A 70,013-nucleotide genomic window follows, 5' to 3' on the forward strand; every position below is an offset into this window, starting at 1 on the left:
AGTTGTGAAAATATTGCCAAGGTTAAATAAAACCTTCCATACAGTATTTAGTAGACCTATTGCTTAAAGTATCTGAGAGTATTGACCAAAAAACTTAACCTTGTTCTCTGATCCACGAAATAAGGTGGAGGTCAAGGTCACATAAAGACTGTGCAAGGTATGCATATAAGAAGTACAGTTATCCTATCACTTTTAAGAGAGAAATTTAAAAAATCTCAACTTTTTTTCAAGTAGTCACTTTACCATTAAAATGAGATCAAGGACAAAGAACATATGAGTCAGAAACTTCATGGCAAAATGCATCTATGATCTATATATAAAGTATAAAACATCCAGGTTTTCTATCTTCTTAAATATCTAGCTTTGAAGAAGTAAGTAAGCGCAGTCAAAGCCCCCATTCCATCACTATGATCCCTATGTTAGCTTTCTGTGGCAAAAGTGGCATGCTTGACAAGAAAAGTATTAATATCTAAATAAATAAGAGAACCACCATTGATCTTTTATAACATTAATATTTATGTCCTAAATAATAGATTTCACTGGGTTAATACACATTGAAACTAGTAATAAGACAGATCAAGATTAACTGAAATCTTATGATATTTACTGGTTTCCTTTTGGGTCTCCATTCGATTCAGACTGTTTTTTTTTTTTTGTGTGATCAAGTTTTGGATTTTTAATTATGTTAGTTGATGTTTCACTGTAATTATCAAGTTTTGCATCTGTGAAGTAAAATTATGAATCTAGTGTAATAAAATTATGCACTTGGTGCATTAAAATTATGCATCTTGTGCAGTAAAATTATGCATTTGGTGCAGTAAAATCATGCATCTAGTGCAGTAAATTTATGCTTTTGGTGCAGTAAAATTGGTACTGTGAAGGTTACCCTATTGCATGGTTTCAAAAGAAATGTAGGTGTAAAAGTGTTGTAAATAAAATTTCCAATAGACAGTGGATCCATTTATTTAAGTATGTATCAATTTTTCTTGGATTGAGAAAAACTTGAGGATTGAGGTGGTTTAGAAAAATATCAGTATACAAAGCCTATATAAAATTTGTAATGTGTTGAACATTTGAATTTGTGGTTCATCTGTACCCATGAAACCTATGAGAGCTGGTATCCAACGAATAATAATTAATCCACAGTAGATAACATTTCAAAGGGACATAACTTCGGTTAAAATAATTGATCGGAACAAAATTATAAATTATCCAAGACATTGCTAATATCAACCTTTGGTATAAGTTTCAAAATTCCGACATGAAGTTTAGGCTTGAGATGATAACAATGTAATTTCTTATAGATCTTACATACCTGTAAACAACTGTTGATAAAAGCTGAATTTGAACATCTTGAAGATAAAATTGAGAATGGAAATGGGGAATGTGTCAAAGAGACAACAACCCGACCAAATAAAAAACAACAGTAGAGGGTCACCAACAGGTCTTCAATGTAGCGAGAAATTCCTGCAAGACATTGCAAATATTAACCTTTGATACAATTTCATAACAATCATACAAAAATATAGGCTCCTGAGCTCTTACAATGAAAATAACAGCAAAGTTATATTCCAAAAAGGAGTAACTCCTTAAAATATTCGAAACAGTTCCATGATTTGAGAGACGGACAGACTGCAGACACAGTAACTAATCGTCACTGGGCTTCTAAAATGTTGTATATATGACTTTTTTGGCTAAAAATACTTTTTGACACCAATGGACTGGGTGGGAGGAAATCTTTGGTATTACAAAATAGCATACAGTTAGACCAATCAAAATGTGTGAAATAAGACATATTACAAAGTTGCCAATGTCAGTTGTTTGTAAAGTTTGCTTCCAAAATGGTTTATGAAAACTTGATAATCGTTGTAGAATGGCTTTGGGGAAAAAATAATTGTACATTTCTTTATTTCTGTGAAAATAATTTAAGTTCTTGGATAATCCAGAAATGTCAAAGTTTTTATTTCACTGCTATTTACAAAATTGTTCAAGTTCACATACGACATTTTGGAAGCATGCATTTTGCCAAAATTTTCAAAGCCTGTTTGTGAGGTTTTTTTTTTTGAAAAATTTGTAATTTACAACATTTTAGAAGCCCAGGGACGAAATGGATGTTCTGAATTTCCATGTAACCTACACCTCTTTGAACCAGTGGACATAAATATTGATAAAAATTTCCTACTGACCATTCGCTGAGTATTTTAATTTGCAATCTTTTTTGATGCACATGCATATCCTGTAAATTCAGAAACTATTGTGAAATATTTACTAATGCCAATAAATGTGACTAGGTGAGTATCACAATAATAAGAACTTGCATTCTGTTATCTGATAAATAAAATTGAGAATGGAAATGGGGATTGTGTCAAAGAGACAAATACAGACAGCAGCAGAAGGTCACCAATAGGTTTTCAATGTAGCAAGAATCTGATACATATATCTGAAAGTACAGTTCCTTGAAATTGCAATAACAAATCTCGCATTTTTGTTTCATTCTTCAAAAAATTGCACCAATAAATGCACTCAATAATTTCTGAATTGACAGTATTCACGATTATATAAAATATAAATAATACAAATACATTAGATGACATATTTAATATCAGATTTTCTTCAAGCATTTTAACAAAGCGTCTCTAATCTTAATCCTGACAGTCTCTTCCCCGTTACATATTATATGTGTATTATCAGGCTCCACTTGAATCAATGTATCATCATTTGGCTGAAATATAAAAGTAAAAAGAGCTGGTATAATTGCCAATGAGACAACTCTCCACCAGAAACCAAATAACATAGATTTTTTTAAAACAACTGTAGGTCACCGTCATAGACAATCTTCAACAATGAGCATCTATTTTCTTACATTTTACTTTGATTTCTTTTTTATTTCTTTTTGGTGATTATTTTCATTAATTAAACCGTCTAGGTGGAAATGTTTTTATTTGTATTATTTTGTGACATAGTGAGACAAATTTCTGATGGGATTTGTGTCGCTCAATCTCTTGTTTTTGGAGTAATATGGTGTTTCGTAATTTGTTATTCGTTGTTCACATGTATCCACAAAACCCACGAATTAATTATCAAAAAATATTAATTAATCTACAGTAATTGAAAAATTTTCATCAGATCAATATTTTGCCACATAGGATCTTACCAAATCAACAATAGTACATCCTTCGCCAGTGTCCTCCACCTTTATATCAACAAAACCATTCTGTAAACAAAAACAAGCAAATATCAATAAACAAAAATGTTTCAAAAACTGTACTATGATGTACTGTGTGGTCTTTTACAAAAATGCTAGCTTTGACCAAAGATGAAAACTTTTTTTCATAAATCAAATTTAACAAATATACTCTGCAAGAGACTCCCACAAAGTTTTAAAAAGCTAAAAGCTGAAGTAAGAGCGCTGTGTTATAACAAGGACAAATCAAATTTTCTACATGTATATAATGTAAAGAGTCCTAGATCATACCTTCGTAAGAGCTTCTATAAAAGCAGGAATATTAATATTTCCCCACATGTATGTCTTTTGTCTATTCACAGTTCATTACCTTTGTAAGAGCTTCTACAAAAGCAGGAATATTAACATTCCCCCACATGTATGTCTTTTGTCTATTCACAGTTCCCTCAGCTTTTCTTTTAGTTCCAGAGGGAACTTCATCTGGTAGTTTCTACAATATAATTATAAACAAGTAAAACTGCTAGCTACTGCTCACTGATGATATAACCAACGAAATATTTCGGTAAACAGGACGTTTTTAAGTGATGAATCTAAAAACACATCACACTATATAGCTAACTTATATAAACCCTGAAACAAAATCTCAGAAATCCTTATATTGTAGTTCCTGAGAAAAATGTGATGAAAACTATAAAATTGGCTTTCATGTGTAAAATGACACAAGTGTTCGGTAAACAGGAAGTTGATGAGTGATGAATCTGAAAACAAATGACACAGTATAACTGACTTCAAAAAAATCCTTGTCAAGTAGATCCTGAGAAAAATGCAACATAAATATTCATGGCACAGAAGGACTGACGGACTGACTGATGGATCTGGATGGATGGACAGATAGAGGTAAAACAGTATACCCCCACTTTTTTAAAGCAGGGGTTTATCAAAAAATGTTTTCTTCTCATTCTATTTATGAAATACAGAAAAATGCTTCACATTCTGTTACAAGAAAAGATTTAATACAAATAGGATTAGTTACTTCTGTCTTTTGATTGAGTTAAGCCATTCCAACTGACATTTTACTGTGTGTCTTTCTATGTTATGATACTACACTTTTGTTTCAGATAAAGGCAGATGTTGGTAAGTATAAAAACATTTAAACCAGCTGCATTTGTTTGCACACCTGTCCTAAGTCAGAAACCTGATGTTCAGTGGTTGTTGTTTGCTGATGTCATTCATAGGCGTTTCTCTTTTTTTTATATATATATAGATTAGACTATGGATTTTCCTGTTTGAATGGTTTTACACTTATGAAAAAATAAAATAAGTTTGTTAAAAGTAACTGCTTAACATGATGTTTACTGCAAATCAAACTTTTTTTTATATGCATACATGTTTTAGTTTATCTCATATAAATATCTCACCTTCAAAATATACTTGTTGTCATGACAACTTAATGTTCCTGTAACCATGGTTATGTTATACCCAGATCTAACTTCCTGTGGATCAAGTGATGCTGCAAGCTAAAATGAAATAAATTTAAAGTGTTTTTATGTCATATCATTGGAATATATCTGGTATAATATGTTTTGCTATTTACTGAAATTAATTAATATGAAAATAAAAAGAAATGATATGATTGCCAATGAAACAATTTTCCTCACAAGACCAAATGACAAAGGAATTAACAACTTATAGATCACCTTCAACAAAGAGCAAAACCCATACTGCTTAAAATATGCTTAAAAAGGCCCAAAAATGAATGTGTACTAAGTTTCAAGTTGGTTGGACTTCAACTTCAACAAAAATAAACATGACTGAAAATTTTGATTAAAAACATTAAGGCAGCATCCATTTGATTTTCTGGGGGGGGGGGGGGGGCTATGTTTTTTTTTTCTGGACAATTTTTTTCGCGACAAGTCGAAAGCAATTTTTTTATTTCAATTTTAGCATTACATATAGTGGCAGCTGAGGGTGAAACAAACAATTTTTTTTTCTCAGAATCAAAAATAATAATTTTTTTTTCCAAAAACTGGAAACAAACTTTTTTTTCCAAAAAAAAACCAAAGCCCCCCCCCCCCCCAGAAAATCAAATGGTTGCTGCCTAACCTGAAGTGGGACAGATGAACGGATAGACGAACGAATCCATGCACAAATCGAAAACATAATGCTCCTAGATGTGGTATAAATAAGAAGATATGGTATATGATTGCCAATGAGACAACTTTCCACATGAGACCATATAACTAAGTATTTAACAACGTAAAGGTTACTGTATTCATCCTTCAACAATGCATACTGCAAAGTCAGCTTTTAAAGGCCCTTAAATGAAAAAATGTTCTCCCAAGGGCCTGAAAGCACTGTCATACCCTGGTGCTATATCTTTTACCATAATGCTATCTTTGAAATCCAAACCTTAAAAAAAAGTTAACAGTATTACCTCATTTTATTTGTGTATTTTTTAGTGGTGACATTAATTACCCTTGCATCTATGAATATTTCTACATTTAATTACCTCCGGAGTGATTTCTATAGTTTCAAACTGTCTTTTTATTGGTAATGATATGACTTCCCCTCTTCTGTATGTCAATGGTGAGGGCTCCTGGAAAACAATAAAATTTAAAATAATTTTATGATAGTTGTTATACTTGGTCTTGTTTGTATTTCAACATTGTCAAAGTAAGATCCTCTCTTATATCAATAGGTGATAAGAATTTGAAAGTTAACCTTTGAAAAATCAGCTAGAATGAGCTGAATGTTACAAAATACATAAAATGAATAATTGGTATCTGCAAAGCCTATATATTTTACTTCTACTTAAAACCACCATCCTGTGTTTACCTGTAATAAACAAGTGTAACTGTGAGCTACTGCTCACTGATGATACCCCCGCCGCAAGTGGATAATGTTAATAGTGTAAAAGTATGTAAGTGTTTGGTAAACAGGAAGTTGCCGAGTGATGAATCTGAAAACGCATCACACAGTATAGCTGACTTATATAAACCCTGAAACCAAATTTCAGAAATCCTGGCATTGTAGTTCCTGAGAAAAATGCGATGAAAATTTTCAACTTGGCCATCATGTGTAAAATGATAGTAGTGTTCAGTAAACAGGAAGTTGTCGAGTGATTAATCTGAAAACGCATCACACGGTATAGCTGACTTATATAAATCTTGAAACCAAATTTCAGAAATCCTGGAATTATAGTTTCTGAGAAAAATGTGACGAAATAAAATGGTAAGTGTTCGGTAAACTGGAAGTTGTCGAGTGATGAATCTGAAAACGCATCACACGGTATAGCTGACTTATATCAAGTCTGAACCAAATATCAGAATTCCTGGTAGTGCAGTTCCTGAGAAAAAGATGACAAAAAATTTTCAACTTGGCTATCAGGTGTAAAAATGATACAAGTGTTCGGTAAACAGGAAGTTGTCGAGTGATGAATCTGAAAACACATCACACAGTATAGCTGACTTATATCAAGCCTGAAACCAAATTTCAGAAATCCTGGTAGTGAAGTTCCTGAGAAAAATGTGACGAAAAATATTCCTGGGACGGACGGACTGACTGACAGACTGACGGACTGACCAACTGACGGAGGACAGACAGAGGTAAAACAGTATACCCCCCTTTTTTCAAAGCGGGGGTATAATAATTATAGAGTTCATAATGAGCACGAATTGGATACAGCTTGAATACTTGTGCAAATTTATCAGACTGATTAATTAACAGCTGGACTCTTAGGGGAAACATTGTTTGATAACTTTTATATAATATTGTATACATGCATAATGTGTTTTTATATTACATGTAGCTGGAAATATTTTTCAAGTTGTAGTTCATACATTTGTATTAATTCTGACTATATGTTATATTATTAATGTTTATAATATCTCTATACCATGGGTTTTGGTTTATGAGAATAAAGATATGTACAATGTATATGATATCAACTCCAGTTATTTAATTTCAATACAGTAAAAAACGATCTTTGGCTTGATTGTTATTACTATTCAAGTTCAATAACAAGACTGAATATATAGATTCTACCACACTGCATATATTGTGATATGACATTTATCCACCCTCAACAGTTGAATTTTCAAATTTAAAATGCAAGGCTTGCCGAGTGTTTTAGATATTTAAAATTTAACCGTTGAGAGTGGAGAAATACTGCATTACATATAAGATTTGGTGTTTGTATCTGTTTCCCTTATGAATTTAAAACAATATTCAGGCAAAATTATTCCTTGTTTTCAAATCAAATGATCTGCAACAAAGATGTGATTTTCATGTAACTTCATCCGAAATCAGTTAGCCTTTTTCCATGACACCACAATAGTAAATTTAGAGAAAAGCAAAAAAACTTGACACCATAATTAAATTTTGACAAATGAATAACTGAGATCAAAGGAACCACACGTTGATTAAATAAAACTAATCAATAGGATAAATCGGGTAAGAATTAGAAAAAGGCAATACATGTATCCAATTCTCATACATGAGTTTTTAAACCTGATGTTCAGCACTCTCATTGTGTTTAATTGCTAATTTATTTTTTATCATAAAATTACCAGTATGACTTATTTATTTTTCTGGCATTAAGCTTTAAAATCAGATATTCGACTCATGCAATGATTTTATTAATTATCTAACAAGAATGTGTCCATAGTACATGAATGCCCCACTCACACTATCATTTTCTATGTTCAATGGACCATGAAAATACATATCTGGTGATATAAAGAAGTTAACTTACCCAATTAATGACAAATTCTGTTTTATGTGGCATTGATACTGGCGGCTGTATATAACTGTCTGCTACAACTAGATGTGTGGGTTTCAGATCTTTTATCAACTTGTTGGCTTGTGAAAATCTTAAGCAGGTGTCTATTGGACAATAACACACCTGTAAACAAGATCAAAGTACTGTCATACACTTCATAAGTAATAAGAGCTGTGTTATAAGTGCATGATATGCCTGTTGCAAAAACTGGAAAATCCCCCCTATTTTAAGCATAAAAATTCATAACACGGAAACGTAAAATCTGAAATTTATATAAATCAAAAGGGAGCTTACCTCAATAGATATAAACAATTCAACAAAGTTTTATAAAAATTGGTGGAAGCATTATTTAATAATTGTCCGAAGTGTGGATGACAATCAGACAGACGGACAGACGGAGGGACAACGGTATATCATAATACGTCCCGACTTAGACGGGCTTATAAAAAAGGATCAAGTAAGAGTCAAACAGTCTCTAAATTTATTGAAAGTATAAACATAATTCAAGTTCTCTCAATATATCAAATCTATAAAATATGATAGAAGTTTTCTCAATTTATCAGAACTATAAAACATGACTGAAATTATTTAAATAAATCAAATGTAAAGTTAACATGATGCATTTTCACAATTATTTTTTTTTAAATTTCTGACTGAAAATGTCCATATTCACAGCAAAGAAACTGCATAGATTGAAGACCATAGACGTCAGCTGTAAAAGAATCAATAATATTTCTTTATAGCTGCTAACTACTTCTCTGTCATTTGATCTCTTTTGTAATCTTACCAAATCTTTTTATTTTTATATCACAACGTACAATAATGAAAAAAGTCAAAACACAAAAATACTGAACTCTGAGGAAAATTCAATCGTCAAGTCCATAATCAAATGGCAAAATCAAATGACAAAACACATCAAACGAATGGACAACAACTGTCATATTCCTGACATTTTACAGGATTTTCAAATGTAGAAAATGGTGGATTGAACCTGCTTTCATAGCGCTAAACCTCTCACTTATATGACAGTCGCATCAAATTCCATTATATTTACAAAGATGGGTGAACAAAACAGACATAATAAACAGAAGCCAAATTATGGGTACAGCAGTCATCACTGTGTTACAATCTCAAAACAAGCAATCATTTACAAAAAGGAACAACAGCATCTATCAAATCCCAAAACACATTCATTGCTTCATGCGTCTGACGTCAGAAAGTGTAAATGTCACATAGGAAATTAATTTGATGTTCAATGTTTATTCAAAACAATTAAAATTTCACATTGGGAATGGTGGTATACAGGGTTTAAAAATCAGAAGTTATGTTAGAAATAATTTCAGAAATAGACCTAGATTTGAAATTATCTGGAGGTTTTTTAGAATTTTTAAGAATCCATATATGGTTTATACCATTACCTGAGTTAAATAATTTTGTCGTTCAAAGAATTTTCAAATTCATAATAGAACAATAACATAATGACAAGATCTTTTAAAGTACAGAGTCACGTTATAAGAAACAAAGAACTGCAAAAATTCGTGTATGCAACACACCAGCAAAAATGAAAAATAATACAAACACATTGACATCGCTATCAGTATGAATATCACTAGAATGCTGAAATCAGTATGGCAAAAATGTAATGATTTCTTTTGACACAAATTAGTATTTCATATCTATTGGATTTTTGTTTGTTTTAAATATAATTCATGTCCAAGGTGATACTCATTTTAATTATTTTGTGTGAATAAGATATTTCTTTTAGCGATATATGAATATTACTGTTTATCAATAGTGTGAACAGATGCTTTCATCATGATCTGACCTTGAACTATATACAGCACAGCAATTGCAAATTAATCCAGAATTTAACCTTAAATGTCAACAAATATAATTAAAAGTAATTTCACATTCACACCAAATAATAGTAAAATATTGATAAAATTAATCATTTTCTGACAAAATATCTGAGCTTACGCAAGTAAATGAAAAATCAGTGTGTAAGAAAAAGAGAATGGATCACATTCATAAAAGAAAGAGCTTTTCTGAACGACACACCAAAAAACAAACTCGACAAAACATAAGGATCCGGAGAAAAAATGTGAATAAAACATTTCCAAATGACAGAAAATAACAACAAGAGAACAAGATGCCTGCAACATAGCCCCAATTTATGAAATTGAGTATATAATGTCTTTTTCTTTGTAGACATGAGCCCTGAAAAATGATACTTACTTAAGGCCTCTACAAATGTACAGACAGACAGACAGACAGACATGATGTTAACTTACTCTAATCTGTAATGGTTGATATGGTGATAAGGCCTCTACAAATGGAAAATCTGGTTCTGAAAAAAAGAAAAGAAAAATTGTATAACCAGACATGTTCTGTAAAGGAAGATATGTTGAAAAACCTATGCATACAGAAAGTCTTGTTTCTGAAATCTTACAATAAAAAAAATATGACCTGACATGGTACAAGAAGATATAGAGATTAATACATGGCCTTTTCCATATCAGCCTGGGTATCATCCCAAGACGGAGTCCAGGTGCTGATAAAGGTCGAGGGATGATACCCAGGCTGATATGGAAAAAGCCATGTATTTAAAATCGCTTTATCATATACTTCCGACAATAGCTTTATGTAGGGTAAATAAACAAATGCAATATCTTAAACAGTCAAAAACTTTATAAAGAAGTTAAATTATGAATCAAATTTACTTTAATTGCTTGATATCAAATTGAGTTATCAAATCTCAGTATACGAATACTGGTTAACAAATTAATTATTATTATTTAAATTAAATATAGAGGGTTGATATAAAGCGATATAGTATCATGTGCTGGATTAGCCAATCAAATTAACTAAGTTTTAAAAAAAAATCACCAAAGTGTGATAAGATAAATATCTCATCATGCAAGAAAAAGACAACAGGTCACAACTACAAGAGAATACCTACATTCTTGAAATCTATATCAAGAGAAATTTATTGCTATTTTTATAATTGATCTCTTTTTAATAATTCCTCAAATGATATTTTGTACTAATTTTAGGCTAAATTAAGTCTATGAAACAGCAATGGCCTTTTGTATGAACCACCATATTATTTTGTTAGGAAGTGTATCTTATCAAAAATATCTTTGTAAAAAATCCAATGCTTCTAATGCTTTCAATTACAAACCTGTGAAAATGATTGTATTTGATGATGAATTTCCCCACATTTCCAGAAAGTGTACGGCATCTCCCATTCTTAATGATGGATGACCACTGAATACAACACATGGGGGTTTAAAATCTTCACTCAGACCATCTGAAATAAAAACAAAACAAACACATAAAATGATGTACAGGAACCTGTTGTTCAGTGGTTGTGGTTTGTTGATGTGGTTCATCAGCATTTTTTTTAACTTAGATTAGACCATTGATTTTCCTGTTTGAATGGTTTTACACTAGTAATTTTGAGGGCCTATTATAGCTTGCTGTTCAGTGTGAGTGAGCCTAGGCACTTGTTTTGAAGTCTGTACTTTGACCTTATATGGCTTACTTTTTACTAATTATGACAGGGATGGAGAGTTGTCCCATTGGCACTCATACCACATCTTCTATTTTTATATATATATACAGAAGTGTTATATGACAACATTAATTTCAAACAATGTGAAAATTCAGAATAGAAATTCATATGACATTATATAAAGAATTACAATGGAAGACAGTAATCAAAGATATTTAATGGGATGGACCAGGCACATACATAATGAGAGATCCATGTTTTAACAATATTTCATAGGCAAAATAGCTAATATACTAAAATACATACAATATATATTTATCAGTGACTACGCAATAGTCGACTAAAACTATACAAAGCTGCAAAATGAAATGACAATTAAGACGCCAAAATTCAGCAAATTATTTGTTAAGCTCTTGTATGCATCAATTGTTGCAAAAATATTTTACAACAGTTTGCGATGTTAGAGTTAATTTCACCTATCAATATTGTTTGTTTTTTTCCAGCAAAACTCAAATTTTACAAAATGGCTTCCATGAATGAATGATATATAAAAACTTACCATGAATACTTTTACAATTTTTTAACCTTCCAATGGCAACCAGCTAAAAAAAATTGAGAAAATGGTGATGAGGCATGTCAATATTATATTTCAATTAAATGTTTATGCTATTTAGAGGTAATGTTTTCAATAGAGCACACCAGTATGTTGCTATTGGTTAAGTATGATTATTGACTTGTATTAAGCAACATTTTGGTTTAGGAAATATTCAACAAAATTTAAATTTTATCATTTTGTGTGTCCAAAGTGCTTTTCTGAATTAATTTTGATGATGACTCAAATCTTAACAGTTAAACCTCTAGAATACGTGAGGATATAAGTTTATGACCAAAAACAACAAATCATTCTTAGTGAGAGATGCAACATAGTTTAAATTGGTTTATCTCCCTTTTACAAGAATAAAACTAAAATGTAAATATCCAAACTACATAAAGATTGATCGATTGATTTTGATGTTTTTAACACTACTACCTATGTTCAGTAGTAAGTTGATGAGGTTCATAAGTGTTTCATTTCTCTTTCAAAATAGATTAGACCATTGGTTGTTAAAAATCAATTGGGTGGAGAATATGTCTTTAGTTCCTTTTCTTCAAATCAAAGAGGAGTAGCCATTTTATTTAATAATTATTTTGGTTTAACACTAGTCATCTTGGGGACCTTCATAGCTTGATGTCTTGTGTGAGATGAGGATCTGTGTTGAAGGTCCTACTTTGATCTATGATGGTTTACTTTTTAAACATTGTGACTAGGATGGGGAGTTGTCTCATTGGCACTAATACCATAGATTTCTAATTTTCAAATGCATTAAGTTCATTTTATGACCGGATTCCCAAGACAATTGGAAGCAGTTGGTTTTTTTTTGGTTTACTTGACTATTATAACATTGTTTGTAAATGAAAAAAAAGAAAAATAGAAGTAACAATTTTTTCTTCTGAATTCTCCCTTTAAAGAAACTTTGCTAAAAACAACTATTTTGTATGATGTCAGAAAATTATAAATTAAGTCACATGTGAAATATTTGTTTTCATTTGACAGGATAACCAGTATTTCATCTCAACCATAGTGCATGTATCAATGCTGAACTGATTCTGATATGGAGATTGGTCTCTTTACCTGACCCTGTATAATAAGTACTAACCTCTGCATGAGGGAATGGGGCCTCAGGAAGGTATACACGTGACTGTTTTGATGCTGATAACCTGCAAAATAAACATTCGTCTGAAAAACGTAAAATTATAAACTTTTGTTCTTTTATTTTTAGACATGTGACAAACTTAGATTTCGATTTTGTTATACATTTATCTTTTGGTGTTTTTTTTTTACATTATTGTATCTTATTTCATTTGAATATAAAGTATTAATGTGACAGTTTATCTGATGATGAAGAGATGACCTTGAAAGGGGTATTTCTACGAAACAGTTTAGAATTTGAATTATCTCCCCTTATAAAGTAAAATCTAAAATTGGAATCTAAAAAGTCTCTCTGTTTTTGTATTAAAAAAAAAAATAGTTCAGTACTGGCATAAAAATATGGATTTCTCCCTTTTGAAAAACTCTGATTCATTTCCTGGCTTTGAGTATAAATTTTGTTATCTTTTGTAATTCTTTGTTTACCAATGGTGCAAGGGCTGTACAGCCAGTTAGAGTTGTTAAAAACTTCCATCATCATCATCCATTGTTTATAAACTCTTCATTGCTAAAATTATTTTTTGGATTAACAAACATTTAGGCCATTAAGCATCAGTAACATTAATTGCCAAAATGCACATCTGATGCAGAAAATGTGTATTGTCAATTATAATAATGTTCTTTAATTGCAGTAAATATAACTTTGCACAAATGTGTGTGTTATAATTTTTATAATTAGTTATTTTTCAAAGGGAGATAACTGTACTTACCATTCTGCAAATATATTTGAATATGCTAATGCACTGTCTGACACAGGTGATACAAAATATAATGGAACCTGACTTAAACCACAGCTGTCTAAATGTCCACTGAGGCATTCAAATAAATCATAGGTTATACCAGAGGGGTAACAGGGTACCAGAACATTTCCTCCATTCTTAAGGGTAACAGCTGAAAATAGGTTAAATGATAAAATACTAATGGAATCATCTATAAAATATAACAATGTAAGGACAAAATTAATCATCATCATTTTTCCAAAAATATTTTTACTATTATTATTTGCCAACTTTTTTTTATGCAAGATCAATAAGACAGCAAGCCAAATAAAATGTGTATAAATTCAACATAGACAATTTTGAAATCATTACAACTTTACTATAAAATATTTTATGTTGTGACATCAATCATGTAGATGAAGTGCTGTTATTATGTTTTGTCACTTCTATGAATTGAATATTTTGAGTGCCTTTGTGTTTCTGTACATTTGTGAGTTTTTTTGTCTCTTAAGGTGGTACACTACAGATAGATAACTCTGTAAAGTCAGCTTAACGTTTTAATTACGTTGTGTTGTAAAGGGAATATTAAGCTTCTCAGCGATCAAAATTGGTGTTTGTCAAACTGCTATATAACCAGTGTAATTTTTCTGATAAAAGGGTTGGTTCAAAGTTTTTGAAATTTTTATATTTTTGTTAAAGGGACAAAGTAAATACTTGGTTAAAATTTATGAAAATTAAACGAGCCAAATTAATTTTAGTGAAAGTGTTGGGTACCACCTTAACAGGCTGTTAGTGTTTGTCGTTGGTTCATGGTGATCATATTTGTTTTTTGTAAATTGTTTTGTTATAAATTAGTCCTTTAGTTCTCTTAATTGTATTGTTTCATATATTTTATACAACATCTTCTTTTTTTCATATTATTCACATGGTCATGCCTTTCTCAAACTGTCTATGAGGATCTTAAAAATTAAAGGCAACAATCTTATTCAATATTGTCTTTGGTGTTCTATGTAATTTTTTGGTTATTATTGTTTGTCCTTTTACCCTTTTAATGTTTTTATTTTTGACAAGGTATTGTCTGTTTTTATTGGACTTATTATTTTTAATGACCTTTGGTTTCCTCTCTTTTCTATTCTCATATAATAGGCAAATAACCTAAGCATGGCCAATGAACTGACCTGCATTAACACAGAAATCTCCTATCATAGCATCAGGGTTGTTTGATGGTGTCTGTGTTAAACAGCTAAGTATCAACACATCACTATTTCTCAAGGAAGCTTGGTCTACTGGCTGGAAAATTAGAAATCAGGAAATAGTGATCATAACTTTATATCAAATCGAAAATGTTTAATTTTTTTTTAGAACAGTGGTATAGAATAGAGAATAAAAACTGTGAATGTATGTGTCACAGAGACAACATCTTGACTAAAGTGCAGTAAACAGCCTGCGGCTACCAATGGACTGTCAAGGATCTGTTTTATAACAGTTGTCAATACAAACATTTCAAGTTATATAAACTAAATGTAATATGTGTATACCTCTGTGTCATATTTTTTCTAATACACACATTCATTTTATATAATTATTAAGTGAAAATGTGTTTTGTGTACTCTTGTTCTGTTTGTTTGTTTTTTATTGATTTGTAGCCATGGCGTTGTCTTTCAACTTATGAGTTTAAATATCCCTCTGGTATTTTTCACCTCTCTTTAACATATATAATATATGGATCCAAAACAATGAAATTTTCTATTGTTTACAACTGTTATTCTATTTTCTAATGTAAGTATATATTTATGTGTGTAGCTGTATGTGTTACAGTGTATGATTTTGTTGAAGGTCTTACCTATGGTTGTTAATTTCTGTGTCATTTGATATCTTGTGAAGAGTTGTCTTATTGGCAATCATACCACATCTTCATTTTTATATATACAAATAAATTTTCCTGAAGTAGTTAATACCAACCTTTGGATGAGTGGTCAAGGTGGAAGTTCCTGATACATAACACACCTACAAATACAATAAGATCTAACTATAAAGTATCTACGGTATATATATTGTGATAAACTAATGCCACTATATTGAAATTTTAAGATAACAGGTAGCAGATGTACATAGTTCATAAAGTAGTGGCGTTGTTGGTTGATGTCTGTCATAATTATTTTTTTCTGTTTATTGTTTATTCATAAATAAGGCCTCTTTTTGAATTATCAGGGCCTTTTATAGCTAACTTCAGCATAACACTTTTGCTCACTGTTGAAGGCCATATAGTGAGCTACAGTTTTAAATTAAATGTTCATCATTTGCACTCTCATTGATAATCAAACCACATCTTCTTATTGTTTGCAGGTTGTTTGGGATGTTATCTGATATTTGAAGGTGTTTCAAGGTGTGAAGAAAATATGAATTTTGATTACCCCTCTTGTATGAGGGGATAGGACCTTTATCAGGACTCAGGGATCGGGTGTTTTTAAGCTCGGGATTTCGGGATTGACACTTTCGGGATCCGGGAACTCTTTTATTCAGATTTCCGGACGTCGGGTTTTACTTTATTTAAATTCGGGATTTAGGGATTTCATGTTTTTAAGCCCAGGATTTCCAGATCAGGACCCCTCTTATCCCCCCTCTCGTATCTCCAGTCTCTTTTTTAACTAATGTGAAATTTCTGAATGATACAAATTTCAAAGCTTACCAAGGTTGATAGTTTTTTAATTTTACACTTTATACACTTATTGATGAGTTTGACTAAATATACACATATTTAGCACTATTGGACTTAATGATTTAACCTAACAACAACTTTTTTTGTTGAAGAGTACTTGAGAACTATAAATTTGAATTATCACAATATATGCCCAGACACATAATTTGCTAAAATAAAAACATTGCAATCATTTCCGTATTAACAGTACTTGAAAATATATATGTGTTTTGTCGGTTGCTGTCAAATTGATGTATAATTTGTTTGTACAAAATGATAACGTATACCACATCTTCTTTAATAATCTTATTGTCTTTGACATTATTACCTTTTCATATTCTGAGGTAATGACCCAATTACAACTTCCAATAGCATAACCTGAACTACAGGAACTTATGGTCAATGCTCCATACAAATTCTACAATAAATGTATATGAATTAATCAGGCAAAGTACATTAAATCTGAAAGTCAGTAAAGAAAAGATCTGATATGAGGAAATATTTACTCAGAAAATTCATGCACGCCTCGATTATTTTTTGTTACTTTTTTCAAAGTTTGAAAACAATCTGTTATTCAAGGGACAGCATTCAAATACTTTTTTTGTAGAGACAATTTAAGGCGGGGGGGGGGTCTCTTCCTATATGAAGGTATACACACTTGAAGGTCAATTATATCAAGAGCTATATGATCAATAATTTGTTATATGTGATGACTGAGAAATATATGAATGGGTTATAATTTTGCCATGAAATATTTTTTTGGTTTTTATTTTCACAAGATATTCATAAAATGAATGTTTTTTTAATCATAGCTGTACAGAAACTACTGTGCCCCAAATCCCATGTTGAGACCCCCACTTCAATGAAAATACTATGTTTATAACAATTTAATTGGGAAAAAACCTCCAACAAAAAGTTCTTCTAAAACGAGTGCAAGGGGCCATCTTGATCTTGCAGTGATAGATTTGTGCTTTTGAACCATGATTGGAGGCCTCTCTGATTGACATACCCTTTTTTCATTGAATCCTACTGTCTGTACCCTGGCTACACAGGACTGAATGTCATGCTTGGTATAACATTTTTTCCAGGCAAATGGATGGACTGCTTCTTTTAGGAAAGGTGGCAGCAAACTGAAAGTAGAATGTTGTTGTTTATAGAAAACAATTTAAAGAAAACATAATACTTGTTGTCCCTTTTTTTTTATGATCTTCAACTTTTTATTCGATTTTGGATTCCCAAATATTTCAGCCTTAAAGTCATAGTAAACGAGTGACCTGTGAAAAATAATATTATTCCAATTCTTGAACCAATTCATACAAACATCATAAACTTAGTCTCCTGTGCACAATTTTATCATTTTTTTCGCATAAATTTCGTATAATCATCAATTTTTTTTCAATCGGTCAGTGTTGTTGTGAAAATATGGAAGGTAATTAAAGTTCGTGTTTTGAAGCCGAAGTTTAACGATTGTCACCTGTTTGTCAACAAACAACAAAAAAGCATGGATATTGAGCACATGTTTTACATGTACAATCAGATAATAGTTTATTTTAAGGACATCCATGCGTATTGCGATCACCAGATTTTTACGAGATGGGTCACACTAAGGTCACTTTGCATACGGAAAATATGTGGGGGAATTGCTTCTTGTAAGGAAGGAAGCAATTAAAATAAAGTAAACGTCTTCTAAACATGAACTAATTAAAGAATTTTCTTCAGAAAAAAGCAGTGGCGGATCCATGGGGTGATCCCACGGCGTACCGGACCACCCCCATGACGAACCACAAATTTTTTTAAAGTGTCTATTTTTTCAACAACTAGCTAATTAACAAATTAACACTTAAGATTAATCCTCACATCGCACTAATTGGTTATGGGATTACCTGGATACCTGGAGGTGTCACAATGATAGAATAAGGATCAATGCGTTTCACCTGTATACATGTAATTAAATTGTCAAAACAGCTCGTCAATATGAAGAAGTTGACTTCTCATTTTGAAAGATTAAATACAAATTATTTTTGTATTTCTAAGTGAAATTTCCATATATAATTGCATTGCCCAACTAACGGAGTCTCGGTTCTAAATTTCATTTATGTACATTTTGAAAAAACAATCATTATGAATGAATTAAATTAAATTTGTTTATCTATCTCTTTCAGCCATCCCCCCCTTTCCCCCTTTTCTCCTCCCTTTTCCTTCTTTCAAAGAAGCTACACAAAACTATCGACGAACGGCTTAGTGAATGGTTTGCAGAGACCGAAGAACTTGTAAAGACCGTCGTTGTAGAGCCCTCAATACTTAAACCATGCGGTCAACAAATTCAATGGGAAAACTGTCCTGCAGGCACACCAGAAATTTACTACAGACGTGTCATCAGTATTCCATATCTTGACGATGTATTGAGCGCCTTACATCAACAGCAATTCAAGCACTGAAGTTAGTACCAGCATTTGTACAAAGCTCAACATTTGATGAAATTAAACATTTTGTAGACTTTTACCATACTGATTTGCCGAGTCCATCTATAATGACATCCGAACTGGGTTTGTGGCAAAAGACTTGCGAGTCAATGCTTTCAAAACCAGAAACTGTAGCCGGTGCTCTGAAATTATGTTGCAAAACAGACTTTCCAAATATTTCTGTAATCTTAAAAATCATAGCTACCATGGGGGTGACAAGTTGTAAATGTGAGTGATCCAACAGTGAGTTATCACTTTTAAAAACCTTCCTGCGAACAACTATGGGACAATCGCGTTTAAACGGACTTGCGTTGATGCATGTGCACAACAGTTTGGAACTAAACATAAAACAAATTATAGAGAACTTTGCAATGAAACACCCGTGACACATGATGTTGAATGTCCTGATAAACGACTCTTTGTTAAATTAGTAAATATTAAACAATTTTACGTGGAACTACATTTTAGCTAAACTTTTTTTACAGCTTGCCTAATTCAGATGACAGTTGTTACGTTGTTGTGCTATTTTAAATTGCAAGATATTGTATAGAGTCTTAAATAACAAAAATGTGTCCATAGTACACGAATGCCCCACTCGCACTATCATTTTCTATATTCAGTGGACCGTGAAATTGGGGTCAAAAGTTTAATTTGGAATTAAAATTAGAAAGATCATATCATAGGGAACATTTGTACTAAGTTTCAAGTTGATGTAACTTTAACTTCATCAAAAACTACCTTGACCAAAAACTTTAACCTGAACTTCGCACTATCATTTTCTATGTTCAGTGGACCATGAAATTGGGGTCAAAACTATAATTTGGCAATAAAATTAGAAAGATCATATCATGGGGAACAAGTGTACTAAGTTTCAAGTTGATTGGACTTCAACTTCTTCAAAAACTACCTTGACCAAAAACTTTAACCTGAAGCGGACGGACGAATGGAGGCACAGACGGACGGACGGACGAACGGAGACACAGACCAGACATAATGCCCCTCTACTATCGTAGGTGGGGCATAAAAATCAGTTTTACATGTCTTTAAATTTCTTTACCTAAGAGTATGTGCATTGCATGGTGTTGACCAAATTCATGATCTTCCATAATGTCAAAGGTTTTTTTAACCTTTTTCATACCATTCAATATTCATTTGGGACCACCCCCAAATTTTTTTCTGGATCCGCCAATGAAAAGTATATGTACATAAGTTTTATAATGAAAACTATCCATTGAGTTATAAAAAAACATATGTTTTATTTTTTTTTAATTTGAGGTTTCTTATGACTTTAAGCATCACTGAAAGAACATTGATTGTAGAAATTTCAATAAGGTGAAATAAAATTGGTACTGTTAATGTTAATGGTTTTCTAACAAGACTTAAATGTTTCGTTTATTTTTTTCCTGTATATAGACATGATAGAAACTTCTGTAAAAAAAAAAGTATAATTAGGCTTATTTATTACCTCTTCATTTCTTATGAGTAGCCAGACATTTTGGGGGGATTCTAGCATCACTAGTGACTCCTTTGTAGTATAAATGTCAGGCATACAATCTTGAATGACTTTATCTATAAGTCTAACTGAAAACATCCTTTCAAAAATTATTCAAATGAAAAATTGCTTTTGAACAATACACACTGGCTAGAGGTATAGGGGAGAGGGTTGATATCTAAAAAAAACATGTTCAACCACGATGCATGTTTGCACCTGTCCCAAGTCAGGAGGCTCTGGCCTTTGTTAGTCTTGAATGATTTTTAATTTTAATTTCTTGTGTTTAATTAGGAGTTTAGTATGACCTCCATTAGCACTGAACAAGCATACATATTTGGTTAGGGGACAGCTGAAGGACTCCTCTTCACAGGTGCAGGAGTTTCTCACTGCATTGAATGGCTGGGTTGTTGTCTCTTTATCACATTCCCCATTTCCATTCTCAGTTTTATTTACAATCGAAAATTGTTTAGAGATTTGTCGTTAATTTCTGAATTTACATTAGTTTAAAAGTTAAATAACATGAATAAGTTTATCAGATATCAAAGTTCTTGTCCCATTTACTGCAATCAGGTTGAGTCATAAACACTTTATCTGGTATTTATCTATAAATGTATAGATATATGACCTAATCTTGATTTTAACTGTGAAAATCAACCTACATTTATAATAAAATAAACACTATCATTTATTGTTTTAAACGCATCTAATTTTAAATGGACATAATTAAAGTCATATATTGACAATTACTGAAATGGCTTCTTCACAGTCTACAGGAATGGCACAGACACCGACTCTGTGTCAATTCTGTGAAGAGTCACCAGATATTAAGTGGAAGTGTGTTAACTGTGAACTGTTTCTATGTCAACAATGCAGCGCAAAGATTCACAGTAAAAGTAAGGCTTCTATGGAACATGACATTTTAAACATTAAGGACTTTGGAATGGAGGATTCTGCCATTTCTGTGCGTAAAGTAGACCTTGAAAACATGGTATGCACAAAGCATAGTAAACAAAAATGTTTTGCATACTGTAATGAATGCAGGGTGCCTGCTTGTTCAAAATGTTTAATGGAGCCTCATATAAAAGGGCGTGACTATATTCCCCTTGATGAAATGTATAATAATATTGTCTGTGAAATGAAGGAACTTATAACAAAATTTGAAAAAAATCTTCAGGTCTTTAGAAAAGAAAAGGACAAACTGCGAAAAATACTTTGTGATGGTAATACAAACTTTCAAGAAACAAGGGATATAATTCTACAAACTGAGAAGGAAATGAAAGAGGCTATTTCTAAACATGCTAATGAACTTTTACAAGAACTAGATGCAAAATGGAAACCATCTGAAAATAGGATCAACACAGAACTTTCTGAAATTAAAAAGAATGAGGATGAGTTGGAAACCAGGACAAACAATCTAAATCAAGCCTTACAGTCTCATCAAGCTGCAGACATTTTCTCTACAAATAAAAACTTAGACAAGTCATTGGTTAAGTACTTTATTAAAAACATCAATCCAAGTGGGACAAAATTCATTCCTAGAAATATCGAAGTGAAAAAAGGAAGGCAGTCAATGCTTGGTTATCTTTATACAGTCCCAGACATGGAACTCAGAGAAACTTATCAAAGTGATTTGGTGGATGTGACAAAAATACTTGTCTATGATGACAAAACTACATTTTTAGGAAGCTATCATAGTGAAAAACTACAGAAAGTAAAATTTAAAAATCATAAAATTAAAGTAAAGCGAGAAATTCAAATAAAAGTGTTTGATATGGCATTTATAAAAGATGAAGAAATGATTGTGTCATCAAGAAAATGTGATTTAATACTATATACCAAAGATAGACAATTAAAGACATTTAAGTCCTTTTCACCCTTAAAAACTTCCTGTGTTTATGTAACAAAAGATAGTAAGATAATAGTAGGTGTGACAAAATCTTCTCCTAGAACACTCCCCCCACCGATAGACAGTATCAGAAAACTTGTTGTTATGAATAAGGATGGTGACATGCTACATACTATTGAGTATGATAGGAACAATCAGAAACTGTTAACATATCCATACAGAGTCCAAACTTTAAATGATAAGACAATAGTTGTAGATATTATGAACAAAGAAGAGGAGGGGAGGGTCGTAATGATAGACTTTGCGGGTCAACTCCATTGGACCTACAATGGCTTTAATAGTATCAATTCTGACCAGGCTAAATTTTATCCAAGAGATGTGGCAATCACCTCTACAGACTTGATTTTAGCTTCTGATGTAAAAAAACCATGCTATTCATATATTAAATCCTGCTGGGAAGGTTATAGTATGGAAGGATGTAAAATGCTTAGGAATAGAATTTCCTTGGAGTCTAAGTATTGACAAAAATGATGTGTTATGGATTGGGTGTAATACATGGGTAGCAGATAAAACCAAGAAGGCTAAGATACACTGTGTCAAACTCATATAATCTCTTCAGCTTATTAACATTTTTGCATTTAAACTTACAAATAGAGTTTGGTCTGCAACTTCAGCAGGATAGGGGAAGAAATCCATCTACAGTTATTAAGATTATAGTAAATTTTAAAATATTCAAAACTTTTAACGGTAAATTTCATCTCTTGGAAATAGAAAACACTTAGTTATAATTATAACTTACAAATAACTATTCTGACGTGTGGATGTTGTTTTTTATAGTGAAATTTTCTAACCAGTCAAAAATATAAATAAAAGATGGTTAATATTGAAGAAACTGAAGAAAACAAAATATATGAAACTTTTAAACAACTATCATCATGATCAAATTAAAATAAATTGCTTCATTTACCTTAAAATTACAGGTTAATCAATCCAATCAACACGAATGTTTATTCTTATTCAAACTTAAGCATGTTAAGCACATTTTATAGCTATAATTATTGTAATCATTAATGGGTGCAATATCAAAATAAAGAATATATGTTGTTGTTTTGTTAATCAGTTATTTATTGTTTTTGTGAGATTGCAACCATAGTTAAACCATATATTAAATAAAAGATATGGGGTATGTGTCAGTTTTGACAGCAACTCAACAACACAAAAGACATGAAACATCTGAAGATAGAAAAGCCTTTCAATTATAAATGATACTGTACATGTGGATTATCATTTGTTGGCTAAAAGTTTTTGTGGGTTTCCTGGTTACAAGTCAACCATGATTTATAGTGTTAAAAAAAAATCTCAATCCAAAAAAATCCAAAAAAAAGAATTCACAGTCTGGTAATATTAATAACATAACTTGTAAAAACACTTCAGGGACTGCTGCTGAAAATTTATTGATCTCCATTGTCAGGATAAAAACAATAAAGAAAATTACACCTGATTTCTTAAAATTTTAAGGACACTTGGCAAAATCTTTCTGAGTTTTCGGAAACTCCATGCTCATCAATCTTATATACTCTTTCTGGCTGTTTTAACTTTTTTCATTTGAGCATCATTGGTGAGTCTTCTTCACAAGGCACACATATTGCTTACAAAATAATAAACTGAGATGAGATTTTTTCAACAATCTATATTACCGTATATAATGACCATGGAAATGAGGTCAAAGTCAGATGAACCAGTCCCTGCCAGACAGACATGTTCACCTATTTATCATTCAATACACCACATATACCTGATCTTTTGCTTATACATGTAATATGCAGATAACAGATCAAACAACAAATAACTTAACAATGACCAATGAACCATGGAAATGAGGTCAAGGTCATATGAACATGACAGTCTCACATGTACACCTTGTAATCTTCCCACACAAATAATATAGTTGGTGTATTGCTTTCGGTATCTGAGATAAGGACAAGACAACAAAACTTAAATATAATTAGAATCCTTGAAATGAGGTTGAGGTCAAATGAAACCTGTATAACAGACATGTAAACTTTTCAAGCATGCAATGGTAAAGATGAATACTAAAGGTAATTCTACAATCGTAGGTGGGGCATAAAAATATACAAATACATTGTAGCAAATATTTTAGATATTTGTAGATAGATGTATGAAGATATGGTATGAGGGGCAATGATACAACTCTCCATCCAAGTCGTAGTAGACTTATATGTAGGATTTATCAGAACCATGAATGAAAGTATTCTTGAAATAGAAATTTGTACTCAAGCCATGAAAATTGGTGTCCATGGCCAAATTTTAAAGGGACTCTAAGAGTAAATATGATTGACATGGTCATACATAACACATGTTATGAATAGATATGGCAGTACCGCCAAGAGAACTCTAGGAGTCCTGGATGTTGACAGGGTTCTTCAAGATTGACTAGATATCCAGGATGTTTTATGACATCAAATTTGAAAGTCATATATCCAGAGTATATGCCGGTAGTCTAGAGACCTTATTCTTCATTAATCATTTTCCATTCATGTAGAACTCTAGTCAGAACTCAAGATTCCATACAAATATGGCCGATGAAAAACATATGAATATACTAAGGTCAATACTTACTCTAAAATAACTGGTTCCTTCCATCTGTCCCTTATTTCTGGTTTGGGATATCTTTCCACATAGGTAACCAGTTCTTCCATGTATTGTCTTAAAAGATAAGAAATTATTATGTATATCATGTAACTTAATAATATGTTTAAGTCATGAATTTGTAGTTTAACAAAATAAAATTGAGAAAGGAATTGGATATAGAGATTGTGTCAAAGAGACAACAACCCAACCAAAGGACAGAAAATGGCCACCAATGGGTCTTCAATGCAGCAAGAAAATTCCACACCTGAAGCATTGAAGACGGGCTTCAGCTGTCCCCTAAACAAAATGTGTACTAGTTCAGAAAAAATGAACATCACAAGAAACTCAAAAATATATAAATGAACTTAATTTAAACTAGATGTTTCAAAGCGACACGAATAGCCCCGTCTCAAAAAGTTGAAAAATCTGCAATTTTAATAACACATGTGGACACAAACATGATGGTAGTCTCACATATCAAAAATCAGCTAAAAAATAAGCGGAGCAGAACAAACATAAATTTCGTATAATCATCAATTTTTTTTCAATTGGTCAGTGTTGTTGTGAAAATATGGTAGGTAATGAAGCCCAAGTTTAAAAATTGTCACCTGTTTGTCAACAATCAACAAAAAAGCATGGATATTGAGCATGTGTTTAACATGTACAATCAGATAATAGTTTATTTTAAGGACATCTATGCGTATTGCGATCACACTGAGGTCACTTTGCATATGGAAAATATGTCGGAAATTGCTTCCTGAAGGAAGCAATAAAAATAAAGTAAACTTCTTCTAAATATGAACAAATTAAAGAATTTTCTTCAGAAAAATGTATATGTACATAAGTTTTATAATGAAAACTATCCATTATTTTTCTTAATTTGAGGTTTCTTATGACTTTAAAGTAGGGATGGCAACGAGTACTCGAGTACTCAGGTACTCGCTCGGAAGGCCGAGTACTCGAGTACAGTTTTAGTACTCGGATACTCGATTGCCTGTTAAACATCTTGATATATTTCTCTCCACATTTCCGCTCACTTTAGCTCCGTTGAAATACCCCCTTTGTAATACTAAATGAAATCAATTATTGCGAACCCTATCATAGTTTTCCATAGATTCACCTGCAAGTTACCTGTCCATTTAAACTTTTGTAAGTTCTATTGTCCAATTGAACAAATACAACAGGTATTGTTCTCTGTATAGTTTATTTGATGGGACATTTAAATTTCTTCCAAGAGAAATCTATCACTCATTGATTAATTTGCCTGACAAAAAAAATATCTTCTTTGTTCACTGAAATACATGTATGAACTCACATAAACTGCATGTGATACAGTATTTATTCAATATCAATAATATATTTTCAATCTGTTCAATATAAGCACTGATTTAATTATAAAAAGTTTATTTCTGATTTTTTTTAACTACTGCATGCATTTATGTTTTAAAGAATTTGCATGAATTTTGTGGTTGTTCAGTTATAAAGAATACATTTATGAAGACCTTTATTTAAACATTATCATTTCAAGTTTTTACTTATAAACAGACTAAAAAAAAGCAAATTTTAATAGGTAAAATGTTGAAATTTGATCAGAAATCAACTTTTAATTTTTAAATCAGTGTTTATATCAAACAAATTGAAAATGTGTTATTGATTGAATGAATACAACATCACATGCAGTTTCATAATTACTTATTTGTACATGTATTTCCATCATTGACAGTTCAATTTTTTGTTCAGGTAAATTAATCAGTGAGTGATAGATTTCTCTTGTAAGAAATTTAAAGGTCCCATTGAATAAACTAAACAGAGAACACTACCTGTTGTATTTGTTAGATGGGACAATAGGACTTACAAAAGTTTAAATGGACAGGTAACTTGCAGGTGAATCTATGGAAAACTATCATAGGATTCGCAATAACAACATAAAGATGTTTATCCTCAGTATATTACTTGTTATAGTAGTACAAGCAACCAGCAACGTTCTTTACTCCTGAGGGAATGTTTTCATGTGCACAACTTGTAACAAAAAATAAAAAGTCCAACAGTCTTTCGTCTGAAATTGTTAACCAGATCATATTTCTAAACAAGAACAAAATCAAAGTGACCTGCGGTGAACCCTACGCAACTGATTAGAGACATTTTTAACGGTGTTTGCACACGGATCAACACTTTCATGGATTAATAATTATACTGATCACAAGCCGTAAAAACTTACCTTTGTTTGTTAATCAAAACTTCTATGTAAACGTGATTGGTATGAGGAGATGTACATTTAAACTAATTTAATTACTCTGTATTTGAAACTTAACTATAATTGTTTAATTTACAATTTAAAGATAGGCAAAAATACGAAAGCGATAATCCAACCTAAAAGTCGAAAACAAACAGGCTAAAAAAATCAGACAAATGATAGTGCAAAAAAAAAAAAAAAAAAAACACAGAAAAAGTAAGACTAAACAACACGAAAAAAAAAACACAAGTAAATTAATCAAGCCGTATCATGAAAAATACTCCTCATGAACAGACGATACATATATTACCTACTTTGTCGGACTAAATATGCAAATATTTAGGATTTTATTGGAAAATGGTTCATGAACACGTATACAAATAATAATTTCTATTTTGATTTGTAGAAACGGCGGTCGGTAATTCATTGTTTAATTGACACAACAAAAAAACAGAGGATCAAGCTATTTTTGTAGTACGTTTGTCTTTCGTTAATATGTTTATGAAAGGTTATAACAAACACACTGCATCCAACCTAAAATCTAAACTTTTCGATAGACATTTAAGATTCATCCGAGTACTCGCGAGTACTCGAGTATCATGACCGAGTATCTGAGTATTAAAGTTCAGATCTTTTGACATCCCTACTTTAAAGTCATATGAAACTTCAAATTAAAAAAAAATAGGCATATGTTTTTTATAACTAAATGGCTAGTTTCTATTACAAAACTTATGTACGTCTACTTTTTTTTTCAAGAAAATTCTATAATTTGTCCAAATTTAAAAGAAGTTTTCTTTTTTTATTGCTTGCTTCCAGCAAACAATTCAAGGACAAGTTTTCCACATGCAGAGTGACCTTTCTTGTAAAAATCTGGTGATCGCAATATGCAAGTGCGAATAGAAAACCAAAGGTAAACATCGCTCCCACATCAAGATAAACTATATCTTATTGTACCTGTTATACACATGCTTACCTGAATTTCCATGTTTCTTTGTTGATTGTTTACAAAAGGTAATTTCGCCGGTCACTCATTTCATTTGATTTTAACCTTGTGCTTTTCAAGTTTCTATAGTTACCTTCCCATCTGTAGAGTTGGGTCTGTACAGAAGACTTGACCTTTGAACCCAGTGTATTCTGTGATGTATGGTAATGCTAACATGACATTGTGATTTGATATTAAAATGGCGTCAATCTGGGAGAGATCTGTCATTCCAACCTGTTAGATAAAAGTCACTTAATGTTGTCAAATGAAAAGGACATTTAAACTCTGGCATATAGTTGTCTCGTTGGTTATTTTAGCATATCTTATTACTTTCATATAAAATGAGAAGAAGAAAAATTACATTGAAAACAAGAATGAGAAATAATTAGAATATGCATGACTTCATAAACCTTTGATGTTACCTAGAAATAACTATATCTAAGTACATGTTAGATATTCAGTATTTTATATAAACCTCTCATGTTGTTTTTTTTCTGCAGTGAATATAATGTATAATAAAGAGGACTTTTTTATGTTTTTAGTGAATGAGAAAAGGATATTTTTTTAATCTTACAAGAAATAGAAGTGCTGCTACATCCAAAATATTTTTTTAACCGGTGATATAAAACCAAAAAACATTTCACCATCATTGTCACATACATGTAGTTTATTTTACATCCAATCTTTATTTTCTCTTGTACAAACCTCTGGCGTCAGGAATTCCAGGCAGCCATTGACAAAAATATTTCCTCCTGATTCTTTTAGTTCATCTTCCTGAAGACAAAATAAAATTGAAAAGAATTTTGATTAAAAATGATTGGCTGTCTGCTGGCCAATACGAAATATGATCATGCTGACTTTCATAAAACTTAAAAAATGTTTAAATCTGCTCAATTTTATGCACCTGTTCGAAGTTAGGAGCCTGTTTTTCAGTGGTTGTCATTTGTTGATGTGGTTCATACGTGTTCTCGTTTTTTTTAAAATAGATTAGATAATTATTTTTCATGCTTGAATTGTTTTACACAAGTCATTTTGGGGCCCTTGATAGCTTGTTGTTCAGTGTGAGTCAGGGATCGTTGGGACTTTTTTTGAGAATTGTTTCATTGGCACTCGTTACACATCTCCTTATTTTTATATCTTTATAAAAGGACACATTTCTGAGTGTTACATATATGAGGGCCATCAGTTGTTTACTGATGTGCCTATATTTCAGTACCTGTTTTTATTGTTCTTGGTCTGATTAGGCATTACATATTTTTCACTGGATATACATGTACATGATATATGGGATATTACATAAACTAAGGACCAACAAATGACTTATTTTAAGATATTAAACAAATAGTGAAACCAAACTTACATCAAGCCCCTCTTTATTATTAGGTGGTGTCCATGTCTGTAGGCTAGAAAATTTGGTACTGAAAAAAAATAAATGGTATTTACTGATAGGTACATTATCAAAACCTATGAATAATTCCCAAGCCCTATACTATAGAATTAATAAGAACTATTAAATAAATATGCTTTAGCCTTTGTTTATGATGTTAGTTTTTTTATTTTGGTTCATTTTATGTTTCTAAGTTTATTGGGGTTTACGTTTCCTGAATAAGCTTAAGGTAGATTCATGGTATACCGCCATCTTGGATTGAACAATCACAGTAAAAAATTGGTCTAGTTATTTGCCTAAATCTGCAAATTTGAAGACAGATTTGCAATTTATTGGTTAGACTGTTTAATAATATAAAGAAAACTTGGCAATTTATTGTATAATCCAAAATATTTAAACAAATATAATTTTTCTTGCTTTTAGAATCATTTTTTTCAAACGAGCCATTTAAGGGAAGATAACTCTTTTAGTAAAAAATCTATACTGGACAGATAGGGAATTTTTTTCTTTTTACTTGTAGCAAGAAAACAAGTTCGGTGACACCATTTTTTCTTTTTATTTTCTTAAAACATATTACAAAACCTATCTTTCACAATTTTTTTCAAAATTCTATCTCATAGATTTTTTTTTATGCACACAAATGTGTTTTCCCATGAACAATCTAACCAAATTTAGGCAATTTTCAACGACTCATAGCTTGAAAAATAACACGGTGACCCCTCCTTTTTATTATATATTTGAAAAGAGCATATTAAAATCTTCATTCTGGCTAAGTATAAACAAATTCTGTCTCAAAAAATATTTACTTATGATCTACCTTAAGTCTACATTATCATTTAGGGGCCAGCTGAAAGTCCGCCTCTGGGTGCACACTTTTCTCCCTGTGTTGAAAATGCCTGGTATTCCGAATTATTTTGACTTCATGTACTTATGTATGGTATGTTAATCTTCAGTGATAGACTGCTTCTTATTTGTATGTTTCTGTGGTTGCTTCTGTTTCCCAAACCCTCCTAAACTTTTTTCCTCGTATCTGATAATTTTCGGGAACGGATCGAGAACTTTTTAAATGGTCCAGTTTTCATCCATGCTGGTTGGTTGTTAGGTACAACGCTAGTGTGGCAAAGGTGGATCCTGTCAGATGCAGGGGGTCACAGTAAAAAGTAAACTTGAATTTGAACAAGATGAATCAACACCTAAACCGGTTATTGTGCGGTTGGGTAACAGTGAAAAAATGTCCAATGTTCATCTCAATAGAACTAGGAAGTTTTTAGATTGGTTTGTTAGTCATGGAATTATGATAGTATAGGCAATGTATAATAACTTGTTTTCAATGCTGTGACACTTAAAACTGACCCTAAACATTGCTAAATCCAATGTATTTTTTGTCATATTTGGTTTCTTTTGTGCAAGTGTTTATATTGGACAAGATCGTGCAGAGTTTGTGTTTCTCAGTCCTTGATTTTCTATGTTATGTTTTGTAGACCATAAAGTTTGTATTCATATTTTGCCATGGTGTTGTCTGTTTGTTTTTAATTTATGATTTTGAATACCCCTTTGATAATTAATTCTTATGCCACTCTTTTGTAACACACGAAGACTGCAGAAAAAAAGTTATAACTATAAAAGACTGATTGTAAGTATACTGAATTCTTCATGATCTATTTTAGTCATGTTAGTTGTTGTAAGTTTTTTATAAAATTGACTCCAGAACAGTGGTTTCTTTTACTTGTGTGTTTTTTTTTAAATGTAGTTTTTTTCAAAGGAAATCTATTCAAATAGGTTTCCAATTTTTACACCGACAATGAGCATGATGAGAGAAATATAGATTCTACAAGTGTGTTACACTATTTCTCCACTTAAGCCAGATGAATTTTAATATTTAAAGGCTTTACATTTTTTAAAACACAAGTAAAAAAATCAGTGTTCTGGAGTCGGTTTTGTAAAAAACTTACAACTAGAGCTTTATAAATTTATAAAATTTAACTGTTGAGAGTGGAGAAGTATTGTAATACATGGGTTATCACTGGTTATAGTGGTGTGATATGTTTCTCTAATTATTTGTATCCTTGATTTTTCAAAGATTTGCAGAATTTAGTTGTGTTTTTTAAATGTGGGTCATCATTTTCCAGAAAAAAAAAGGATATCTTCACAATTGGTTGGGAAATGTGAAAAAAGTGAAAGAATTTGGGTACACTGACCTCTGTATAACAGGAAGTGGTAAGAATTTTAATATTTCTTTAACATCAAGTCCACAATCTAACATCAGTGTTACACCTTTAAAGTGGAGTATAAAACATGGCTTGCTTGGATTGCTGGACAAACACGACTGTAATTAAAAGAAAATATCAATATGTATGTTATATGCTGATGGATTATCAAATTCATGTATATTCCATGACAAAACTTGACTATATCACTTTCTTGAATTTTTACATTGAAATCATGTTGTTCCAAAGAAATTAGTTGTCTGGGAAATGTTTCTCAGAATAGTTTTTTTATCTTTTACATGTTGCAACCGTTCTGTATTTATTTTGAATTTGGGATGTGTTTTTTTATCACCACTCAGTATTTTATTCATTTGAATTAAGGAGATCAGGTATGAACACTGACACTAGGTCAAGTAAATAATTTGAGAATAAATACATATACATGTATAATGTAATTTTATTATTCTTTTATTCACAATATATATGTGGTTTTTAGCTTGATACTAACCAATGCTTATATTCCAAATATATATGTATATGTCTCTATTATTGTTGTTGTTACCAATTATGTAAATCAATTGTATCTGATTTTTTGCCCTTTATGGGCCCTGTAATTTGGGAAATAGAAATATTCTATTCTATTCTATTCTATTCATTCAATGATTGTCGGAGTAGTTTTTAAAAAATACTTGTCAATATAAAATTATAATAAATACAAAAACTTATACCCTGCACCCCTTTTTATATTTTAGAAGGTGTTCTGATTTGGAACATCTTTTTTATTTCAGGGGAAACAAGTATTATGCAGAATAAATATATGTTCTCGTTTCTTGTTTTTTATATAGACTAGACCGTTGGTTTTCCCGTTTGAACCGTTTTATACATGTCATTTTTGGGGCCCTTTTATAAATGTTATAGCTTGCTGTTTGGTGTTAGCCAAGGCTCTGTGTTGAAGACCGTATTATGACTTATAATGGTTTACTTTTACAAATTGTGACTTGGATGAGAGAGTTGTCTCTTTGCCACTCATACCACATCTTCTTATATCTAATTACCTCTCTGTTTTTTTAGGCTCTCATGCATATTTTCTTTAAAAGATATTTAGCATAATATATAATGTCTTTTAATGTTGTCATAATTTCATTTAGGTGTTTGACCTTTTTATAGATACATGTATGCCTGGGTTTTGAAATTGACCATTAACAATGATTAATTTTGGTAACTTATCTACTTGTAGGAGTCAATATTTGCAACTTTTTAATTCAGGTCAAATATTCCTTGCTCAACACTAACCATGATAATTGACATATTGAAATACCAGGGGTCAAATTAAAGCTTTTTTGTGTACTGGCCAGTTAGACCAGTGGACTAAAAAATCTACTGGTCCTGCAAAAATGACATTCATTTGACAACCCCTTACATGACTATACTGTATAAATGATAGATTTTTACTTTTTATTTTCATGCTTTCTTTTACATATGTTAGACAGGAAAAAGAGAGAATCTCAATCCCGTTTTTGATAAAGGCTTTGATAATCTCAAAGCTTTTCTTTATGAAAATCAGAATCAATGACAGAAAAAATGTCAACATTGTCTTCCACATCATCACAATCCTCACGAAGACCATAGGGTGCCTGACTGGGTCGTCTGGAGCGCTGCCTAAAAATGTTCCACATTTCAATAGCTGGGACATTAACTTTTATTTAACAATTCACAATTTCTTCCCAGGATTATTTATATTTCATTTCCTTTTGTCAATTTCATAAACTTTATTTCAATCTTCCTTTTGAATGACATTTATTTATTTTTTTGTCCGGCAGTCCTTCCAAAAACTGATTTCCAGATAAATTTGTTAGCAAACAAACCGAAACTGCGATGCAATCAGGGATTTTTATCGACAAATTTCTACTGGTCAGCTGTACCACCAGCTGACAAAATCTAATGGTCTGACACAAATTCTACTGGTTTTGATTCACCGGACCAGCGTCAATTTCGATCCCTGTATTGAAGTCATAATTTGTCTTAAATTAAAGGGAGACGAATCTTGAAACCTACAAATTTAGACCTCTATGAGTCAAAAGCAGATTTAGACTAACATATCATGTTTACGTCTGACTGTTTATGACAAATGACAGTAACCATGGTAACAATTCTTGAAAAAATGACATTAACAGTAAATTGTTGGTGCAGATAAAACAAACCTTTTCTTTTTGATATATAAGAAAATCAAAAACTTTGTTTAAACGAATCAAGCTTAATTCTTTTCTACATGTAAAATAATGTTTTCATACCTCTGACAAACCACTATAAGGATATTTTGATAAATCACAATAAAGTTTTAACCAATACACCTTATCGCTATTTGTCCGCCATTACTGGATATTACACAGGTTCCCGTAAAAATTTAACGTCACAAAACAAAATATCTGACGCCACAATGGAAAAGTGATTGTTGTATGCGTCAAAAGTTCAAGCGGCCGGGTCAGCCTGGATTAGCGATAAGGTGTATATGATGATAAACGGTAGTCAGAAATTACTGTTCGACATCTGACAGTATTAAGGGGCATTCATATCTTCATCTTGTTCATTTTAGACTCAGTGGTCCATATAATTATGACGTCTTGAAACATGTTGTGAAAAGCTATTTCTTTTTTATTTGTGACACCTTCTTATGTCTGAGGAAGGTGTCACAGAAAAAGAAATCAAAATATACCTTTCCAGGCGTCCCACTATCTAATATGTTTTTATGAGGTTGTTATTTATATTTTTTTACATGCTCCGCAAAGGTAGTTTGATATTTAGATTTGAATTAAAATATATATTTTGTTTTTGATCTGTAAATCAACTTGCCAGCTTCATATTTTGTCTTCCAGTCAATGTGTGGTTCTTTCACTTTCGAGGGAAAATCTCGCGTCAGTAAAGTGTTTTATTTGGTGAGAAACAGAATTATAAAATGAAGATCAGAATCAATTTAGCGCTTTAGAGAACAACTTCCGGTCAAAGTGAAAGAAGAAATTGTGCTTGTTGATATATATTTTCAAAATACTTGTTAGGTGCACAAAACAAAAGGTTTGCGACGTTTTAATAATGGTTCATGCTCTTTGTTGAATAAAAGAAGGTGGTAATTTTTTGGTAAATTCAATACAAATTCTCCTAATCTGATAATTGAAACATGTGAAATAAACACTGATAAGGTTCATCATAACAAATGGACAAATATGGCAGAATTTTTAACTCAAAAATTATTCTGTGTGCAGACTTACCTGTGCAGTTTGTAAAGTTTTAAGGCCTTATATTAATATGAGGCAGGAATTACCTGTATATGGGGATGAAGTCTGTTTTATTATTTTTTTAATTCAAACATATTGATAAAAGAAACGGAAATACCATAATGTTTCCGATATTGGTTCTGTTGTTCATGTTGTTAGGGATTTAGTTGTGACGATACTTAAGTTATGAAGTCATATTCAATGTAAAGAAAGAAACGCTGTCAACCAGGTAACGTTTTTTTCATATCAAACAATTATAAAAAATGATGGGGTGTTGAATTCCTTCCTATATTTGTTGATGTGTTGATAAACATACATTTTATTCAAAGTCTCATGCCAACAAGACCATAAACGGAAGTAGATCTGGAAAAAAAGTTAACGATTTGGAGTTCATTAGTATGTTAGTAGAATGAAAAATTCGGGAAATTTTCCCGAAAATTTTAGATTTAAAAAAAAAAAAATTTTAACTGTAATTGGGGACTTCGTCCCCATATGATTAAAATATGCACTACTAGAACACTACATGTATTACTATTTCTGAAGTAGTTTGAGCCCTGTTAAGTATAATTTACTATTGTGGTAAGTGTCTGGCTGCAAAAGGCATGCCAAATTATTATTGCATCTGAACCTTGCCATTCGGATGGTAGAGAGGATGAGATTTACTGGTCAGCGTGCACACTTTTATCTTCATTCCATTTACTCACAGATGGGGAAAGGTAAAGGAAAGTCTTGTCACCCAACCTCATCTCTTCTATTCCTTGATAACTCTTTGTTGCCTTTGTTTCTTTCTCTTGATTGTAGAACTCAACTCCTATGTCACTTTTCTACAAACTTTCTATGTTATGTATGTCTTTGCATGTATAATAACAGTTTAACAGCCTATTTTTCTTAGTGCTTTGATATATATCTGTATATTTAGCTGAGTGTTGGTGTATTAGTCTACTTATCATGCTTATATATAATAATGAGTTATGATGAGTTACAGCTCAAGATACATTTGGTTAAGCACACTGAATTTCGATGAATAATTAAGGGCTTTGGATTGAAAATACATTTATCATGTTTATACAGACTTTCTTTCTCAAATTTTCACTCCTAAAAATGGCTTCAAACTTTTTGTGCAATTAAGCTGGCCATTCAGCACATTGGTTTCATCATGTTCATTATACAATTTCAATGTACAGACTTATTTTTTGGGAGCAATGCCATAGCTTAAAGATTAAGATCAATAGGCAAATTAAATTACACAAGACACAATATAGAAAACTAAACACTAAGCAACATGAACACTGACTAAAAACAGCTCTCAAATGGAGACAAATTGAATTTAGGAAGAACTCCTCAGACATATGTGTGTTCCACACTTATTTAGTTTTGTATTTGTTGTTTTCAGATCATGGCAAGTGTTGATGATACACTTCTGGTGAGACATCTCCCGTCACAGCTCTCCAATGGAGACAAGGAAGAACTCCTCAGACATTTTGGAGCAGTTAGGGTCAAAGTGATGGGCGTTAGAGGAGCAATGGTGACTACTTAAAATATATAAATATATTTACTGTAAATTCTTACATTATTACAAGGTTTATATTAATGCGAATAATGCAAAAACCTGAGTTTCCCAATAATAAGAACACACATACTTATATAGAATGCATATATCTGTACATTTGTATGTAGCTTTTCCTATTGATAATATTTATTAGTTGAAAGATTTTCCTAGATTTTTTTAATTCTAATAAACTCACCTTTCATATACTGTGAAAGTACTTTAATTCGTGGTTATCAATTTTCGTGGTTTCAGCAATATTGACATGTTCATGGATTTTTAAATTCATGGATTTAAGTTTTCTAGAAAGAAAAAAAAATTAAATTTGAAGCTTTTAGAATAGACGGTTACACTTACATGACTTACATTTGTAGTCTGGATTGAAGGAAATTGCTTAGTAAACATTGACCCTTATAAATCTTAGTGACAACACTAATTAACCCAAGATAAAGTGATCAACAAATTAAAGACCATCAAATGTGTTAATTAGGCCATAAACATGTCACCTAAACATGCTAAAGAAAACAGTAACATGAACAAATGCTATAAACATGATAAACGTATCTTGAATTGTAAAATAATTTTTATCAAAATCCAGCCCAGCATGAAATTTTTATTTCCCATATGTACTAGAACTATGAGAATATAAAATGAACACTTTATCAATACCGGAAATCTGACTTTCATCAATATAAATATTTTTATGAGAATTAAAAGATCAAAAGTTGTACAGTTTAGGTTATTAAAGATTAAATGGATATAATCCTGCATGCAGTTGTAGTTCATAGCTAGTGCATTTGCCCTGTGACTACTATCATAGTATTTTCAGATTTGGCGTTATTCAATATATATCCTCTGGATCATATATAACAGTAGTCAAACCTACATGGGTATCTTTCCATGTCTTGATTTGGACAATCGTTGTTTTATTTCGTTGGATACTTAAACTTGTGGATAAAGCCATCCTCGAAAACCACGAAATTTGGTACCCCACAAAAAAAAATACTTTCACAGTACATGATAAAGACACATGATAGATGTCAAAAATGAAACACTATAATGATTTTGAAAGTTTCAATAAGACTTTGGATCCATGATTTCACACTCAAGTAATTATAATAATTACTTTATTTAGGAAAAATAAGTTAGTACAATACATGCAATACTTATCTCCCCTGATGCCCTTTAATTTGAATATCTCAAAATACAAATGTATAACAATAATATAATTTATACTGCAATCAGCTATTTCACTATTCAGATAAAGCTATACGTATAAACGTTAGCTTTATACGTCAATGACCTCAACTAACCTATAAGCCCCGCCTTCTTACCGGAACTACTGTATTTCATCAACAACGTCACGTCACAACCAGGACAATGTGTAGTAACAATGGTCAAACTTTTATGAATTTAAACTTGTTTTGTCTTCAAATTGGTAATTTATATACCATGTTTATTAAATGTTATTATTTAAGTTCATTTTTCTTTCTAATTCCTTAAAATGTCAATGTCCTACCGCCTGAACTACGGTCATAGGGAAATACCCCAAAATGGTACCCCAAGAGGGAAATTCCAAACACTTTTTTTTTTACAATATTTATTAGGCCACGGTTTTTTAATTTGTTGGTTTACGGATTTTCCCCATGAAAAAGTCGGGTTGGTCGGTCAGGAAAAAAAAGAAAAAAAATCATCTTTGAAGACAGAAAAATATGCAAAATCAATATATATTTCACCTTTCTAACAATATGTTTGTTATGCCATTTTATCATCATTTCTTAAATTTTAGTTCAATGAAATATTATTGCTCAGCTGTTATAAACATCGCATGACATTGTCTAATAAGTTACAGTAAAAAAAAAGGGGGGTGCACGGACAAAGATGAAATTAAATCGTCATTTCAGAAACAAGAAAAATAGATTCGTGTAGCTCTTAATCAATTCCAGAAAACTTGGTGAATAATGATCTTCAAGCACGAAAACTGATAAAGAAAAAAATGTAAAAACGTCGTACGAAAATAAGTTTCAACACACGTGTCAAAAACCTAATAGACTCGTCCATTGGCAAAACGAGATTATCGGGTCAATCTGTTGTCTCGCATTCCCGTTTTTTATCCAAATGGACGATAATTTTTTTATTATCTATGAAACAAGAAAATTCCAAAGGATTTGTTAATATTCAATACTTCAACTTGATGCCTTCAACCTATCAACATTTGGACAAGTCTATTTCTATGAGATGATGCATCTTACGGACTGATGACAAATAAGGAAAACGAACTTATTGTGTAATTGGTTTTAAACACAAGTTTCGTTCCGCAAAATTATTTGTGCAAACGACATTTCAAGGTCAGTTATTATGATAATTGATTTGTCTATATTTAAAAACGTAAACTGGAAGTTTTATTTTTTCACAACAGCAAGTGTTATCAATTTTGTTAGTGATTAATGCATTTCATTTCATAAAAAAAAATTATTTTAATTATTTTTCAGGGATAATGCATTTCTTAGGGTCGGCGGGAATAAAAAAGCATGAAAAGTCAATTTTATTTTTATTCTGGAAATCGGCAAAATCGGGTTGGCGGATCCGTAAACCAACAAATTAAAAAATCCTGGCCTTACATACTTTTTTTTAATTTTTAATTTTTTATGGATTTCAGTATAAAAACTATATACGTATAGTGTCTTGAAATATGAAATTTATTTGTATTTGGCACAAAACAGGGGAAATGCTCGGTAGAACCTCGCATTTCCCCCGTTTCTAAGCCTCATACAAATAAATTTCATATTTCAAGACACTATATGTATATTGTCTAAATATACACATACATACATACATACAAACAGCTTTTTATGCAACACAAATGGCAGAAAATAACAGAATCGCTTCATGAACATATTTTGTTAATTAATGATATACAAGACAAAATTAAATATATGGATTTTTTTTAATATAGATATTTTCCATCTGATAATCACATTTTTTTCTTTTTTACAGAAACATACAGCATTTGTTACATTCTCAGACAGTATGCATGCAGCTAAGGTTTGTTTGTTTTCACTTGATAAAATGTAAAATATGAAACAATATGTACAATTGTACATGGTGTGTATGTGTTGTTCCAAAATTATTTAAAACATGTATATGAGTGATTCTTTAAGAACTTTAATCAGATAGTTGATTGCCAAATATCCATCATTTCCATAAATATAAAAAAGAAGATGTGGTATGATTGCCAATGAGACAACTCTCCACAAGAGACCAAAATGACACAGAAATTAACAACTATAGGTCACTGTACGGTGTTCAACAATGAGCAAAACCAATACCGCATTGTCAGCTATAAAAGGCCCTGAAATGACAATGTAAAACAATTCAAAAGAGAAAACTAACGGCCTTATTTATGTTAAAAAAACAAATATGTAACATATAAACAAATGACAACCACTGAATTACAGGCACCCGACTTGGGACAGGCACATACATACAGAATGTGGCGGGGTTAAACATGTTAGTGTTTGTAAAAATAAATAATTCAATTATGTGTTTTTTGCAGGCATTAAACAGGTTGCATCAACTTGAGGTATTAGGATGTAAACTAGTGGCAGAATTTGCTAAGAAATCTCAGCAGAAACATTTCCCATCCATATCAGACAACCAAAGGTAGGAGAAAAGATCTACTAATTTAATGTTCTTATATCTGTATCTTATTTTAAATTTATATAAATGAAATCTGAATAAAGACTGTATATGTACAAACGTCACAACAGGATTCTTTTGACATCAAGTACCAATATCATAGTGAATGTTGTGAATGTTAGTTCAACAACTGCAATTTCTTTGGTCAATCATAGTACAATGTAAGTCATTGAATTTGAAACAGGTGTCCTGTAATAATTTTATTGCTTTAATAGGGGAAGAAAGGTCACAGAAGAGAAACTGGACAAGAGAACAGAAGATAAAACACAGAATCTGCCTTCAGCTGATACAGTGTATAAAAAATGGGGGTAAGATCATACCAAATAAACCTTATCTTTTTAAGTACCGTAAAAGTTCATGTATTATACGCATTTATAAATAATCACAACTTTCAATTTGTAAAGGTAAACAACATTATGGAATTAACATTTTTCTCATTTCTTACTTGTAGTTTTGTATAATTAGCACTCCTGTCTGGCAATGTACATTTGTAAGAAAAAAATCTGTTGGTTATTTATTAGATGATTTAATAATTGTAATATTGGACAAGGAGGATATCATTTTATTTTCAACTAGATATTACAACAATTCATATATTTTTGCAGGGTAAATTATCCTAAGAACCCCAAACTGTGTTACTTGTATCCACCACCCACAGTCAGTATCATAACAAATATAGCTAATGCTCTAGCCTCATGCCCTAGGTTCTATGTACAGGTAAGTTGACATCGAACTTAGAATATCTAAACTTGCCTTGATTTTTGTCCTAGGAGGACATCCATTTAGAATATTTTGCTATAAATGAGTTACTGGGTGCAAGTACGATAAGTTGTATTGTTCACAAACAAAAAACTTAATAAGCCTCCTGTCATAACATTAAATATTTTATGAATTTAAAAATATGAAATGTAATATTAACGTGAATATTTTAGCCATTTGATAATTTGAATGCATTTTAACTTTGTATAGGTGTAAAATTTGTACATTAAAGATGAGTTAACTCTTCACATCACTTTAGGATGTATTTTTTCAAATTTAAAAGTTCACAAAAGAAGTGAAAATGTCTTAGTTTATACAGTAAATGTGCTGTATACCTTATAGCGGGTTATTTTTGACAAAATTTGTAAAATTCATTTGAAAATGGATACAAAATATTTTGGCGGTTATTATTTTGGCGGATTCAAAACTTTTATCAATAACATTGCATGTACACTTTTAAATTGGCGGAATTTATTTTGGAGGTTTTGTTCTATCAGCGTAAATAAGCGAAAGTTTACACCCTGCGAAAATAATCTGTTATACAGTATCACCCAAGTCATAATTCTATATATATTAAGACAAATTATAGTTACTATTTTGATTTCAGGTTTTGCATTTAATGAATAAGATGAATTTACCAGCTCCATTTGGTGCAGTAACTCCTACCCCTCCTATCGTAAGTATAAATTCTCTGTATGACACCCTTAAAATGGTCTATGATAATTCAAAAATATTGCTTTTGTAGAATAGTATTGTTGATATCAAATTCTTAAGTCAATTAGCTTTTAGAGTAAGGATCAATAAGTTTACCAGGATCATTCCTAAATTTCTAGGGTACGGTAAAACACATCTCTGTAAAAATGTGGATGTGCGCGCTATCCTGTTTGAAATAAGTTTTAGGTACAACTGTTCTTCAAACTCAAATCTTGATATCTTTGGAAGAATTTAGTAAAAGTTTTAAGTTATTTGTGGTACCAAAATCCCTGATTTACCGGTAATTCATAAATTATGTTGGTGAAAATCTACAACATCTACATACATTGTATTTTATTTTACAGCCTTTAAAAGAATCAGCTGTGATACATGAACCGGACAATACAAAAACAGAGGCAATGGATGTCTCTAGTACAGAGGAATCAGAAATAGAAAGTGAGGGAGAATCTCAAAAGTAAGTTATACTTATGTGAGGGAGAATCTCAAAAGTAAGTTATACTAATGTGAGGGAGAATCTCAATAGTAACTTATACTCTTGTGAGAGAGAATCTCAATAATAAGTTATATTAATGTGAGGGAGAATCTCAATAGTAAGTTATACTAATGCGAGAGAGAATCTCAGTAGTAAGTTTTACAAAGTGTGAGGGAGATTGACAAAAGATAGTGTAGTGAAAAGTTTAGGAGAATTTCTTAAATTGTAACTTTTGACAAGTATGAGGGAGAATCAGTATCTCAAAAGTGAATTTTACAAAATGTGGGGGAGAATCTCATAAGCATGTTCTGGAAAGTGTTAGGGAGAATCTCAAAAGTTAAATTTGCAAAATGTAATAGAGATTTTAAGTAAGCTCTCCTGGAAAGTGATGTAATTTTCAGTAATATAGTCATGAAAATAGTTTAAATTGTTTACAAAATACACAAAACTGTTACCTTGATCTTCAAAATTCACTAAAAGGATTTCTTGCAAACATTTAGTATTTTGCAAATAATTGATTAATTTTGTTTTAGAAAAAGCACTGATCAGCCCTCATTAAAAAGACATATGAGGAAAAAACCAAAACTATCTAGCAAGCGTCCAAGATTTCTAGAAAATTTGGAAATTCCTGCTCCATCAAATGTTCCTGTCATGATGCCAAGTAAAGTCTTTGAAAATGTACAAGAACAACTTCAAGCCAAGAAAATACAAATGAAAATACCAGAAGCCATTGTCCATGAACAACCACAGGAAACAACAAATCCAGGTAAGATGGATACCAGAAACAATCATTATATGCTAAACTGGAAAATGGAATAATATTAATTCCAAAAGTCAAGACCAATCACAAGGAATTTAGTAATTAGGTCTTTTAATTCCTGCAATCAATGAGTCTCTCAATTCAATTTTTGACTAATTCATTGATATAACACAAAGCTTAAGAAAGATAACATTTTAAAGCACTTAAACAGTACATGTTCTATTGTTTCTGTTATATCTAATTAAATATTTTTAAATGCATTTAATTAAAGAATGCCATCAGTTGGTTTTTGTTTTTTTTACGTACAACCTATTTGTCATTAAGACTGCAACCAAACAACACATATTTTTTTTTATCTTTTTTCATCATACAACCTCAAACAATAGCCAATGTGATAAGCACCAATTCACCTCAAGTTGTGAATAAATTGCAGCAGAGAAGCAACTGATGATCTTCTATCAACTCCAGAGTACTCGGACTTCATCCTTAGATATTACCTTCCTGCCATAATATAGCCAAATCTGCTGAAAGTGATGTTAAACACAATCAATCAATTTACTGTTCCTTAATGTCAAAAAATATGCATATTTGTAATGTAAAAAACAATTAGGTTTCTTTAAGTTATTTAAAAGAGAGGTTTTGTGTCAGAGTGAATCTATTGGTGTTAGAAGGAGTTAGTTTAAAAAGTAGTTTTGTAGCTATAGGTGCTAGGTGAACAATTTATCATGTTAATGTTCTTTGGACTTGATTATGTTTCTCATTGGTACATCCACATACGACGTCTTACAATTAATTTAAGTGAAAGTGATTTTCAAGTTGTTATCTTTTACAGTACCTGGTTTTCTGTCGGATGTTCTATCATCATTAAACAGAACAGAAGAATCTACAACTGATGGAGGATTTGGCAAGATAGAACCTGTTAAAAAGGTAATCATAGGTTTAATCATTTGACAATGTAATGAAATATTCATACTTATATACTATAAACCAACTTATTTTAACGAGCGATTTTATTTGACAACTTTCGCGAGTAGAAAAATATAGTGAATATAAATTGTCGTGAATATGTAAAACTTGGATCTTCCCTCATTAAACTTCTTCAAGTAAATCAGAAAATTGGGAAGTGGTCAATAAAGAGTAAAACATGAAATAAAGTATTCACGAAAATAACTTGGTTTACATTATTAAGAAATAGATATTCTGATGGATGCAATTCGAGCAAGATTTTTTGTCTTTTGTCTCTATATTGGAGATCAACTTGCACAAATTTCTTCATACATCAGTATATTTTAACTAGTCATTCTGACTGCTAGACTTTAGATGAAGGTGTTATCTGAGCCTCGTTTAGTTCAACCCTACAATATAGTTAGGATCTCTTATCAGATTTGTTGGTAAATGTACCACATGTTTCAATATCATCCAAAATGATGTTCAAGGGAAATAACTCAAATTAGGAAATTACATGACTTCATAACCTATCTGTAGATTCAGACCAAGACTAAAGATTATTATAATTATTACCATAAGGAAGTGAAGTATAGAAATAAAAGTTATGAGCCAACAAGTCAGCAACCAAATGTTGAACTTTACATTTACATTTACATAAATCATGCCTTTGGTTCATACTCTTTTGAATTGTTTAACATTTGTTACAGTAACTATTGATTCATTATCATTCATTGAATACCAATTTCTGTGGGTTTCATGGGAACAGGTGAACCACAAATTTAAATTTTCAACAAAATGCAAATGTCTTTAAAGTTGTATCCAGACTTTGGCAGAACCACATAATCATATATCCATGAAAATGCAAGGTTACTGCTATCCATGAAAATTAGTACCCACGAAAATAAATTAATCCCCAGTATCTTGGGACCTTTTATAGCCTTAGCTACCGGTGAGTTGTCCGTTTTTTGTTTATAGTTGAATAATTTAGTTTGGATGCAACACGTCTTTTGATTGGCTGACATTATTTGTTATTAGCCCATAGACATAATTTAGTCATGTGACCGTGACCTCATCAACGTTTTTTCATGGTTTCCTACGGTTAAAATGGAATTTAGAATTAAATTATAAGAAATGACTAATATTTTTTCTGTCTATTCAAAATAACATAAAAAATTCGGTGCACACTGTTAAATAACTCGCTACCCGCGTTATTCAGTGTGCACCAAATTTTTTATGTTATTTCTTCATAGACAGAAAAAATATTACAGTCATTCCTTAAATGCTGAACAAGCTCTTCTTCAATTAGTAAACAACAAGATCTCAAATCTATTTATTGAATTTCAACAGACAATAAAAAAAATCTGATATTAATTTTGTTTTTCAATAAAAATGTACAATGTTTCAGATTTCAGAGAATGTTGAAATAAAGGACACTAATTTACCTTACACAGTCGACTCAAGCAAGTTCTTATCAATAGAAGATATAAAGAGAGGAAGAATATCACAAAGTGGTTTGTACATTTATATGGTGGATAGGTTACTTGCATGAATATACATCAAATAGACAGATACTCAACAACAAAAAAAAACAATAAAAATCTGTTTGTCCATTCATTCTTTGTCAGATTATATTTTTTGAATAAGGTAGTATACATGCTCCATGAATTTGTGATCAGATTGACTTGAAACTTATTACAAATGTTTATCATGAAAGTCCAAGGTTATGCCTGCATGAATAAAGGAGTTGTTGGGAGAAAGTAACCCAACAAAAACAAAAAATCATATGTTTGTCGATTCATCCTGTATCAGATTAAATTTCGACTAAGATACCATGAATTAGTCCTTCATTGATTTTAAACTTAGTACAAATGTTTATCATAAAAGTCAGAGGTTATACATCATATTAAAGTTTTGATGCAGGTACATTATATATAACAATATGCATGCAGTTGTTGTCACATTAACATTAAATAATGCTTATTAAGTTCATTATGATTTTCAATTTTCAAAGATATGCCAGATTATAGTTCTTATTTATAAAATAATTTATATTTCAATATAATTTTATGTTTCAGAATGGAAGAATTATTCTGTGTTCAGGAAATATGAAGCTGGGGATAGAACGAAAAGATTATATCTGAAAAATCTAAATAAACACACAAGTGAACAGGTAAAACATGAAAAAAAACCTCAAGGAGTAGAAAACTTATGCTCGAAACACTAATTCAGCATTTAGATAGGTGGAATTATTGGTCTAAGTACAATAAAAGTTTTTAACCGACAGTGCGAGGGCTGTATATCAAATTCTCTAAGAAAGTACACCTATGAAATTGTAAAGAATCTGAGTAAAAACACTACCAGTTAATTAAAAGCAGCTCATTTGTGAAATTAAGAAAAAAAGTTGTGCACAGAGATGATTTGCTAATGAGACAAAATAACAACCATGTGAACAACTATAAAATACTTACATGAATAAGTTGTTGTTACTTTTGTGAAGCAATTAAAATATGAAACAAGCACACTTACCACAGATGCATATTTTTATGCAAACACTTATATTTATATTTCACCAATACTCTTACAATTTTGTACATTGTAAGAAAAAAATCATGTTTATAATTTTGTGTCTACACAAATTTTTGATACCTGAATTTACATGCTATGTTTCATATGGTTAAAACTTTGCTAACAAGAACAAACAATCAAATGAATTTCTTAAGATCCAAGTAGTAAAATTACTTTAGTCAAGCTGTCAATGTATATTTGTTCCGCCTAACAGAAGTTCCACTGGAAACTTTGTTATAAACAATGTCATAATACCTATTCCTGTTGGAACAAATATTCTATACCATTTATTCTGTTAGGAACATATACTGTAATATTTATTCCTGTGGAAATAATATTCCAGAATATTTCTTCCTTTTGGAACTTATATTATGAAGGAACTTCTATTCTGTGACAAATCAAATAGTTCACTGTTAGTTGTGTTTCTAATGAAAATTCATGATTTAATGATGATGGAAAAGTGATAGAGAGATAATGTTGTGGTGTTCTATAAAAACATTTTGTTGTTGAATCGAACAAATAGTTTTGGTAAAAGAAATAATGATATTGGCATATATATGGATTCTACCACAGCTTTTATTGTGGTAGTATATTTATCTACCGGTACTCTTGGAAGTTAAATCTTAAATATTTCTAACTGGAGGCTAAAACCATGTGATTTGAGATGATATATGTTTCACTAATGATTTTTAGACAATATGCCAAAAAAATTTTCCTTCTTTTGCAATGACCTGCCAAAACATGGTTTTTTTTTGTGACATCCTCAGGCAAGGCAGCCTTTTTTTGTGGCATCACAATGGAAAATTCAGAAAAAAATAAGAAATTTGACATCATAATTGAACTTGCCAAATGAAGAACTGAGATCAAACTTACCACATGCTTATTAAATAGAAATAAATAACAGACCAGGAAAGTTTTAAATGGGCTAAGCATCACAAAAACATGTTTATCTGGAAAACATTTAAAATGTGGTAAAAAAATCTATATTTTTCAGGATTTGGTTGATATATTTGGAAATTATATAGACTGGAATTCAGAGACCGAGAAATCCATGTAAGTATGTTTCAAGTTAGAATTACATTTTTAAATTTGGTTCACATGAAGTGCTTTTCAAACCCAATGAATTTGAAAGCCAAGGATGTTTAAGTACTTTATAATTTGTGGAGCTTTATGACCAAGATGCACCAATAAAAGAAAACTTAAATTAAATATCTTCTTGATAAAACTCTTACTTACAGGATGACTTCATAGGTACTATAATTTCACTACAGCCTCCCATGAAAGGAGGTGTAAAATTAAGTGCAAGTCTGTCGAGGTACCAAGCAGTGGTGAAAACATGACAATAAAACAACCTGCTCAAGTTTACATTAATTTAGGTACAAAATGTGTAACAATGTATAATGAAACACGACAAATAAGATTTTTGGATAAAGATTGGATGAAATGCAATCAAAACTCTTTGTTACTGACTTGATATTTAAATCTTCCAAGGCTTATCACTCCTTTTTTGATATTTATAAGAGTTAGAAGGAAGGAAGAGACAACAATTTATCTATAATATTATATATTTTTTTAGGTTTGATATACGAGTTATGAAGGAGGGGAGAATGAAAGGACAAGGATTTATCACTTTTCCATCAGAAGAATCAGCTGAGAGAGCTATGCATGATACCAATGGATTTACCCTAAACAATAAACCTATGGCAGTTGTATCCTTTATTACATATTGGGTCTCAGTGCTGGTAGGCTGAATAGTCTCACACCCTTTGACACAGATTTTCAAAAATGTCAACATAAAATTGAGAAAGGAAATGGGGAATGTGTCAAAGCGACAACAACCCGACCATAGAGCAGAAACAATCCTTGTATTTAATATTTGTCAGCTCCACATTGACCTTAAGTTTAAAAACGAAAAAAGTTTGCAACAAATTCTTCATTCAAAAACAAACCAAAATAAATCTGTAGACAAAGGAAAAACAACCAATGTTTTTATCAAATTAAACACATGGTGTTATGACAGGGTTAAATCAGGGTGTTTTTTGGGTTTTTTTTTTTTTTTATCGCAAACCTCCACCTTTAAAGGTTTCTGCAGCCTAGCATGTTTGTTGAGATTAAAGTTTTGCTCAAACCATTTGTAAAAACTAGTCATGGTACACAATCTACTGATAAACGTCTTAAGTTTGTCAATGATTAGTTGATGGTTTTAAAATAAGTACTTTATATATGGAGCTCAAGTTTACACCAATAAAATGAGTTATGAAAGTACATGTTTACAATATGACTGTCAACCCTGGAAAAAAAATTTATATTTAAAATTAAAACTATAACTTTAGTTAAATTAAATAGAAATCTATGAAATTTAAACACAAGGTTTATGACCACAAAAGGAAGGTTGGGATTGATTTTGGAAGTTTTGGTCCCAACAGTTTAGGAATTAGGGGCCAAAAAGGGCCCAAATAAGCATTTTCTTGGTTTTCGCACAATAACTTTAGTATAAGTAAATAGAAATCAATGAAATTTAAACACAAGGTTTATGAACACAAAAGGAAGGTTGGGATTGATTTTGGGAGTTTTGGTCCCAACAGTTTAGGAATAAGGGGCCCAAAGGGTCCAAATTTGAACTTTGTTTGATTTCATCAAAAATTGAATAATTAGAGTTCTTTGATATGCCGAATCTAACTGTGTATGTAGATTCTTAATTTTTGGTCCCGTTTTCAAATTGGTCTACATTAAGGCCCAAAGGGTCCAAAATTAAACTTAGTTTGATTTTAACAAAAAATGAAACCTTGAGGTTCTTTGATATGCTGAATCTAAAAATGTACTTAGATTTTTTTATTATTGGCCCAGTTTTCAAGTTGGTCCAAATCGGGGTCCAAAATTAAACTTTGTTTGATTTCATCAAAAGTTGAATAATTGGGGTTCTTTGATATGCCAAATATAACTGTGTATGTAGATTCTAAATTTTTGGTCCCGTTTTCAAATTGGTCTACATTAAAGTCCAAAGGGTCCAAAATTAAACTAAGTTTGATTTTAACAAAAATTGAATTCTTTGGCTTCTTTGATATGCTAAATCTAAACATGTACTCAGATTTTTGATTATGGGCTCTGTTTTTAAGTTGGTCCAAATCAGGATCCAAAATTATTATATTAAGTATTGTGCAATAGCAAGAAATTTTCAATTGCACAGTATTCAGCAATAGCAAGAAATTCTTCAATTGCGCAGTATTGTGCAATAGCAAGAAATTTTCAATTGCACAGTATTGCGCAATAGCAAAAAATCTTCAATTACACAGTATTGTGCAATAGCAAGTATTTTTTCAATTGCACAGTATTGTGCAATATCAAGAAATATCTAATTGCACAATATTGCGCAATAGCAAGAAATTTTCAATTGGAGTTATCTTCTTTGTCCAGAACAGTAGTTGAATCAACTTAAATCATTGTTTTATACAATATACAATGTATATTCACTTTTACTACCAACTGATAAATGAAAACAATCTTTACCATTCAGTAATAACAAGCACTTTTTTTACATTTTAATATTTTATGATGTATTTAAATGAGTAGGTAGTTATTGTTGCAAACTCTATTAGTAATTTGAATTGAGATCAGTTTTTGGAATAAGGGAAATGGGGATGTGAAAAAAAAAATGGAGGGGGGGTTCAATTTTTCTCATTTCAGATTTCATCAATAAAAAGAAAATTTCTTCAAACAGTTTTTTTTACAGGATTAATATTCAACAGCATAGTGAATTGCTCAAAGGCTAAAAACAAATTTTAAGTTGATAAGACCACATTCATTCTGTGTTAGAAACCTATGCTGTGTCAACTATTTAATCACAATCCAAATTTAGAGCTGAATCCAGCTTGAATGTTGTGTCCATACTTGCCCCAACTGTTCAGGGGTCAACCTCTGCGGTCATATAAAGCTGCACCCTGCGGAGCATTTGGTTTTAGTGGAGTATAAACTAAACAAAAGTAAAAAATAATGTAAAATCACTTTCAGAATAGAAAAAAACAAAAGGATATTGGGTATCCATTCATGTCACAAAATTAGTTCATGCACAGCAAAAACAAAACACACAAAAAGCAAAGGAACAATGCTTTTCTTGCTGCTCTTCAAATCAAAGTGAGGCCTTCAACACAGAGTTTGGTTTCAACAACTTACAAACACGAGAGAGAGAGTTGTCTCATTGGCAATCATACCACATCTTATTTTTTATATGAACACTGAATAATCAAATCTTCAATTTCAAAGCATCAATATTAACTCAACTATTACATCAAACTTGATTAAACAAAGAATTTTTTTTCCTGTATGTTTTTAATTTGTATATTAAGCAAAATATTTTTTCTCAAGTTTTAATCACTTTTTTCCTTAACAATAATCCAGCAATTTGCACGATCAGCAAAAGCCAAGGATGCCACTGAAGAGAAGTCATGACAGACAGATGGTTTATAAGGGAGAATAAGTTATTTCAAATCTCATTGAAGTTGGTTGCTGAAACTAGAGAATTTCATAGACACCATGACTTTAATACTAAACTGAATGAAAATTCAATTGTATTGGTTACAGAAGACAGACATAAATCAATAAAAATCTACAATTTGAGGATTAGTTTAGTTTAAACATATTTATTTATAGTGGATTGGGAAACAAGTTTTGCAACTTCTATTAATCCCTTTCCACTTTGTGGGTGTGAGTCCTGCCTTGTAGCGGCATTAGCCTGCTCTTTTTCGAAATCTACAGGGTGTCTGTAACGTGCAAGGGATATGGCTCTCTCTTAACATGGGTCAGCCATTCCGACGGACTATCATCGTTTCCTCAAGACCATACTCGCAAAATGGTAATTATGTTAATATGTTCTTTACAGTTATGTGCCAAATCATTAACATCATGATTTTGAATTTTAAATTTACATAAAACAAGACTATACAGGATTTAGACCTGCGTCAATGCATACTATTGATTTAAATAACATGTCCTGAAGCAGGACTGATTATTCCCGGTCATAAAAGCCAAGACAATTTCCCTTATACAATAAGTATTTTCTATTGGCTGCACAACAGATGAACAATTTGCTTACTGCTTGCAAGTTATCCAGTCATTAGAAACCAAGAAAAGTTTGAAGAAATCAAAGTTTGAATTTTGGGGACTTCATTTTTTTCTGTTCCTCTACAAAAAGAAATATTGCTGAGTTCTTTGTTTCAATTCTCTGACTTTAATTTGTCTCAACTAAAGGCTATGAAACTTCTGCGCAATGCTAATTACCACAAAACACAGAATTTGGTGGCGTCACTATTACCATTCAAGATTGATGCCCCTTGCAAATGGAAAATTTCTTGATTTTTGTTGAGTCTCAACTTTTGTCACTGAAATAGGGATTGTAATCAAGCAGCGGATACGGTTGTGGCATTTAAGCTAACTTCCTAAAAGCTTTATATTTTAGAAGGTGGAAGACCTGGATGCTTCATACTTTATATGTTGAGGCCTCATGTTACACAGTTTCCATTTGTCATATGTCCATTGTCCTTTTTCATGGTTTAGTGACTACTTGAAAAAAGTTAAGATTTTATGTTATGTTAATTTCTCCCTTATTATGTGTAATAGGATAACAATATTTGGAATGTGCATACTTTGTAAGGTCAGACAGTTATTAGTTGACCTCAACCTTCATAGATCAGTGTACAAGGTTAAGTTCTGGTGGTAAAGTCCATATCTCAGATACTATAAGCAATAGGTCTAGTATATTCGGTATATTGAAGGAATGTAAGGTGTGCATGTCCAACTGTCAGGTGTCATCTGACCTTGACCTCATTTTCATTGTTCAGTGGTCAAAGTTTTTGAGTTTTGGTCTTTTTTTCTAATTCTATATGCAATAGGTCAACTATATTTGATGTATTGAAATATGTTATGATGTGCATGTCAAGTCTTGCAGTTTTCATTTGACCTTAACCTCATGTTCACATTTCATTGCTCAGTGTTTAGTTGTTTTTTGGTCTGTTTTTCTTAAACATAAGAAATAGGTCAACTATATCAGTTGCTTGTAAGAATTGTAAGCTGTATGTATCTGTCTGGCATGGTTCATCTGACCTTGACCTCATTTTAATGGTTCATTGATTAATGCTAAGTTTTCTTAGAAATTATAAGCAATAGGTCAATCATTGTTAGTGTATTGAATGATTGTAAAGTGAACATGTATTTCTTGTTTGGTTTATATGGCCTTGGCCTCATATTCTTTGTTCATGTTAAGTTTATGTGATAGTTGTAGTAAAGCTTTGTATTTAGGACTATCAACATAATATCAATGATTAGTAAAGGTGGGACATTTCAGCATGCCACTCTTGTTACGATTGTTCTCTAATGTAAGTTTGGCCCAACTGAATGTAATGAAACATATACACTCTGCTAATTATCTTGAAAATCGGATCAAATACAAATATGGGTAGCATCACGTTTACAGTTCTTGAGTTATATCTATTTAAAGCATTATAAGCGGGGGCATCATCTGTGATACTTTCAGCAACATTTTGTACCGGTATATCCTGGAGTAGAGTTTTTATGGTTGGTTGAAGCCATTACAGCCAGAGTAGAGGGGGATTTGGAGGGGTCCTGATCCCCAAATTTGGGGCTGAAAAACAGGAAATCCCAACGTCCCGAAGTAATAAAAAATAAAATCCAAACATCCCGATATTCAAAAAAAGAAATTCAGGATCTCGAAAGGGTCAATCCCGCAATCCCGAGCTTAAAAACACCTGATCCAGACGCCCCGATAAAGGTCCTGACCCACTGAGAGTACCAGAGAGAAAAATACCTTCTGTAGGGAAACCAGTTATTCTTAACATATCTTGAACAAAAAATAGCATGGGCTTTAAATTAAACCGGCAACCTAAGTGTTAACAGGCAAGTTACAACTGTAGATCAACTTCTTAGATCATGAGGACTCTGTTAAAATCAAAGAGTAATGAACAGAATAAATAGATTGTAAAAAGTTTTTATTCAAGCAAAACTTGAGCAAACAAAACAAGCAAAATGTATTGCATAGAGTACCTTAATCACAACATCACACTATATAAATATCAAATACATCGCAATAAATCATAACATTATCTTTCTTTATGGACACACAGATTTTGATAAACATTAATGTGGCCTAAATTATTTTTTCTTGTTACCAATTTGTTTGAAAATATTTTAAGCCAAAAAATCTCATGATAGTGCTAAAATGGCTAAAACTAATAATTAAGGTTTGATTCAGATCGAATATTTATTTAGAATGACACAGCACGATAAAACTCTCAAACTTGATAAATTAATTTACATGCAACCTCTCTTTCATCAGACAAAACAATGCATGTGACTTTCTTTTTTATTTTATTTTTTACATTTTACTCTTTTTTTTTCAAAGAAAAGAAATAACGTATTGAGGATTTTTATGATAATACAAAGAGTGATTAAAAAGCCATGGAAATTTCCTATTGAGTTTAACAGAAATGTGCATATACAATAATTCACAATTAAAAACACACAATTACATTTATATACACAATATAATGTATTTTAAGTACAATACATGGTTTATCTCCCTTTAATGATCAAAACATGAATTTATTATTTCTCATATTGTTTTGAGGGAGAGGGTGATTTTTAAAGATCAAGTTTTTCAAAGGCATGTAATGTTCTTAAAAATTACCATAATACTGGTGCAAATTTAATACTGAATGTAAAAAAATACAAGTTAACAATCAGGAGTGTATAAATAGGAATCTGAATATAAATAAGACATGAAAATGAGACACAATACAAAAAAAACAATGTGTTTACTGGTGCAATTACAAAACTTTTAACAGGGAAGAAACATATTGTTCCTTTATTATATAAATACATGTATAACACTTTTCTTTAAAAATTTACCAAATTTTAAAATATTGCTTTTTTTACCAGCATTTTTCATAATTGAATGGAAGAAAATCTTATTAACCTGTCATTAAGCTCTGTTTATTTATAATTTGAGATGATACATATATATGTTCTTTTTAAAACAGTAATATGTTGAACAAAATTTTGAAACTGTCTTGTAAACTGGTTTTGATTTTTCTCCTGTGAGACAAAAGATTTAAGAGCTGATTCCACATTCTATAGCTATCTTCACCATTGGCTTATATAATCCTTAGACTGAAAATGAAAAAGACAATTTAATCAAACAATGTTGTTAAATTTTGTATATGAATTAAGGCTTTTTTCATCTGGATAGACATTTGTATAAGAATAATGGTGAAAATTCCCAAATTGTTACTGTAAATATAAAAATTATTGCATGCATTTATTATTGCGATTTTATCATTTTAGACTATAATGTGATTTTAATTTTTGCGAGATGAAAAAAAATCATGTTTAATTCATATAAAATGTTTCAAAATGTGAGTTTAAATTATTGCGGTTATAACCCTGTCGCATTTTTCGCAATAATAAAAACATTGTAATAATTTCTTAATTTACAGTATTATTTTTTAGTTTTGTGTTAGTTTGCTGTCTAATTGACACATACTCCAAAACATTTTTTTTTTATCCATTAATGTCTTAAGTTTTGGAATTTTTCCACACTTTAAATGTAAAACTACTGATTGAACCCTCACAAATGTATGACTAATTTCTATATTATCAAGGGATTTTTTCCTACAATCACACTTCTAATAGTGATTGATTAATTGATTGTTTAATGCCACATTCATTGCTATATCTTGGCAAGTTTTTGTTGTGGGAGCTTGAGTAACCACAAAACTAAAATGTCAGCAGAAAAACTGCCAATCTTTGTCAATTAAGAACTCACAATCTCTGTGTTGACAGGGTAGTAATAACTATTGATGGACTACTTAAATCAATTAACCATAGAGCCTCCACCCCCCTCAACAATTCAAACCAACCAACCACATAATATAAACCAAAATGTTTTTGGTGCAGACTGGTTCCCTGTATACTTACACTATATCTGTTATTCAGTTTGGCAGAATATTCATATAATTGTTGTCTACGTGCTTCTTCTCTTCTTTTCCTAGGAAAGAAAATAGTACACCAATTAAAACAAACATCTAATGGAGGAATGTTTGCTATTATGATTGAAAATAGAGTAAAAGAACTTGCTAGAGCAACCTAAAATAACTAAATATTCATCTTCAAGAGCAACTTTCACTTAACAGTCTTTAAATGTCTGACAAGTGTATACATAAATTAATATCAACTCTAAATCTTTTCATGATTGTTATTCAGATTGTTTAATATGAGGGGGGATAGGACCTTTATGGGGATTCCGGGATTGGGTGTTTTTAAGCTCTGGATTTCGTGATTAGCCCATTTCGGGATCCGGGAATCCTTTGTTTCGGATTTCGTGATGTCAGAATTTACTTTATTTAAATTCGGGACCTCAGGATTTTGTTTTTTTTAAGCCCAGGATTTCGGGATCAGGACCCCTCCTATCCCCCCTCTAATATGGCTTCAAAATCATCTGGTGGATGGTAGCCAATGAGAAATAATCAAGCCTTCATTGTTTACATTGTGTATTGTGATTTGCATTGTGTCCAGTGTTCATCGAAGAAACAGAACATACTGAACTAAAAAATAAATGTGGATCTTGATCACAGAAAAAAATGCAAAATATTATTAATGCAAGGGAGGTTACTGTACTTACTTGTCTATAGATTGTGGGTCATGACCTGCGGGTTCATCAGGTGGACTACCACACTTTCTGTAATGTTCTACTTGTAAATCATAGCTGTTATCCTGTGTGTTATATCTATTCTCATTATTGGCAAGGGTTTCCTAAAAAATAAAATTACAACAAATGTGTAATTCAGAATTTTTTAAATATACTGTTACTATATGTGACTATGTCGTTAGGTTACAACATTGGAACCTACAAAAACTAAATAAAACTTTTTTTTAAAGATTAATTTTTGGAAAGTTTTGAAGGGTTTCTTTATCAACTCAATTTTCAAACAGTTACAGACTTTGCATGGAGATATGGTTTCAACCCAAAATAAGTTAACAGATAGATGTAATTAATATTAATCTGTTTCCATAAGGTTTAGTTATATCGGAAAAGTACAAATAGTGCAGGATAAAATTAAGAATGGACTAATTGGGATGTGTCAAAGAGACAACCCTGGGCAACCAAAAAGCAAAATTAAACAGCCAGAGACCACCAATGGGGCCTCAACACAGCGACGAAAATCTTGCATTCAAGAAATCAAGGGTGCTTCAGCCCCTAAACTAAAATATGTACAAGTGCAGTGAAATGGACGTCATAAACTCAAAAAATATATATATATATATATATATATGAACTATTTTTTTTTTAAATATACAAGACTAACAAAGGCAAAAGGCATCTAACTTTGGATAGATGCAAAAATGTGACAGGCTTTTATTTGGCATTTGACCAAAAATATCTCATAAATTTTTAAGCGAACAAATTTAAATTTGCATTTTTTCAATACATAATATGAAACAGATTTGAACACATATGAAAATAATATATGAAAAGTTCACAGTTAACATAATTGATCTACATTGTATCACTTCAAGTGTTATTCAATACAAGACAATAAAAGGAAGTTTAATTTCGATTTCAAATTTAAGATCAAAATTTAATGTTCCATTAACTTGATAAAGACATAAAAGTTCTATACAACAAAATTAAATGGAAAAAGAAGTGTCAAATTAAAAATTTAATGTTTGAAAAAGGCATTGTTTGTTAAGCTTTTAATGTGTTCTATTAACTTTCATACCTTTAAAAAATTCTACTGCAATAAAAGGTTAATGCTTTCATATCGACTATTTTGTATTGAAGACTCAATTGAAATTCATATTGAAAGTACCATATATTAGTTATTTAGTTTCTCTTCAATTATATCATTATAAACACAAACTTTAATAATAATAAATAAAAGAAAACAATTCAAGAGGAGAGACATATGACTACAATATTTAATTAATAATTAACCTCTTTAGTATATTTCATTTATATTTTTAATATTGCTAAAAAAAAACACCAAAAAATCAAAAAAATTATCAAAGACATTTATACTATTTTATATATATGTCTCTGGAATTATTGCAGGGCAAATTCTTAATTACTTCAAAATTAAATTAGTATCTACATGTAAAAATCTAGGATATTACTAGTATTATCAAAATTACATGGATATCATATTTATTAAAATGCCCCCATAAACAATGATAAAGCACATTTATAAATGAGCCTTAGAACATGCATAGAAACATAAATAATATAAACAGTCACTCTGACATAAATTATTTAAGTCAATCAGGAAATATTCATAAAAGATAATAAACCAATGCTACATTGTGTAGGTAAAGAATTTGTCACTGTCATTTTATAGAATTTGGAACAATTGAACATAATTAATTAAACACCTGTCAGATTTTTAATCTCAATGAACAAAAAAAAATATGTTGATTTTTTAGTGTAACTGTGAGTATGATAAACATGATAAAGAAAGAATGTTCATATAGACATGAATATGCATGTCTCTAGTGAAAAACATTAAATAAAACATGTAAAACACATACATTGACATATGTCATGTAATTTTTGTGTCAATCTGTTGATTTAATTAAAACAACATGTTTATTCATGTATAATTGAAGTATCAATTTATTGAACCTGACATTGTTGTATAAATTCAAAATTGGTTGATTTTTTTGTTGCTTATAATGTCCAGTGACAAATATTTCATGCATGTATAGGACGAGAACAAATAAACAATACATCCAATAAATAGGTCCATTTAAAATAGCAGTCATCCATGGCCAGGATAAGGCAAATTAAAAAGTAGAAAAATTTGGACTGCCACAGGAAATTGACGCTGGTATAATTTGGATTATATATAGTGTCAGAAATTGGTGTTTATAGGAGCACAAACATTTATTTTAGATTATATATATATATATGTTAACCCAACCTGAATCCAGACTTTAAGCTCAAAATAATTTCCTTTTATGAACATACATGTCATGCATGTAATGAGTGAAATTTAAAAAACTTTTAAAGTAAAAATAAAAACTTCCTTTAAAATTAAAAACTCTTACTTTTAAAATAAAAATGACTCATAAAAGATAATAAATAAAGAAAATAACCTACTTGTGTCAAATTATGGATTTAATCATTATGCTAATAAATTATTTAAATCTAATCTTCTCTGTTGGTTATATATAAACCTAATACAATATTTACATTCCTTTGGCTGACATGGCTGAGAAGTGTTTGAACATCAATAAATATTTATAGGAGTTATTAAAATGTTGGACAGATCATAACATTACAACAGAAATTTGACCAATACATGGTACATTTATACATTTAACAGAATTAATTTTTCTATTAAAAAAATTCTTTAGACATGTTAGATAAATTTTCACTTAATCTGTCAATGATATCGATGAACATAATGAAGTCACTAAAATTCCCATTTTTCCTACACTTATAAAATAGTAAAAACCTTACAAAAATACTTCTTCAACTTGGACATACACAGTACATTTGTAACTTCTAATATGTCTCATTTAGTAGCAAATGACTTTACACCAGCACTAAAATATTGGGGATGTTACCTGCAGTGGTCCATTTTACTCACATTTGTTCGTTCAATCTTGTTTATTGCGTTTTTTATTAACCCCAATTTATCAATACACCTTATGGTATTTGGAGATCTGTCCTGTTTGACCGTAGAATCTGTCCCGCTTGAATTTTTGTCATCATACAACAATCACTTTTCCATTGTGGCGTCAGACATGTCAGATATTATCAATTTTGATATTATAGGAACTTTTGTGATGTACCCGCCTGTTATGGCAGACAAATTATAGCGATAAAAGGTGAATTAAGTTTATCAAATATATTTCAACCCATACATGGGGGTCTCATTGGGGGGTTCCGATCCGGGATCCCGCTTACTGTTTTGTCAGATTCCTGTATCCCGCTTATACTATGTACATAAGCAATTCTATTTTTTTGTCATTTCCTGGGTCCCGCTAGACCTCATTTCCCGTTTTCATGACACAATAATTTGACTTTCACGTTTCACGCTTACAAAAAATCGGCAATCCCGCGTCACACAGCTTAGACCCCAATGAGACCCACATACATGTATAAAATGGGAACAATATGAGTACTGTAATCAGATACAAAACTTGATTATTAAAATTCTTATGCTTCTCTATAATTTTTTTATAAAATCACCAAAAGAAACAGCATGGTAAAAGACTTTTATAACCTGTAATGTTTTGTGGGTCTTACAATAGGGCTCTTCACGGTTAGTTCGGCCATATTGGATAGGGGGCAGATTTTTTGGAAGGAGGTGGAAATGGTATGAAAGTGTGGGAAATCCTATGTGTGTTTCCAAGCAACAGCTCTGTTTTAATGATGTTTTCCCGTATTTTTCACACCATTTTTACCTCTATTATGAAAATCTGCCCCCTATCCAATGTGGCCGAACTAACCGTGAAGAGCCCTATTATCTCCCAAAACAAAAAATTCCATGTAGACAAAGGCTCAAAGCATAATCATGAGATCATCTAAAGTGCAAAGCACCTACCCCAAATACTTATTTAAAATCTCTCTATCAGATGAAGATATTTTTGATCTCTCAGAGTTGGAGATTTAAATGTACAGTGTAAACTACAAATGTTGAAGTTTTGATTAGACTAGGGGTCATGTAAATTCTCCCTACATCTTTTCTGTTTACTGACCTTTATATAATCTGTCTGTATATATGCCATTCTATCTGCCCTCTGTTGTCGTCTTCTTGCTTCGTTATGTTCGGCTATTCCTGATGCTGCCATTTTTAAACTTGTAGTAAAATAAATATATGGCGGGAAATTAAATTCCAATGTTTATCAGCCAAAATTTGTCCTTTCGAATTATTTTTACCAAGAAAACGTTTCTTCTTCACCACCGATTCACAAATGGATTGAAGGATATTTGGCCGAGTGACAGGTGTGTTGGTGAAAGAAAGTAAATCGATCGATTGCACAGTGTGAATCCGTTGCCTAGCACGCTAAATTTGACCTTGTGACCTCAGTTACTACCAGGGTTTTTCTCCCTTCACCACTAGAGAGTTCGTTATTTAGGTCGAGCCTAATCCCCAAAATAATTTATTTTATAAAAATGTTTTGAAATGATAAAATGGTATAATTTTACTGAAAAAAAGACATATGAATAAACTTTATTAGTATGTCAACCATGATACAGACAGTTATTAAAATCCTAAATTATGTAAGCAAGAATTTGTAATATTATATAAAAACGGACGATTCCGCCATGGAAACTGTAAACAAACTGATCAATGTCAAATACACGCTTCGAATTTAGGTCCCCCCGAAAACCTCTAATACATTTCTGACTGTCACGGAAAAGAAGTTCCTTCATAATATAAGTTCCAAAAGGAATATATATTTTGGAATATTATTTCCACAGGAATAAAAATTACAGAATATGTTCTTAACGGAATAAATGGTATATGATATTTGTTCCAACAGGAATAGATATTATGACAATGTTTATCTTAAGTTACATAGTCTTACATAGTCTGTAACTGAGCGCTGGATTACCGTCCACTATGCTCAGATCTTCAGTTATTTGCTGACTTGTTTCGGTTCCGGTTCCTGTGTCAGCTTTTGCTCTATAGTTATATTTCATTTCACTATTTGTCCAAAATTTATCTAGGCGGCTTTCAAATGTCTGAATAGTTGGTGCTTTTAATTACAACGTTGCTGGGTAAGCTGTTCCATATTGGTGCTATTCGATTCGTTGTGTGAAGAAGTTGGATCTTATGTTTTTGTTGCATTTTTGGATAGTCAGTTTTTTGTTGTGTCCTCTAGTAGCAGAAGTGGTGTTATATGTGAGTGGGTTAGGTAACGCTTCGTCGTATATTCCAGATGTTAAGTTGTAAGCTTCTATCATATCACCTCTCATGCGTCTGTATTTAAGTGTTGGTAATTTAAGCTTCTTCAACCGTTGTTCATACTTTAGATCTTTCAATGTTGGTATCAATTTCGTTGCTCGCCTTTGAACATTTTCAATTGCTGTCATATCTTTAACTTTGAATGGGCTCCATATAGCATTGGCATACTCGAGGATGGTCTTGCTAATGCTTTATAAAGTAATAAGAACATTTCCTCATTGAGGCAGGTAAATGTCCTTCTAATTAGTCAAACTTTCCATTGGAACTTCTGTTAGGCGGAACAAATATACATTGACATGACAACGTTATTTCATAATGGTCGTATAATATACATGTATAAGTAAAATAAATCAAATTATTTTATATAAACCACTGAGTTTTATTAATTTTTTGAGGTGAAAATTTTTTTCACAAATATTCTGAATTTTAATTATCTCACTATACAAATCTTTGTCCTGAAGCGAGAAACCATTTTAGGAAATTTTGAGATTATCTGAAAACTGTTAGCAAAACACATTTCTATACAAGAAAATGATATATATGTAAAACGGTATTTACAACGTTACCCATTGTCACATCGATGATGAAACCTGAGAGTTTTTCTATGAACATTTGAACCTGTACCGATATTTTTTTTCCATATGATTATAACACAAACGTATAATATATCAGGCCTATACAGTCTAGTCCTATAGTAAAACCAAATATATATCTTATCGAAATAATGCGGACGGGTGCCTTAAGAGATATGTCTTCCAAATTCGTCTGTGTTTTAAGTGTTTAGTATACTTTTTTCCATTTGTTTTAATCCGCAAAAATCATTTATGCTATGATATTATAGACTATTCACCAGAAATGTGGGAATACAAAAATATAGAGTAATAATAAAATTGAGAATGGAAATGGGGAATGTGTCAAAGAGACAACAACCCGACCAAATAAAAAATAAGAACATTCTTAGGAGTTGTCCCTTCTTATACCTGAGAAACGTGCTTGTTGGACTGGCAACTAAGACGTCAAATTAACATGATAAGACTATATGATTGAGTATTATAAAAGATGCATGTCATTTGAATTTGTTTTTTCACTGAGTAAACTTTGTTTAGCCCTATTAGTTGATATACTAGTATATACATTATTCTAATTTAATTCGGACGACCACCCATGCGAGCTTTTTCCAGAGTCGATAAACTAAAATTAAATTGATTTCTATTGTCGTCAATATTTAACTTTTGTTTGAATAACGTATGAGTTTTATCTGCTGTGTCTAAATTCTGTCGAGTGAAATTAATGGTGAGGCAGGCTATCATTGAGCGCCACCTTAGCTTCATATTACGATCTTCAAAGTAACGGAAGCTAAAATTCACGTTTTGACTACGACCTTTAAGTTTATGTTGTAAAACTACTGTTTTCAAAATTTGAATTGTTTGAAATGTTATCTTTACACTTCTCTGCCACTTCGTGCTTTAATAACTTGTATTAACAACACTCTCCTAAATTCAGTGCTTATAGACTAATCATACTTTATAGAAAAGAAAATTAATCGTGGATTGTATAATAGCTATTTTTAGCTTCTCGGTTTGTTTTTCAAACTTCTCAAATCGATGCTGAAGATCACAAACAACTTCTAATAAACTGTTCAGAACCGTGAGTTGTGAACAAAATACCGAATATCGATGGAAATTCTCAGAAAAAAAGTCTCTAAGCAAACTGAAAAATCAAAAGCTCAAACACATACAACGAATGGATAACAACTGTCATATTCCTGACTTATTACATGTATTTTCTTATGTAGAAAATTGTGGATTAAACCTGTGTGTTATAGCTAGATAGACCACTCACATGTATGACAATCGCATAAAATTCAATTATATTGCCAACGGTGTGTGAATCGAAACCACACATACACAACAGATAAAACAGTATTAAGACGTTATTATTTCACAAAAGGTAATTCAACCCAACAACCCAACATTAACATTCCAACATAACGATGAATCACGTTGCAAGGTTTGTAACATATTAACCATACAATCCAGAGAAGCCAATCAGTGTAACATCAATTGTTCAACTGCAACACACTGGAACATAGAAGAGCCATGGCATATGTCACCCTCAGGTATAAGGTAGTTCACCAAGTAATAGCTTTACCAGTACTCTACATTCCAATACCAGCTACTGTAATATATATCAGAACTAGAAGTAGTCACAGTTTGTAATTCTTGCCATACCATTGCAGAATCAACATCTGTCAACACTCATTTCCCCCTAAAAACAGTTACCGTCTGGAACACTCTCACTGTCAGAATCGGTTGTGCTCGAACCATCACTGGAGGCCTTCAAATCATCCCTTCAGGAGAACCAACATCAACCAATGATTTTGAATTTTGTTTGGTGTACATACTTGTTATATTTTTAATCACCTGAGCTACATTTTTTATTGGATCGTTTACGCACATCACACTACTCACATGTACACAAGTTCTTGTTATTAGATGTCCAGTATGGATTTTAACGAGCCATGAAGTTGAAGTATAGATTGTCGTAGTTCTGTCCGCAACAGTTGAGTAAATATACCATAACTGCTGAAAGCCAATCTGGAGATATTCCTAATTATACTGCTGCTGATATCTTGTCGTATACAAACACTAATGACCAGTATGGTCTGAGGAAAAAAGGGGAATTTAAAACTCCTCAGTGTCGAACCACAGCCTATAAGATCAGTTTTATTCCACATACTCTTGAAAAGTGGAATTCACTTGATGGAGAAGATACAAATATTTTAAGCTTTACAGGATTTAAAAGAAAACTGAATGAGGACATAAGTCCTTTTCCTGTTTTCTTTTCCACTGGTTCACGAAAAGTTAATACAATCCACTGCCAACTAAGAAATGAGGCTAGTGATCTAAAACATCATCTCTTCTGTAATCATTTGTAGGACAGCTCTGTATATGTGCCTGTGGAGACCCAGTAGAAGATAATTTTTCATTTCTTTTATGTTTGTCCATTTTACATTTATCATAGATATGAGCTTTTTCGAAAAATCAGAAACTTTGGTAATGTCAATCTTGATGTTCTACTACAGGGTTGCTCAGACTTAAATATTGACGAAAACACAGACATATTTACATATATATGTCCAACAATATATTCATGAAACTCGAAGATTTTTATAATATTTCATGGGATAATATAACTATTTATAAATCAGCTTATAACCACAGTGTACCACTCTTTAGTATTTAATTCCTAACCAACACTTATTAATGTGGTATAAAATTCGACGCCACCTTCAGTAGGTCTTGCTATGACTTTGTTTACATAGTTATGTATATATGTATACACAATAAAATACTTCAAGAAGTGGGGGAATTGCCTCCCCTGACTCACTGCAACAACGTATGATCTGTTAACTTATCAGAAAATTATATACTATCATGCATGTTATTCAATCCATCTTGTATTGGAAAGGATTTGTATAGGCACTGCCTTTTGTCCAATCCCTTTGTTTAAATGTGCATTTGATATTTGAACAATCAAATATAATTGAAAGCCAATCTAAGATAAAATTAATTCAGATTTATCTTAACTTGCGTACTGGTATATCAAATAGGACAGCTGCAGTATATATCACTATATATATGCAATCATAGATTTATATTGTACTTAGATTGCATGGTAGAAAGTCATTCATCAATGAGGGTTTGGATGGGGTTAAATGATTAAAGAATAATGCCCTTAAAAAATGAAGATTAGAGAATAATGAGCCAAAAAATAGAAGATTAGAGAATAAAAGGGTTAATTTTTTGGAAGATTAGAGAAAAAAGGGGTTAATTTTTTAAAGATTAGAGAAAAATGGGGTGAAAATTAAATGTTTACAGAATAACAGACCCCCCCCCCCCCATCCATACCCTCATCAATGATGACTGAAATATAGATATAAAAACGTTTTGTCATGCTTTTCTTCAGAGGATACGTAAGTATGGATAAAGACGAACGAAGACAGTTATCTTACAAAAGTTTTCTTAAATATGATATCTGAATTAACAAAAAAAAACGTGCCGATTCTTTACTAAATCACTGAACCCACATCAGAAATATGAGAATGATAAAGTTGTCTCGTTTTATCCCAGGAAGTTGAAATCGGCTAGCTCGATATTCGCATTGAAAACATTCAATCTTATACCTGAAAGCCCCCCGACCCCCCCCCCCCCCCCTGCTACGGGTATGTAGTCATTATGATGAAATAAATGTTTGCAATTGGACTGTAAATATCTTTTTAGTTGTTCTATATATCTATGTTCTATTCTTAGATCTGCAGTGACATCACAACATGTAACTGACCAATCAATGATTAGCATTTGTGTTATGTAAACAATGTTGAGAGGTGATGCGGAGAAGAATCCTCTAGATTTTCCATAGACTTCAATGCAAATTAATTTAATTGATATATATTGACACCAGTTGAATCTAGTAATTTTAACCACTTAATATTGTTAAAGACACTATATAATATCTCCATTTTGATTTTTATCATACTATATCCTCTGGTTAAAAAAAAATCAGCAATATAATTAATCAGTTATCACCTTCAAATAGATGAAAAATCTAGAGGAATCCTATCTGCATCACCCCTTGAAAAATTTAAATGCCAGGATGTCCGGATCTGAGAATTTGTAAATTAAATAAAATAAAAATCGCCACTGATGACATCATTCCAAGCTCATTAAACTTTTTTTTTGAAAGTAGCAAGATTTATAAAGTTGAATGAGATATTCATTAACTGAGAATGATACAAATACTAGTATTGTGTAACTGTAATCTAAAATGCTATATTATATTATCTATAACAATAGCGACCTTTATTTTGATATACGTTATATGATAAATAGTACATTGCGTTTGTTTTATTTTTCAACTGTTTTGGGTTTATAGTAAGATTCCAAATACAAACGCACAAGTGATTGAGAAAACAGCCTTTGGTAAGTTTGCTTTGCCACCGGTAGTAACTGTTTTACTTCCCTAAGCAATGGGCGCAGAAAAGAGAACAGATGTCCTTCCCTCCTCGCCAAACGCGAAGAGATATATTTCTTTTGATGAAGTGAAGAAGCACAATCAGCCAGACGATCGATGGTTATTGATAGAAAACAAAGTTTACAACATAACAAACTGGGCGAAAAAACATCCTGGTGGAGGAAAAATCTTAGGACACTTCAGTGGACAGGATGCAACGGTAAACTTCATAAGCATAAGTGTAGTGATCATTCTATAACAAGTACAATATAACACAAATAAATATATATCAATAAATTGATTGATGAATTAAAAACATGGCTAATCCTGATCCTACGGTCAAACTTGACACAACTTGTCTCATACTCATAGGGATTTTATTTCATTTCAATTTTATATATCCATTTTAAACCTAAATGCATCTTTTCTCTCTCTGTAATAGATGCTATATTGGTCATTGTAGAATAGGGGGCAGATATTGATACTTGAGCCTGGCGTGTCGGAAAATACGCGAAGTACAAACATTACGTTATGGTAACGTTGTTACCATACCGCTTTACTCTGTGACGTTATATTATATGCATTAGCTATCACGACGATTAAACGTATAGAAAGACACAACGCATGATTTATTAAGATTCTTCAACATTTAATGGTGCCGTAACCTTTGGATATATGGATTCAAAGCTGAAGTCAGTTCGTGCTGGACACAAAGGAGCCGTCACGAAGCTACTGGTGAAATTCGACGAGCTAAAGTCAAACACAGACACAGAAGTTGACGAAGTGAAAGCCCTTGATGATGCTGTCACGCAGAAACAGAAAACATTGATTGACCTGAATAACAGACTTTTGGAACAGACATCGGAGGAAAATCTGGAGCAGGAAATCACCGACTCAGATGAGTATATGTACGAACTTGATTGTAAAATTAGACAAATTCGGAAATTTATTAAGTCCTTTGAAACAAATACTATAATTTCGCATGATACTGTTGGTCCTTCAACGAGCAGACTTAACCCAGACGCATATCATTTCACACCCGAAGCTAGAGTTGATATGAACAGATGTGCAATAGATTCTATGAACCAGCAGTATTCAATTCACGCCCCTGCAGTGCATATCCGTCCGTCAGAGAATGTCATCTTTCAAGTCCCGTCAGAACCGAGATCTACAAAAACTAATTACCATAGGCTTCCAAAGTTAGACTTACCCTATTTTAATGGAGATATTCTCAAGTGGCAAACATTTTGGGATTGTTTCGAGTCATCTATACACTACAACGACACATTAACGCCAATCCAAAAGTTTAACTATCTTAAAGCCCAGCTTGAGGGAAGCGCCGCGCAAACAGTAGAGGGATTCGCTTTGACTAATGGTAACTACGAAACCGCAGTCAACCTTCTCAGAGATAGGTTCGGACAACATAGCAAACTGATCCATGCTTACATGAAAGCACTCATGAACTTACCCACACCGACAAATGATGCATTTAGCTTGAGGTCTTACGGAGACAAACTTGAATCATATGTGCGAGGATTAGAGTCACTTGGTCAAACACCAGAGATGTATGGTTCGCTTTTGGTACCTGTAGTTTTGGACAAGTTACCGATTGACATAAGAAAGAATATTGCACGAGAACACGGGAGAGATAATTTGATATTGAACAATCTACGCAAATCTATAACTAAAGAGATCGACATACTCGAAGCTGGAGAAGGAGTCACAGATTCAGACAGATAGTACGCCACTGCATTTTTCATGGGTACGCAATCACATACATTCAACAAGGGTAATTCAACAGACACACGCAAGAAGGTAAATACACGTACATGTATATTCTGTTCAGGTGAGCACTATCCGACGGAGTGCACTGAAGTAACAGACGCAAACACAAGAAATCAAATTGTAAAACAGAAACAGTTATGCTTTAACTGTTTAGGGTCACACCGAGTGGCCGCATGCCAGTCTACTAATAGATGCAAAAAGTGTAACGGAATGCATCATACTAGCATATGTAAAGATAAAGAGGTCATTCCGGGTACGAAACCGGAGCCTACAATTCAACAGTCAGCGATAAATGAAGTGGAAACACCAAACGAGACTAGAGTAATGCATTTATCACAACAAAGTCAGGACATTCTCCTGAAAACAGCAACTGCGCCAGTTATATATAACGACCAAGAAGTAGAATGTAACATATTATTTGACGAGGGAGCACAGCGTTCTTTCATAACTCAGAATTTAGCTGATAAACTAGAAATTAAACCAACAGAAAATGTCAGCATTCAACTGTCTGCGTTCGGAGATTTATCTCAGAAAGTTCGTAACTTAGACACTGCAACAATACAACTACAGACCGACACAGGAGAAAAGGTGCTTATTAACACACTCATTGTTCCGGAAATTGCCGTCCCAATTGAGAACAATATTTCCCAGACTACAAGGAGCTTGCCACACTTAAGAGAAATTAAACTTGCACATTCTGTGCATAGTGGAGATCGTTTTGAAATAAACTTACTCATAGGCGCAGACCACTATTGGGACATTATCGACGACAAAGTTATTAGAGGAAACGGACCCACCGCTGTCCAGTCAAAGATCGGATATTTATTATCAGGACCGATAAATAGAAACATCAACCATCCGTCAACATCTACAGATCTCGTAAACGACATTTCATACAAGAACACAGCTATTGACAACGAGAAAGGACAATCCACGGCAGAGGTGCCTTGGAAACATGACCATCCAGATGATATACCTTCAGGCATGACCGTTGCAAAAAGAAGACCAGAAAACACATCGCAATGGCTTGTACAAAGTAGATCGTACATCAACCAATTTGAGGAAACTCTCCAAGGAAGTAACTTGCTACCTAGACCGCCCGAAAAAACACACCCTCAACTGTTGGAGTCAACAAGTCACATAGATACAGGACAAACTTATAACGCATAACTAAAATTACCGCTTAGTGAAGTTACCGTGTGTGCCAGAAGAAACATCCACGAAAGGACTAAGAAATAAACTTTAATTGTGTTCAGTCAAGGTTAAGGAATTTGATTAATTATTTTCGATGGACATTAATTTTAAATTTATTTATCTATATTGTGAATTTACATTTTTTAATTTTCGTTACATATTGCACTTTTGTCGGCCCCCAGAATGTCGGAAAATACGCGAAGTACAAACATTACGTTATGGTAACGTTGTTACCATACCGCTTTACTCTGTGACGTTATATTATATGCATTAGCTATCACGACGATTAAACGTATAGAAAGACACAACGCATGATTTATTAAGATTCTTCAACATGGCGTCAAGGTGAAAATGCTAATATAAAAATATGGGAAAACATCATAGAAACAGAACAGTTGCTTG

The 70,013-nt window shown here is 31.6% G+C and overlaps 4 protein-coding genes across 5 annotated transcripts in view; 2 read left to right on the top strand and 2 right to left on the bottom strand.

Annotated features, from left to right (window-relative positions):
- Positions 1-2,583: 2,583 nt before the first annotated feature.
- LOC139502522 (integrator complex subunit 9-like) lies at positions 2,584-34,856 on the bottom strand. The gene is made up of 21 exons (XM_071292010.1): positions 34,754-34,856; positions 31,895-32,022; positions 29,670-29,727; positions 29,015-29,083; positions 28,404-28,543; positions 25,083-25,169; positions 17,652-17,772; positions 16,971-17,060; positions 15,907-15,951; positions 15,123-15,234; positions 13,936-14,116; positions 13,176-13,236; positions 12,038-12,080; positions 11,146-11,274; positions 10,256-10,311; positions 7,938-8,087; positions 5,694-5,780; positions 4,603-4,701; positions 3,555-3,674; positions 3,155-3,214; positions 2,584-2,722 (listed from the first exon to the last, which is right to left on the bottom strand). Exons 1-21 carry the CDS (start codon positions 34,760-34,762, stop codon positions 2,603-2,605), a joined length of 1,965 nt encoding a protein of 654 aa, XP_071148111.1. The 5' UTR covers positions 34,763-34,856; the 3' UTR covers positions 2,584-2,602.
- A 16-nt stretch (positions 34,857-34,872) lies between these two features.
- LOC139502523 (RNA-binding region-containing protein 3-like) lies at positions 34,873-51,249 on the top strand. Of its 2 annotated transcripts, none has more exons than XM_071292012.1 (15): positions 34,873-34,972; positions 36,566-36,697; positions 39,716-39,763; positions 40,275-40,381; positions 40,633-40,725; positions 41,023-41,134; positions 41,784-41,852; positions 42,235-42,344; positions 42,896-43,128; positions 43,955-44,049; positions 45,476-45,581; positions 46,146-46,240; positions 47,630-47,688; positions 48,212-48,344; positions 51,031-51,249. In XM_071292012.1, the coding sequence occupies exons 2-15, from the start codon at positions 36,569-36,571 to the stop codon at positions 51,079-51,081; spliced, it is 1,440 nt and encodes a 479-aa protein (XP_071148113.1). In that variant the 5' UTR covers positions 34,873-34,972; positions 36,566-36,568; the 3' UTR covers positions 51,082-51,249. The 2 variants fall into 2 exon arrangements, with proteins under 2 accessions (XP_071148113.1, XP_071148114.1); XM_071292013.1 differs by having other exon boundaries at positions 34,904-34,956.
- A 2,367-nt stretch (positions 51,250-53,616) lies between these two features.
- Positions 53,617-60,735, bottom strand: LOC139502524 (uncharacterized). The gene is made up of 4 exons (XM_071292014.1): positions 60,406-60,735; positions 56,324-56,454; positions 55,621-55,690; positions 53,617-54,813 (listed from the first exon to the last, which is right to left on the bottom strand). Exons 1-4 carry the CDS (start codon positions 60,496-60,498, stop codon positions 54,787-54,789), a joined length of 321 nt encoding a protein of 106 aa, XP_071148115.1. The 5' UTR covers positions 60,499-60,735; the 3' UTR covers positions 53,617-54,786.
- Positions 60,736-66,585: 5,850 nt separating this feature from the next.
- The window catches only part of LOC139502525 (acyl-CoA 6-desaturase-like), a 14,518-nt gene continuing 11,090 nt past the window's right edge, over positions 66,586-70,013 (top strand). The window contains exon 1 of the mRNA XM_071292015.1: positions 66,586-66,852. Within this exon, the coding sequence (XP_071148116.1) occupies positions 66,649-66,852 (204 nt within the window). The 5' untranslated portion in view covers positions 66,586-66,648. The remainder of the gene's footprint in view (positions 66,853-70,013) is intronic.

The sequence above is a fragment of the Mytilus edulis genome, chromosome 14 (assembly GCF_963676685.1).
Source record: "Mytilus edulis chromosome 14, xbMytEdul2.2, whole genome shotgun sequence".
NCBI classification, from domain to species: Eukaryota; Metazoa; Mollusca; class Bivalvia; order Mytilida; family Mytilidae; genus Mytilus; species Mytilus edulis.

Bases quoted from the DNA above. Each gene is read 5' to 3' on its own strand.
- LOC139502522 (XM_071292010.1), bottom strand. The intron at 5,781-7,937 runs GTAAGTTAACTT...ATTGTTTTCCAG, and splicing joins CAGAATTTGTCATTAATTGG to GAGCCCTCACCATTGACATA. The intron at 4,702-5,693 runs GTAATTAAATGT...ATTTCATTTTAG, and splicing joins CTATAGAAATCACTCCGGAG to CTTGCAGCATCACTTGATCC.
- LOC139502523 (XM_071292012.1), top strand. From the start codon at position 36,569: ATGGCAAGTGTTGATGATACACTTCTGGTGAGACATCTCCCGTCACAG. The intron at 40,726-41,022 runs GTAAGATCATAC...ATATTTTTGCAG, and splicing joins ACAGTGTATAAAAAATGGGG to GGTAAATTATCCTAAGAACC. The intron at 45,582-46,145 runs GTTTGTACATTT...TTTATGTTTCAG, and splicing joins AGGAAGAATATCACAAAGTG to AATGGAAGAATTATTCTGTG.
- LOC139502524 (XM_071292014.1), bottom strand. From the start codon at position 60,498: ATGGCAGCATCAGGAATAGCCGAACATAACGAAGCAAGAAGACGACAA. The intron at 55,691-56,323 runs GTAAGTACAGTA...TTTCTTTCCTAG, and splicing joins GACCCACAATCTATAGACAA to GAAAAGAAGAGAAGAAGCAC. The intron at 54,814-55,620 runs GTAAGTATACAG...TTTCATTTTCAG, and splicing joins AACTGAATAACAGATATAGT to TCTAAGGATTATATAAGCCA.